This window comes from Protopterus annectens, chromosome 14.part0, assembly GCF_019279795.1.
Source record: "Protopterus annectens isolate FY-2018-M chromosome 14.part0, PAN1.0, whole genome shotgun sequence".
In the NCBI taxonomy this organism is placed as follows: Eukaryota; Metazoa; Chordata; order Ceratodontiformes; family Protopteridae; genus Protopterus; species Protopterus annectens.
Window position 1 is genome coordinate 862250512 of NC_056748.1, and position 72089 is coordinate 862322600.

Below are 72089 nucleotides of genomic sequence, written 5' to 3' on the forward strand. Positions count from 1 at the left end.
TCTTGTATCCCTGTCATTTTAACCTCAAAAGTCCCATTCTCTTTGTTGTGCATGTGTGTGCATCTGCATGTATGAGAGCTAGAGAGACCATCCGCATGACCCACAGTACATTATACCTTTGGGGGGGGCACAAGAACTGCTGCTCTGTACACAAGATCTCTTTGTGATCCAATCCAACTGCCTTCAAGTAGCTGCATGCCACAGGTAGGGTAACTATTCTGCAAAGGGAAGCAGTTATTCATACATATACTTCATGCAGATACACATGACTGGAACATTGCACTTTCAACATTCACATTCACTGCACATTAGCAGGGATCTGCATACCTTTGGCAGCTCTACTGTTGCCACAGTGGCTCAACAAGTGCACTTGCTATTCATAGCTCAAAGTAGGTAGGTCCTGGGATCAACTCACACAGCAGGTGCTTTCCTTCCATGTTCATGCAGCACATACATTACATCATGGGGGAACATGGAGGCTGTAAAAGTTAAATTGCACGTGCTTCCATTTGTAGTACATACCTGTTATAGTTAATGATAGATTTTCCTGGTGTAATGTATTTGTACTTCAGGTAATATATTTTAATTATGGACTACTGTAGTTAATTGAAAGCTTGCATCTCTCTCTCTCACACCATCTTGATCTCTGTAATTAATGTTTATTGCATTTGATTTCTGATTTCTTTTCTTGTTTCTCTCCATCTATTTTCATTTGTTATACAACAGTATCCACAGTACCATCTGAGGCCTTGTTGAAGATCACCAGACCCTAGCATCAAGCACCACCTCCCCTGCCCCAAGAGCAGCCTGCTGGGAAAGCCACCCAAGAAACATCATTAGAACAGAAGTCTGATTAACCTCTGTAGCTCCCACTGGCAGTTTTGCCAGAGGTGAGGACCCCTTCATAAGACAAAGCCAACTAGCTGAGGTGTTCGGGGAACTAGTAGACTGGTGCCTAGATGCCTGCAACATCCCACTGGAAAGACTTCTTTTGCATAATGTAGAGTCATACCACTGCCCAACCCTGGCATCACCATCAGAGCCAGGGCTCAGTGGTGAGGGTATTCAAAATAGGCTGTGATCTCCCACTGAGTGCAACATGGGCAGTGTGATAATTGCTGGTTATATCCACCCAATCCCCCATCCTGATGTGCCTCTCCTTGTGTTGATGTTCACCCTTGTTTGTTATCCAATCTTCCTCATTACCATTGTCCGTCTGTCTGTCTGATGTCTCCTAATCCACTCTGCTTCCTCTTCCTCAGTATGTCAGCATGTTCTGTGTCATTCTTGTCTGTCTTCTATGTTTGCTTATGTACTACTGATACCTATCCTAACCCTCTGAGCTTCATTCAACTTTTCTTACTTCTTTCTCCACCTTACCTTCTTGATATGTATAAAATGGGCACGTGTCAAAGAAAAAAAATTGTTACTCTATCTTCCCTACCCCTATCCTACTCATTCCTTACCAGTTTCCCCTTATGTGGTTCCTTCTGAGTGTTTCCCCCCTTTTCATAATTTTCCTATATTTCCATGTCTGTCCTTTAATTTGGAAATCATGTTGTATTGGCCCATTAAATCTTCTGTGCACACCTGAACATACTGAGCTGAATATAGGTCCTTACACTTGCCTGGTTCACAAAACCTTATTGTTGCATACTGCAGCTGCTATTGTGGGACATGTGCTCCCACTGCAGGTCCTGCACTGGTCCTGAGCAGGAGTTTTAATTAGCTCCTGTGTTCACATTGCTTTTTCATGGTGTTAATCGTTAACGAACATCAGACCTTTTTGCATCTGTTAGGTAATCAGCACCCATCCAGGGAGGGACCCCTGCCCACCATGTTTCTAAATCCAAGGGATGCCTACCACAGTTACTAAACATACAGTAGAAACTTTCATATTGAATAAAAAGGTCACAAAAATCCATTGCAAAACCTCCTGCCAAACCAAGTTCTTCTACTAAAACCATTATTGCCAAATGTATATTTTCTTGACAAAGAATTTATTTTAAGAACTATATGGTTAAGTCTCCCAATTAATGTAGGAATTTTTATTATTTTTTACTTATTTCAACATTTTTAACTTGGTAGATGGACTGGTCTAGGGATCCTTTCAAGCACAACCCATGCTGCAGGTAAAGAGTACAATATTAACAAGCAGAGAAAAAAGTATAATATATAATACTACCAATTGTATATTAACAGCAAGCGTACAGAGTACAGTATATATTCATGACATATAGTATCTTCTGCATCATCATAACTGCAATAGCGTACATGTTTAGCTACAATATATTCAGATATATAACTTCTGTCTGCATTAATACATTTAATTTAGTTTAAGTATGGTCCAGTGGTACATCTATTCACAGATTTAAGGAAGTCTACATGTTAGAAAAGTGTTAAGAACTCATTCTGTAGCTATGTTGTGCCTGTCTAGAGTTATTGTTAGTATGAAATGGTAAGTTTCATTTACCTAGGTGTGAAAGTAAAATTCCTATTTGCATAGTTACATAAGAATATTTTATATTTACAGTGCATCTGTTTAAAAATTTGAAAAAGGAAGAATGTGAATGTTTGCTGTAAAACCTGCTTTTATTTGCATATAGTGGCATAGAAGGTTGTCAGGCTACTATAGCCTGTGGAAATTTTACACACATTTATCTCCCATAGGTATTTTCTAAGTTTTGTCCTAAATATTATATATTTTCCCCTTTCTAATAATGTTGATAAGTGTGCTGCATTTTGCAGGAGTTAGGTGACAGATGAATTTTTAACAGACAGTTTTTTAAAATAGGATTTATTCAAGGCCATTGCATTGTCTGTATTTCTTCAAAGTTTATATTTGGATGTTCAAGTCTGGAACCTGTTTGTTAGAGAGGGGCAGTAGCTGCAATGCTGTAATGTGAATACCAGGGATGGGGACAGTAATTTTGTGGCTGCTACTTATAGCCACTTGGCGTACAGGACGTAATCACAGTCATGGCCACATTTTAGGGGATCAGCTAGTAAATTGCCAAACTTTGTTTTCAGTAATCTGTAGTAGTGAGACATTTTTTGCTGAGTTTAGATTTATCACTAGAGTCCATATTCCAATATGGGCAAAAGTAAGTATCTTGGAAGGGCTGACCTGATTTGAGATGGAATAACACGTTTTGAGATGTTACCAAATGATTGCAGCCCCCCAAACATCTAAAACACAGCATCCATGGGACCTGATGGTGTCCCCGGCTGTGTGCTCCACGAACTCAATGAGGAATTAAACCCACAGCTAGGACAGCTGTTTAATCAGAGCCTTATCTCTACAAAGGCCCTGGAAATGACAAGGAATTTGCAGACTTTGGATCCAACCCAGTTTGGCTTTGTCAAAGGCAGATCATGCCTTTTAAACTTGGTTGACAACAGTCACCAAAGCCATTGATGAGGGAAAGGCAGTCCATACAGCCTACCTCGATCTGGCGGTATCATTGAAAACTCATCAGCTTAAATATTAACCCATACATCACAAGATGGGTTGCAAACTGGCTGAGTGACAGAACCCACAGGGTCAGAGTTGCTGGCGCCATGTCAGACTCAAAGCCTGTCACAAGTGGTGTCCCACAGGGCTCAGTCCTAGGCTCCACTCTTGTTTGGCATCTACTTCTCAAGTACAAGCAAACACAGGAGGGTTATGACAAAGTTTGCAGATGACTGCAAACTTAGTAGAAAACACATCTGACACAGATATCCTTCAGAAGGGTCTCACAGAAACGGATAACTGGTGCCAGAGCCATGGCCTAAAGTTAAATGCCAAAAATGCATAGTCATAGAAAACAAGGTTACCCCTAGCTACCAAATAGGTGGCAATCCACTGAGCACAGAAGAAGTTATCAGGGACCTGGGGACCCAGGTTGATAGTAGTCTGTCATTCGACACCCATGTAGCTAAAGTAGTTAGGAAGACCTTCTACATTGCCCACCTTATCATGAAGGATTCTCATCTAGATCAAGGGAGGTCATTGTCTCCTCTACTCATCACTCATCAGACCAATGATTGAGTACAATGCCCCATTCGAATGTATCTGACCCGACACTTGCAGCAGCTGGAGAGGCCACAAAAGTTCCTCACCAAAAGGATAAAGGGTCTCAAAATCTGTCCTATGCTGCCCGACTGAAAGAACTCCAGCTCTATTCAGTCGCTACCGCTTGCTCAGAGGTGACCTTTGCCTAACATACAAGGCCATGTCAAACCCAGATTTGATGAATATGCTTCACCTCAAAAATCTAGATCCATCAGAGCGGATAGATTCATCACCCAAAGACTCCTATGCTGTGGAACAAAATGCCTTGTTCAAGAGAAATCTTGACCAATGGATGGGAGATCGCAGATATACCCCAGGGATTACCTCAGTGTCACTGCTCGACAGAGGCACAGCAAAATAATTAGGCTTGTAAATGCCCTTGGGCAGATAGCCTAGTATGAACCTATGAACCTATGAACCTATGAAATGCTACAATACTTTGTTGGTAATGTATTCAGTGTGCAATAATAATGTGATGGAGGGGTCAAGGTAAAATCTGAGGTATCTGCAGGATTTTGCAATGTCTATTTTGTTACTGTTTGTATCAGTTATAATTATTGCAGTATTTTTTTTTTTATTATTTTATGAGGGATCCCAGAGAGCATTATAATAGATTCAGGGGGTGTTGAACTAAAGATTATTGTAGATGAAACAGTTTGCTATTCAATGCAGGTCTTTCTTTCTGGAGTTGTTCTATGCCCCTAGGGATTGTCCTTTCTGAGCAGTATAGGAGGATGTTTTTTGCAAACAGAATTATAGCGCTGGTGTGTATTGCAGTCTCTAAGCATTAATATGTAAATATGTATATAATAATATGGGACCAATTTCAAAACCCTTGGTCTCCATTTAGTATTACAAAGGTCCTATTAGTTACGTAACTAGTTATCCAGTTTAGAACTTCTTGTCATCCAGTTTAGAACTTCTTGTCTGAAAATTAACGTCTAATATTTGATTTATTTGATTTATTTATTTTACATTTGTTTACTGGGAAAGTCCAACTGGGATAAGATCCATTTTCAATGGAGACCTGGGGAGAAAAACTCCACATATAGAAATTATACAAAACTTATACACAAAATTATACAAAAATTTATACAAGAAATTATACGAAAAATATACAAGACATACAGTACACCAGAAATTACATGCTATGCTGTTATAGCTGACATTTGTATTATACAATCATCTGATATAATTCCTTATTGCAGTGTAGACATTGTAGCTTCTCAAAGTAAGCTGAGGAATAGGTTTGTAGGGGGGAAACTGGATAGAAAAGGATGAGGTCAGAGGTTATCTAGACATGAGAGGGGGCATAGATTATGAGGTGGTCAGGGAAAAAGAAAAAGTATGACCAGAAACTTTTAAAACTAGTTAGCCTGAAGGAGTACAGGAGCAAAGCCAGGTGTCATTAAAATAATTTTTAAGAATCTTTTTGAATTTTTGGTATTTGTGTTGGTTCTGATGATGTGAGGTAGTGAATTCCCCCTTGGTGCTACATGATGAGAAAGTATGTTGAGATTGTTCAACAAACCATTGTGTGCCAAGCATTCAAAGTGCAAATTCAGGTCTATGATTATACCTTCTGCAATTTGCCCTAACTTTGTACTAGAGAAAATTTTGTAAGAAGAATTTTATAAAAAGCTGAATAAACTTTTTTTAATTTCTCCAAATCTTTTAGGTTTCTAATACCATGATGGGAATGGACCCCATTCCTAAGTCAAAGTATGATTAAAGTTCATGAACTTAGTATTGTTTCAATCTTTGATGTCAGCCAGAAGTGCTCTTCACAACACCTGCAATGGGTCCAGTAATGACTCCTCCTGCAATTTGTATGGAATTACATGTATCAGTACCATCTAAATACAATTGTAGAGTCTTTTTTATAAGACCTGTTGCTCCTACTAGTATTAGAACTGTCTGGGTATCTTTCTTCCACATTCCTCTCATTTCTGCCTGCAGATCCTGATATTTTATGATGTGTCTCTCTGTACACAAGACACTGTAGTCACTGGGTGTAGTGATTCCAATGATCAATGCTACTTTTGTCTTCTTTTCATGGACTGCTGTATCTGTTTTTCTCGCATCTATCTTTTGAACTGTTGGCAATTGGTGATCCCATGTGATGTAGACTTCTTCATTTTCTATGATGCTTTGTGGCTCATGTTTACAGTGTTTTTCAGCTGCTTCAATACCATAATGTTTGCACAATCCAAAGTGCAACAGTCTTGCCACATTATTATGCCTTTCAGTATACAATCCTTCTGCCATTAGTATGTCACAACCAGCATCAAGGAGTTCAACTGTTTCCAATTCTGTTTTATAAAAGCTACATTTGTCTGTTTCTCCCACATGTTCAATGACTTTGTAAACCAATGTGTATGTAGTCCACTGTCTTGAACTGCCAGTATTAACCTTTCATCTTTTGGAGTGAATTCACCTCTCTTTAACCATCCCTGCATTCGATTCTTATCAACATGAGGTTGTTCCAGGACTTTTCTATACTTGCAACTATATTTATGAACTTTCTACATTACTTGCCTTTTCATCTGATACTTCACCTTATATTCTTTCTTTTGTTTTTTTGGCACACTTAGTTGCTGCCTGATTTTTATCTACTTCTTGTTTTATTTTCAGTCCCATTTTACATTGATATGCTTCTGCTAGACTAAGAAGGGAAGTCATCTTAGATTCATTCTCCTCAAGTTTCAAAACTTTCACTATGTTTGGGTCTTGTGAGGTCAGCGATATGTATGCAGCTCCATGATTGCAGATCTATACATGCAATCAATTTCAAGGAGGCCCATACCGCCTTCAAAATGGGGAATATATAATCTTGGGTATGCACTTATTTATTATAAATAATTTGATGAGCATGAAGCATCCTTCTTGTGTTTCTGACCATTCTATCCAACACCTTTTAGGGCCAGACAATCACTCCAAAACTGTAAGTTAGGACAGGAAGAGCAAATTGGTTTATAGCTTGAACTTTGTTCCTAGATGTCAGCACTGTTTTCAAGATTAAGTCTTCTAAAATGTTTCTTACTGAGTTTTATTCACATTTGTTCATGTTTTATTGTTGATCTTTCATCAATTCACAAATATTTATACACTCCCTCTTGCTCAAGTTCTTTTATATCACATTCTTGTCCTAAACTTATGTTTTTTGGTGATGCATCTTTCCTGCTATAAAGGTTGCTTTTGCACATTTATCAAGACCAAATGACATTCTTATATCATCTGAAAGAGTTTTGACTACTCGCAGTTGTGCTTTCAGCTCCTCATCTGATGAGCTATACAGTTTTAAATCATTGACAAAGAGAAGATGAGAAGTCTTTACACTTTGTTGCTTTCTGGGAGCCAAATTATAGCCATAACATAATCTGTTAAGCAGACAGATTAATGAGTTAAGGGCAAGGCAAAAGGGCAGCAGTGACAGACCCTTTGGATTTTTATCCCTGGAATAATAATTTGTCCTTTATCATGACTTAACTGAAAAGTGGTTTGCCATTGTTTCGTGGTCACTGTGATATAGTTTATCAGTGTAGGGTGTATCTTAGACATTTTTAAGCACTGTTTTATCCATGAATGTGGGATACTGTCAATTTTTTTTTTGTAGTCTATCTATGCCATACTTAGATTCTTCACCTTTTTTACAGTTCTCCACCATGACTTTATTTAACAACAAATTATCCTTTTGTTCCATATGACTTTGTTTATTACCCTTTTGTTTTATCGCCATAATTGAGTTTTTTTCTAAATGAGTATAAACTCTGTCGGCATCAGTTTCAGTGTATAGTTTATACATCATTGGAAGACAAGTTATTGGTCTATAGTTTTTAGGGTAGCTTGCAGATTCACTCTAAAGTAGGAGCATTGTTTTTCCTGTTATTAGCCAGGCTGGTGTCTGTTTGGGGTGCACATATAAATAGTTCTTACTCATGGCTAAACCTTTGTGCAAAGATGTTAATACTTTAAGCCAGAAGTTAGGTACTGCATCTGGGCTTGGGGTTTTTCAATTAGAGGCCTTTCTTAATTTTGTTTCAGTCTCTCTGGCCATTATTTCATCCCATTTTCTATTGTGTACATTTTCACTTCTTATTCTTTCTTTTACATCTTCAGTCCATTTAGCAACATTGTTAGGTTCCACAGGATCTTCATAAATACTTCTCCAAAATGTATCTATTTCTTCTTTTTTGGTGGCCTTTCAATTCCTCTTACCTTGTTTCCCATTTCTCTATAAAACTTTTTTGGGTCATCAATAAATTGCTTATTTTGTACTTTTCTTTTATATTTATCTGTACAAACTTCAGTAAGGGTATTATGACAATCTCAAAATCCATGTTGTGAGTTTATCAGTAGTTTATATTTGTTAATGTATTCTATGATTTGCTTGTGAAGTATCCTCATTAACATTCTAGTAAGGGTCAGAAGGTGAAGACTAGATGATATTCCTGAGGACAGAATGGAAAGGGTGGTTTGGTTACAGATAAAAAGGACATGATCAAATTGGTCTAGAACTGTGCTGTACCTATACTAAGTGAAAGGTTAAAAATACGTCCTAACAGCTTTGCTATTTTGACAGCAGTTGAGGAATGTAGGGTGTAGGGAGCTGGAGTATGAGTTGAAATGCTTCCCATTTTTGTTTATTTACATCTCACTTAGAATAGACCGAATGTGAGAGGAGGGGTTGGAACTATCTGAATCTCTAGGGGTGGAGTAAGAAAACCAATTAGTAGGTCTAACATTTGAGATAAAGTCCTTGTAGAGATGAAGGAAGTTGTCATTTATGTTATTTAGTGTGTTCTCTTTTCATGGGATAATCAAAATTAGATACGCCTTACTTACATTTTCAAAAGTGCTTTGGATTGGATAACACAGAAGTCTGTTTGTTTCTTAAGTAGTTACTTTTGACCATTTGGCCTTATATATGATTGCCTATCAGTTATGAAATTAAAGTAGTCTGTTTGCAGGCTTGTTGTTCTAACTGATTCAAGGAAATGTCTGTTTGATTGTCTGGCTCTAGAAAGAGCTATACACAGATGGCGTATCACTCTTCCTTTTTGTTTATTATTGCATATGACTTGTTGAAGACTGCCAGGAGGTTTGAGTTAAAGATTTTTCAGGATGTATGTTTTTTGGTGTAGTCTAGACTACTTGTTGAAGTTAATTGCTAAGATTTTTTTATTTGGACTTGGGAAATATTCTGGTTAGGTTTATCCAGTTGTGGAGTTCTGGAGAATTGAAAATGAATGCAATAGATGAGGCAGTGATCACTTAAAACTTTGGGAATATATTTATATTTTATATATAGTGAGGGAAACAGTTATTATCATTAGGTGAAGTAAGGTGTATTTGCTGGTAACCATGTATATGTTAGCTAGTTGTACTACTAGGTAAGCTAGGTTAGCTTGTGTGACAGAACATATGATTTGTGATTATTCAGTGCTGAGGATATCAATATTAAACTCTCCTAAGATAATGAGCTTTATCTATCAGTATACTGGATTCCACCTTCTATGTTTTCTTCCCCATAATGTGTGGGCTGGAAGTCGCAATGTAAACAGTATTAATATAACGTTTTATGTAATTACTTCTCTCTAGCTGTATGAATATTCATTGTGGAGAGTACTTGGATTTTGACCTTTGAGCATTGGTTTAAACATATTGTCTTTTTTAAGCATTAGTCAGGCTCTACCTATTTTGATGGTTTAGCCTGTTGTTGATAAACAGATCTCAACTTGATCATACGAAAGTAGAAGGGTCATGGGTGGATTTAAGCCACATTTCATGGATTTCTAAGGCATATGTCAGAGTAATCATGTTTAAGTTTAAGTATATGTTTCTCTCTTTTCTAGGTAATAAGACCATAAATGTGGTCACGGCTTTGCCACTAAAACAACGAGAAAACAAAAGGGAAGCTTGCTATCCTACTTAAAGCATTAAAAATGAAAGTCTCACTTTTAATGCTTTTGATAATTTAGGAGAAGCAGTTTCTTATCTTAAGAACAACAAATTGATTCCCAAAAGTGACACCATGGACTAAAGTTACTCATATTTAAAAAGACAAAAAAAAAAGATACTTGGAATTCTGCAGCAGTGTAGTGCAAAAGAGCAAAGGATCTACAATGTTTCTGTATTTACAGAATTTGTTAAATATAAAATTTTGTTTTTCATTAAGAAAACAGAAAAATGGGAAAGACTTCAGTTAACTCTTTTGTGTACTTGTGATATGGTAACACGAAGAATATCTGAAGTGTTGCCTTTGGACGGTCACCTTTTTAAATTATGAGGGTGAAAATGGCAAAGATCTCACACCAACAAGGTGAACATTTTGTTTAAGGTTAAATATGTTGCTGTTCTTTATTTTCTGTGCTTAATAATTTGCCTATATGAGTGACTTCACAAATGTCTAGCTGCAATGTTGTAACATGATAGGATGTTTAACTTCTAGCTTTGGTGACTGAATGACTGAATAAAAAGTAATACAGAAATCACTGCAAGCACTAAGGAAGGTACAAATATAATGTTGTTAAATGTGAAATGAACATAAAGAATTTAAATACGTCTTTAATGTGGTGGAGAAAGCACTGAAGAGTTTTTATATGTTTGTAGTACGGTTAAGTGTATGAGAAAATAAAAATTGCAGCCATGAATTGTGATTTAAAAGTAGTGGTCATATCAAGCAAGTTTTCACAAATGGAAGAAATGCATCATGAAAATGAAGCAAAAGAATTTATATATTTGTAGTTAGCATATTGATGAAACTGATAAATAATGGAAGAGAATTACACTGGAATTTGAATGTTAATATCTCTGAGATTAATGAGTTATGGTTCAGTGAGGTTTGTCATTATTTGACTACTAGTGAGTTTAAAAGAAATCTGTAAGCTCACAGGTATGTACTAGGCTAATGACTACTAGTCCCTTTTTAAGCCTAGCCATGCATCCCAAATCTCTGGCAAGTTCTGGTACCCTTGATAAGTGTAAGTAGTGAATTGGGAGATGAAACATTTACAAGCAGGGACTTGGGAGATGAACTATTTACAAGCTTCCTGTGTCCATTGGAGACATAGGTGTCAAAGCAGGAATGAAAAACCTGTTCCCCAACCAGCTGTACAAGGTACACTTGAACTGGGTTAGGGAGGAACTCTGCTTCACATGGATTGGGAACCATTTCCTGAGAAGGGGTAGTCTCTGGAATACATATCTGTCTCACCAGCCAGTTGTATTTATACCACAGGCAAGGTGTAAGTCTTTAGATTGGGTAATTCTGGTGCTGTTTGTTTTGCGGATATGCAGGAGGTCCATCAGGGTGGGGTCGACAATGCCTTGTATGCCAAGCATAGATATCCCCCTTAACAGCCCATAGGTGACAAAATTCAGGGATAGGCTTTGAGGTGGTCTGCAGAGGAAATGTTACTTATGCATAGTATTCTTTTAGTGAGCAACCTCTATGGATGTACCAGTTGCTGAATGTGCCTGGTTATGTACACCAAAGGTGGCATTGTACTCAGTGAAAGGTCTGATGAATGCTGAATACAGTGGAATAATGACCTCCTTTTACCAAGATGGCATATGTTTGTTTGTAAGTTGTACAATGTAGAATGATTTCCTCACTACTGCAGACACGTGATGGTCAAAGGCTCGACTGCTGTCTGCATGTGTCCCCAAGTCCTTGACTACCTGGTCAGCTGTTAGGGTTGTGTTGTCAGTATGATAGTTATCAGTGGTGGATGACTTCCCAAAGGATACTATTATGCATTTCTTGGTATTTAGATTTAGTTCATGATGTAAGTTATTTGTCTGTGTCAGCTCTTCCTGGCAAAAAATAGCATTGGTGGAGGATTCTACGACTGCTTGTAATTTGGAATCATCTGCAAATTTGGTCAGCCAGAGTCGCTTGGCATTGTCATTGACTGCATAGAAGTAAATGACAAAAAGGAGCGGTCCCAGGACTGATTCTGGAGGGACTCCACTTGTGACTGGCCTCTTTGTAGAAAAGGGCTCCCAATTCTAACTTCCTGGATCCTGTCTGTGAGCAAGCTGGCTATACACCAGGTAACATAAGGGCTAATATCTAATGTCTTGAGTCTATCAACAATGCCTGAGGGGATTATTGTGTCAAATGCCTTACCCAGGTCAAGGTAGGCAATGTGAACTGCTTTGCCGTCATCCATTGCTTTGATGTCCTTCTCAAAGAAGTCTAGCGGGTAGATTAGGCATGACCAGCCCTTGATAATGCCAAACTGGGTTGGGGCCAGTGTCTGGAGGCTTCCTGTTTTCATGGGGAAAATTAAAGGAGCACAGATTTATCACTGCGCAGGGGAAGTTGTTTAGTAACACAAATAACAGTCCATAACTTTAAATTTATGGCAGTGCCTATGGCAATAGCATGAATTAAATCTTTCATGTACGTATATGCAACTAATTTTTTTATATATATTTTTTCTTATTCCTTTTTTATATTTGTTTACATGGAAGAGGCTAGAGTTAATAATTTTAAGTATAAAAAGATTTGTGTCTGTTTCCTTGAACTGAGAAGTTTTTATATATGTTTTTCTTTCTGCAAGCCTGTAGGGATTTCTTTTCATTCACCTTTCTGTCGAATTTTAGTTTAGCAATTTAGGGCCTTCAAATGAATGTTTTAAGAACATGTTTCTTGCATAAATATTGTCAGAAATTATAATATGTAATATATATATATATATATATATATATATATATATATATATATATATATATATATATATATATATTATATTATACTATATAATATATAAATATATAAAAAGCTTTAAGGGTCTGATTTCATAAAGGCATTTAATAGGCAAAGTGTGTAGCAAGTTACAGATATTAAGCTTTTTGACTTTTTTCATATGAGGCTAAGGAGGTTTGTTTTGCTACTTTGCTGTCAAGATATTTAAAAAAACATGAAATTTATGACACTGTATATAAGTATTATATGAACAATTAATATCTTGCTTGCACTAGACAAAGATCAACTATTAACACAGTTGTGTTTGCCATTCTATAACTTTAAGATGAAATATTTTTAATACTTTGTATGTAGCATGGCTTTGGAATTATTGATGCAAATATGAACAAGCAATATCTGATAACCTAGAGGTGTCAGTAGGAAGTAGCTGCAGACACATGAGATGTCACTCAGCTGTAATGAGTTAATTACCTGGACAATGAAATACATTTCCTTATTCAGATGATGCTTGATGATCATTGTCAAAGTCAAAGTCAAGGTCAAAGTAAACTTTATTGTCATTTAAAACTATACATGTGTAGCCTAAATGAAATTTCATGCATCAGCTGAATTATTGAGATTACAAAGGAAAGTGGAACAACACATACAAGTAGAGGAATAAACATAACTAATACATATAATACAACTCCCAATACACACAAGAAACAGCAGAGACATTTACCAACACTCATATACAAAAATAATACCCTACCCTGAGTTAAATTAACTACCCTATTTAAAGTAATACAAAACACACTACAGATTGAACAATGCCTAATTATTTGTTTAATATTGCACTTGAGTGGGTTAAATCATACTGACTATGAATATCATAAATAAATATTGCAATTACTTGGAATATATGCAAGTATATTTATTGCACAAATAAATGAAGATTGACTTATTATGTGCCCAGACCCCTGAGAGTAGTGCCCAAGTTGAGAAGTCTAATAACTGTCGGGTAGTTACTGAATCTTGTAGTCCTGCAGCGGATGCTGTAATATCTCCTGCCCAATGCCAGATGCTTGAACAGTCCATTCACAGGATGAGTGGTGTCCTGTATTATTTTGGTGGCTTTTTGGATGCTTCTTGCATAATAAAGTTGTTGTATCGATGGAAGACTGGAACCTGTTACTTTCTCTGCTACCCTCACCACTCTTTGTAGTGGCTTCCTTTCTGTAACTTGCAGCTTCCAAACCACACTGTGAAGTTGTAGGAAATGATGCTCTCTATTGCACCTGTATAGAAGGTGGAGAGAATATGAGGAGGAAGCTTACCTTTTTTCAGCCTTGTTAAAAAGTGGAGGCATTGGTGCATTTTCTTGACCTGTTGGCTGGTGGTTACAACCACGAGAGACCCTCTGATATGTGTACACCCAGGAATTTTATATTCTTAACCCTCGCCACATTCTCACCATTGATCCTGAGGGCTGGGTGGTTTGCTCTCCTTTTTCTGAATACAATGATAATCTCTTTGGTCTTGTCTACATTCAGATCAAGGCTTTTCCCCTCACACCAACAGATCAGAGATGCCACCACTTTTCTGTACACCCTTTCATCCTCCTTTGTGATGAGCCCCATGACTGTGGTGTCATCAGAAAACCTGATGATATGGTTGGACTTGTGCTTAGCATAGCAGTCATGGGTAAGGATGGTGAATAACAGTGAGCTGAGAACACATTCCTGTGGAAACGTGGTGTTAATCATAAAGTAGTGGACAGTCTTTTGGTGTAGAAAGTGCCAAGATCTCTTAACAAGTGTGTCAGCCTTATGCGGGTTTCCAGCTATGTGATAATCAGTGGGAAAGGCTTGTTTCCCATATGTGACCAAACTACTTGTTTTGTACTGTCTAAGGCTATGTTCAGAACAGCATGAGATGACTCTGTGTAGCCCATCATCTGCTACTGTGAATTTGCATGTTATCTGGAAAATTGCTGGATGGTACAACAGCTGGTGCTTTGCTTCTGAGCTTAGGCCACAGCATCAAATTACTTATACTAGTCTGAAATAGCTTGCCTATACTATAATAATTGATGTGGCAGATGTCTATATGACATGAAATTCAAATGTTTCATTTTGCTAAGATAGTTTATTTGTTGCTATTTAAACAGATGATTAGCTTTTATATTTCAAGTGAAATTAAGTTCATATCATAGAAACATTGCCCATTTATTTAGTTTAGTGACTGAATAAACTGGCTTGCCTCAGTAAACAGTATTGAATCTTTCAACAATTTCTTAATTGTTAAAAATTATATATATATATATATATATATATATATATATATATATATATATATATATATATATATATATATGTATGTATATATGTGTGTGTGTGTGTGTGTGTGTGTGTGTGTGTGTGTGTGTGTGTATGCATATATATATATATATATATATATATATATATATATATATATATATATATATATAGCCCCAAATGTTTCTATAATACTTGGAAGGAAAACAGGAAAAGGGAAGATGAGGGAAAAGTAAAAAAGGAATAGAATGAAAGAGGAAAGAAGGGGAAAAGAAGATGAAAAAGGAAAATAGAGAAAGAATTGAACTGTTGTCAGAAATACATAGCAGATTTGTTGAGAATACTAAATACATTTATTAAAAATAGCAACATGTTCAAAATATGGGGTCCAGTTTGTTTTATAATACTTGATGGATTTGATTAATTCTTTTATGAGAAAAAAAAATGATTGAGTGGAAGTGCATAAAGGTAATCAAATGAAATAAGCGAAGGAAAAGAAAACATGGAGAAGACGGGAATACTGTACATATTTGATGAATAAGATTAAGAGAAGGAGATGAGTTATTAAATCAGATAAATGTAAGTTAATTTTATGTTTCTCTTCTTTTTGATACTAAAAGGTAACAAGTAACTTATATACTGGAATACACACACAAATATATATATATATATATATATATATATATATATATATATATATATATATATATATAGATGGGTCACCTTCAGTTGGTCGACAACACATTCGATCGAAACTCATTTGGTCGACAGTTCATTTGGTCGACAAGCAGTATTCAAGGCAAAAACCTTGGATTTGCCCCCCTCCCCAATTTCGTGCAACCCTGGAGTTGATATATATAGTTAGGGGGGGTGGGGGGCACAGCCTCCCACATTGGGGGGGTGGGGGGCGAAGCCCCCACCTATTTCTGTTTAAAAACATGAAAATACAACAAAAACTACACATTTTAAATGAAAACAGGTGGGGGGCTGTGCCCCCCGCACCCCCCCTAACTATATATATCAACTCCAGGGAAAACTATTTTGGTGTATTACTTGCAAAATGTGTGGCTTTCTGGCAAATTGTTGTGGACTGCAGTCATGAAATAACAACATGCAAGTTTGTTTTAGACTTTATATCCTTCTAGCAACTTTTTAAGTATATAAGAGCAATATTTAAAATTTGTATCTGACTTTAGGTGTTTTCTCTAATTTTTGAGCGATTCTTGAGCTAAGAGATTGGGAGGTCATGGGGTGCATGTGCTGCTCATAGCAATGAGCTGAAATACAATTCTGAAGCATTATTTATATATTTATTCATTCATTTAATTACAGGCAAAAATCTGCATCTCAGAGTAGTTATGGTATAACAGAAATAATAAGTTGCAGTAAACAGGGGCAACATCATATGAGCCAAGTTATTCGGATCCTTAGTTGCCTTCTGTTTTTTTTTTCACTGTTGACAGTATGTTATTTATTTGTCTGTGAATAACAGGGTTACCTTTAAACTATGAATTTAATGTTATGAATGAAGTTTTAATCTAACTTGATTTTTATGCACATGGTTGTGAAATGCATTCTGTTGGGTTACAACAAGGTGTCAAGTAGTTAGTGCAGTTGACTAAAACTATGAGTAGGTAATGAGCTGTTTCCTGGGGGTTTATATTATCTGATCAAAAGACGTTTTCATTGAATGCCTATTCATCGACACATAAACAGCAAACTCCCAAAACTCCGAAAGGGCACTGCAGTGAATTTTTTCCCAGGGGAAAAAAATTGCTTGGCCAACCAAACACCAAACATACTGTCAGACAAGGGTGCCCGCAGGCAGGTGCAAGGGGGTGCACTTGCACCCCCCTGGAATCCGCTGACAAGTTAATCCTTTGATTTAAAAAAAAAAGTTTTTTTTTTTTTTTTTTTTTTTAGGCGTTCTTCTTTAAGAAGCCCAGTCACAGGCGTGCTGACATCATTGCGCGACGTTTGCAAGCGGGAACAGTTTAGGCGCAGGAGCTGAAATGACTTGGAGGACCGTACTGAAGATGGGGCCCTGGCAAGTGAGCGGGAACCGAAACGGACGGAAGATGGGATCCTTGCGAGCGGGAACCGAAACGGACGGAAGATGGGACGCTTTAGTGGAGCGGGAACTGAAACGGGCAGCTTTGGTAAGGTGTGTGTGTGTGTGTGTGTGTGTGTGTGTGTGTGTGTGTGTGTGTGTGTGTGTGTGTAGGTTTTCATGTGTAGCCCATCCTATTATGTATGTGTCACATATTTGGAATTAATCCCTGTCTCCACTAGGGAAAACCTGCACAGAATCATCTAGATCCCCTCACAAAGCAGGAGCCACTGGCCATGCAATACTACTACCTCCAGTCCTCAATGAGATGGAATACTAATCAACATAGGTCACTGCTGGTATGGAAGAACACCATGCTTCATGACCTGTACTCAAGAATGGTTCCAAGGTTTGGATGGCCAATTGCATGCTCCTCAGGTGTTATGGTAACCTCTAGTGGAGATTAAAAGTACGCCTGTTCACAAAACCATAATCAAAACTGTGTGTGTGTGTGTGTGTGTGTGTGTGTGTGTGTGTGTCACCTGTGCTCCAAATTCATTATAATGACACTTGGAGAAAAACGTCAAAGTTTTTGACTACTACTTAGTCTAAACCATGTTAAACCAGTGTGAATACTATTAATACCATGACATAACCAAAGGAAATTAGTGCCACTTATACCTACTTTCTTAGGCAAGAAATTACTGACCTCCATTTATAAAATTTCAGTATCAGACTTCATATTCTTCAGAAACTGCATGGTAACAAAAGCTTTTATTCTAGCAATTTTTTAAGTGTACAAGATGGATATTTGAAATGCATCCCTGTCTTTGGGACTGTATTCCCCCCCCCCCCATTATTGGCTTCATCCAGGTTTTGTGCTAAGGTTGACAGCTATGGTAAGAACTGAATTCACTGAATATGTTTGGGGGCTGTATTCACCCAGTATTGGCTTTGTTCAGGTATTTATTGGCTTCATCCAGGTTTTGTGCTAAGGTTGAGAGCTACGGAAGAACTGAATTCACTGAATATGTTTGGGGGCTATATTCCCCCATTACTGGCTTTGTCCAGGTGTTTTTTGCTAAGAGGTTGAGAGCTATGGTGAGAACTGAATTCACTGAATGTTTGGGGGTTGTATTCACCCATTATTGACTTTGTTCAGGTATTTTGTGCCAAGAGGTTGACAGCTGTGCTATGGTGAGAACTGAATTCACTAAATGGTAGCCATTTAAGTTTCAGTCTTCCTCTTTCACAAAACAGCTGATTTGGCGTAGTGGTATGTTGCTCTGACTGTTTTGCACAGGGTCCCCTGGGTTCAAGACGTGGCAGTGAAATGTATGGTGGTAACGCAGCATTTTATTCTAGCAACTTTCCAACATTATACAAGCAATGTTTAAAATGTGTCCCTGGTTTTTGTCCCCCCCCCAATAAATTTTGGCTTTTTCCAGATTTCTTGTGCTGCAAAGTTCAGAGATACAGCTGAGTGTCGAGTAGATTTTATGAGCTGAGAGCTGCAGGGAAACAAAAATTTAGTGCTGCTTATGTTTAGTCTGCTTGCATTGTTAATAGCACAACAGATACTGTCCTTGCTTTTGATGCTGAAGGCTGTGGGTTCTACTCCCACAATAGGTAGATGCATTGCTGATACTGTACTGTGTTGTAAAGGGGGTGGATGCTGCAGTCCTTTTGTTAAAGATACCTAGTAACTATGAACCTGTTATCAGTTTGCTATCCAGTCCCTATTGCTGTATTACTAGCTTATCATTTTTATTGCATGCAACAAAGGCAATTTATTCTTCAAGGGTAACAGGCACTTTATTTGTAGATTAAACAATGACATATAAAGCAGCAACCTCTTTATTAGTTACAAATTTCTTTAATGTGGATTTTACTACTTCAGAGATTGTGCATATTTACTGATACTGGTGGACTATAGAAGGTTAAGTAGACTTTTTATGATGGGAATGTTCTGAATTGGGCAGTTTTGTCAGTGGTGTATGCATTTTGTTTCATTGTTTACTGGAAAAATGTTCAAAACAATAATTTTAAAATGCCCTCTAACAACTGTACTGTATTGTACAAGGAATATAGTGTAATACAGTCAGGAAGGTGTATCAAGGAGCATGTGTATGTTATGTTCGAGGGGCCTATGATTTTGAAGACAGCCCAGAGTTAATATTTATATGCCACTGGCAAAATGTATTTTCTTTGAATGTGGGTTTCAATGCTGTTTCAATGCATGTGAGTTTCAAGGGCAGAGAAGTTTTAATGTTAGTCTATTTTCATTGTGAGACTGCATTGCTTTGTTTAACAGATATGTATTAGGGTTTGTGCTGTAAAATGCAAAATAAAACTTTCAAATGAAATCCTAAATCATCGCAGAAGTAAAGCAGTATGCACATTACAGTGTTTATGGTAAATGGGGCAAAATAACCAAGGAATGGGACATTGGAATGGCTGCAGGGGGAGGCTCCATTCGACCATGATTTTGTGAGGGGGGGGTAGCGAACTCAGACAGCCCCGATTTGAACTATACCTCTCAGTTGTCCATATCTTTGCAGAATGAATAGATATTTGCTTCTTATTTTTGGTTTGTTCCTCATAAAATTTGTGGTTTTCTAGCAAATCATTTAGGAATGAAGTCACTAAATGACACATAGTTTCAGACGTCATAACCTTCAGAAAAATGCATGCTAATGCAAGACTGTCTTAAGTTTATACCAGGGGCGGCTCGTGGCATAGGGCTGCCGGACTGCAGCCCCCTCAAAAATAAAAAAGAAAAAAGAAAAACAAATGAAAAATAAAAAAATATTTTTAATTTCAAGGATTTCGCATGCGCATAGACCGAGTCCCGACTTATCGGTCTATGCGCATGCTCAAGGCAGCCGTCCCCATAGAGGGACACAAGGAGACGCCTGTGCACTTTACAGTGCACAGACCCGCCAGGAGTATAGGACGTCCGGACTGCTGCTCTTGGAGCAGGACGTCGGGACAGAGCCGCAGGGATCTCGTCGGCATCGGGAAGGAGCATTAGGATCTCGCGGGTCTTCAGTATGCGCGGGAAGGATGTATGTACGGACGTTCTGGATGTATTCATTCAGGTAAGGTGCCTTTTTATTTTTATTGAGGTTGTGCTTTGTAATTTACAATGTGTGTGTATGGTGCTTTACTGGAGTTTGTGTATGGTGCTTGTGCTTTACTGGAGTTTGTGTATGGTGCTTGTGCTTTACTGGAGTTTGTGTATGGTGCTTGTGCTTTACTGGAGAGTGTGTGTGTGTGTGTGTGTGTGTGTGTGTGTGTAAATGCCCCAGGTGCTTATGGTGGTGTGGTAGGGAATGCCTCAGGCTTGAACCCTGTACCCTGTATGCAGGTGTTAAAGACTTGAGTTCCCTACCCACCACCATTTGTAAAAAAAATTCAGATTTTTACCTCATATTCGATCTGATCTGTTCCTCATAATATCTGTGGTTTGTAAATGTTGCAATGCTTGATATTTGATGGCGTAGTAGTAGCATTGTTGCCTCACAGCTGCAGGTTCTTGGGTTTGATTCTTGGCTGGGGTTCCTTCTTTGTGGGGTCTGTATCTTCTCCTTGTGTTTGTGTGGGTTTGCTTTTGTGCCCTCCCATGTTACAAAGACATGTCTGCATTATTTCTTCCTGGGCCTCTGCTGAAAATTGTTTATTTGTTCCAAGTCAGACTGTCCTGATTAAAAAATGTTAAATAAAATTGATAGGCATTTGAATTTCAGACTTAAGGGTTTCTGAATGTTTAATTCCTTGCGTATTTGATGGTGCAGTGGTAGTATTGTTGCCTCACAGCTATAGGTTTTCTGGTTTGATTCTTGGTTGGGGTGGCTTCTGTGTGGAGTCTGCATCTCCTCCATGTGTTTGTGTGGATTTGCTCTGGTGCCCTGCCATTTTACAAAGACGTGTCTGCAGTTTTAATCCCTGCTGAAAATTGGTTTTGTTCTGTCCGCAGTAAAATTGACAGGCATTTGAATTTCAGACTTCAGGTTTCTGAATGTTTAATTCCTTGTATAATTGATGGTGCAGTGATAGTATTGTTACCTCACAACTATAGGTTTTCTGGTTTGATTCTTGGTTGGGGTGGCTTCTGTCTGCATCTCCTCCTGTATTTGTGTGGATTTGCTCTGGTGCCCTGCCATTTTACAAAGACGTGTCTGCAGTATTAATCCCTGCATCTCTGCTGCAAATTGGTTTTGTTCTGTCCGCAGTAAAATTGACAGGCATTTGAATTTCAGACTTCAGGTTTCTGAATGTTTAAATCCTTGCAGATTTGATGGTGCAGTGGTAGTATTGTTGCCTCACAGCTATAGGTTTTCTGGTTTGATTCTTGGTTGGGGTGGCTTCTGTTTGGAGTCTGCATCTCCTGCCTGTGTTTGTGTGGATTTGCTCTGGTGCCCTGCCATTTTACAAAGATGTGTCTGCAGTTTTAATCCCTGCGTCTCTGCTGAAAATTGTTTTTGTTCTGTCCGCAGTAAAATTGACAGGCATTTGAATTTCAGACTTCAGGTTTCTGAATGTTTAATTCCTTGTATAATTGATGGTGCAGTGATAGTATTGTTACCTCACAACTATAGGTTTTCTGGTTTGATTCTTGGTTGGGGTGGCTTCTGTCTGCATCTCCTCCCTGTATTTGTGTGGATTTGCTCTGGTGCCCTGCCATTTTACAAAGACGTGTCTGCAGTATTAATCCCTGCATCTCTGTTTTTGTTCTGTCCGCAGTAAAATTGACAGGCATTTGAATTTCAGACTTCAGGTTTCTGAATGTTTAATTCTTTGCAGATTTGATGGTGCAGTGGTAGTATTGTTGCCTCACAGCTATAGGTTTTCTGGTTTGATTCTTGGTTGGGGTGGCTTCTGTGTGGAGTCTGCATCTCCCCTCTGTGTTTGTGTGGATTTGCTCTGATGCCCTGCCATTTTACAAAGACGTGTCTGCAGTATTAATCCCTGCGTCTCTGCTGAAAATTGTTTTTGTTCTGTCCGCAGTAAAATTGACCGGCATTTGAATTTCAAACTTCATGTTCTTCAGAATACATAGTAGCACAACCTTTTTTCTAGCAATTTTCTACGTTTATAAGATGAATATTTTAAATTTGTCCCTACTTTTGGGACTGTATTCCCCCATTATTGGCTTCGTCCAGGTTTTTGTGCTAAGGTTGACAGCTATGGCAAGAACTGAATTCACTAAATATGGACTGTAGAATTGTGCATATTTACTGATAAAGGTGCACTGTAGAATTGTGCATATTTACTGATAATGGTGGACTGTAGAATTGTGCATATTTACTAATAATGGTGGACTGTGGAATTGTGCATATTTACTAATAATGGTGGACTGTAGAATTGTGTATATTTACTAATAATGGTGGACTGTGGAAGTCTGAGTAGACTTTTTTATGATAAATGTTCTCAACTGGGCAGTTTTGCCATTATGGGTGCATATGTTTTGTTTCATTGCTTACTGGAAAAATGTTCAAAACAAATTTAAAACACCCTCTAACAAGTGTACTGTATTGTACAAGGAATATAATTTTAGTACAATGAGGAAGGTGTATCAAAGAGCACATGTATGTTTCATATGCAAGGGCCTATGATTCAAAACAGCCCAAAATTAATCTTTATCTGCCACTGGCAAAATGTATTTTCTTTGAATGTGGGTTTCAATGCTGTTTCAATGAATGTGAGTTTCAAGGGCAGAGACGTTTTAATGCTAAGTTTTCATTGTGAGACTGCATTGCTTTGTTTAACAGATGACTTAATGTTTGTGCTGTAAAATACAAAATAAAACTTTCAAATGAAGTCCAATCATTGAAGTAAAGCAGTATGCACATTAGTGTTTATGGTAAATGGAGTGAAATAGCCAAGTAATGGTTAATTGGAATGGCTGCAGAGGCTCCAGTTCAACCATTATTTTGTCAGGGGGGGGGAGGGGCAGCAAACTCAGACAGGCCCAGCTGAACTATACCTCCCAACTGTCCAGATTTTCAAAGAATGAATAGATTTTTGCTTCTTATTTTTGGTTTGTTGTTCATAAAATTTGTAGTGTTTTAATTCCTAAATGGTTTGCCAGAAGCCGCTAAATAATAAGTTTCAGACTTCATGACCTTCATAAAATGCATGTTAAAGTAAGAGCCGTTCTATCAACTGTCTCAATTTATACAAGAGCAATTTTAGTACTGTTTATATGTGCCCCAATATATTTGGCCTTGTTCAGATTTACTGCATTAACAGGTTGAGAGGTACATGCAAATAAATTGCTTTATAGAATTAGGCATAGCCAACCTCTCAACTGTCCCCAATTTTTGGCTCAAAATGTTGCTCTTCCCCTAATAATCCCTCCAAAATAGCAATTTTGGAAGAAAACATGGAGGGTTTACAATTAAGAAATAACTGTAATAATCAAAGTTATAGATTACTTGAAATGCATGTAGATTCTTTTATTTTGTCAGCTGCTCAAGGTAGCAGTACTAATATTAAAGTGTCCCTTCTTTGACAGGTAGAAGCTGTATTGTGTGTCTATTTTATATTTTTGCATCACATTTTTGGTCCATTTTTCATAAAATTGTGTTTTTGGCAAATTAGTGACAACTCACTAAAGACTGAAGTTAGAAAATGACAGACATTTGAGTTTCAGATTTTATACCCTTCAGAAAATTCATACTAATGCAAGACCTATTCTATTATCTTTCTAAGTTTATTAGAGCAATATTTAAAATTGTCCTTATTGTTGTGCCTTTGTCCCACTTCTGTGTATGGCTTTGTCCAGATTTCTTGCTCTTGAAGTTGAGAGGTATGACAAATGTGTCAGGGCCATCACAGTCAGCCAGAGAGATTTCAAATTGTGACATGCTTGTTGCACCCCACTCCCCATGTAGTGACTCTGGATGTGTCCAAGCAAGGCAAGGAGTAGTTGTATCTACCTTGGATGGGGAGGACACACTGCATAAGTACTACAGTGGCTTTTCATCTGTCCTTGATTTTGCAGAATGGTCTGGTTTCTGTCATATTTTGTACTGTTGATTTATGCTTATTACTCAAAGTGCCTGTTGCTCTGTGTTTAAGTAGCAATGCTTTAATGACCATAAGGTAAGCTTGTCTGACATCGTAAGATGCAAGTAAGCTTTAATAAGCATACTGTTAAAGAATTGCCAACATTGAAAGCCTTTCTGTTGTTGCCATGCAGAGAATACTTGACTAGATAATGTATAAGCCTTGGGTATTAAAGGACAGGATTCCATTATTTTAAAAGCTCATTACACTTGTTGGAGACTTCCAGTCATCTCTACAGGCTTTACCCGTAAACTAAACAGAATGCCAATCATGTGTGGTCCATAACCTGTACAGTAATCCTTTAAGCAATGTATCTTGAGCTTGTTTCTTGTTTGCTTTTCATTTTTACTTTTATCATGTTTTCCCATGAAACAAGTTGTCAGGCAGCAGGTCTTTTTGGATAAGAAACATTTTTACAAGTGGGGCATCACATAGATTTCTACTTTCAGCAAGTTGCTTGGTACTTTAATAAAGCTGAATATATTATAATTAGAACTGCAGTGCAAGGAGAAGTGGTTTGAGTTGAGTGCTTCTGGTTTTTCTTATACTTGATTTTGACTGGCATTCCAGTAATGTATTTAAAAAGTAATTTATTTTTTCATGCCTCACAACCTTTTGTTTCCATCTAGATATTAAGTAAGCTGTCATGCAGCCAATGCATTGAAATATTTTTATTCTTCTACACTTATTTTTGTCTTGATTGGACTTTCATAATGATGGTTTGCCACCCAGGGCAGCGTATTTAATTAAAGTTAGTTTTTTTGTGGTTTTGTGCATAGCTCCTCCCCTTTATGGTTGACCACACCCCTTCCCTTTGACCCCGCCCATTCAGCGTCTCCTGCAGCCCCCCTGTGATTTGAAGTCACCAGCCGCCACTGGTTTATACAAGAGCAATTTTTAGTAGTGTTTGTATGTTCCCCCAATATATTTGGCCTTGTCCAGATTTCCTGCATTAAGAGGTTGAGAGGTATGTGCAAATCACTGTAGATTAGGAATATCCAAACCTCTCAATTGTCCCCAATTTTGGCTCAAAATGTTGCTCTCCCCTAATAACCCCTCCTCCAAAATGGCAATTTTGGAAGAAAATGTGGAGGGTTTACAATTGTATATAACTAATGATCAGAGTTATAGATTACTTTTATTTCAGAAATGCATGTAGATGCTCTTATTTTGTTAGCTGCTCAAGTTAACAATGTTAATACTAAAAGGTGTCCCTTTTTGACAGGTATTTTGCATCACATTTTGGTCCGTTTTTCATAAACTTGTGGTTTTCTGGCAAATTAGTGGCAAGTCATTAAAGATTGAAGTTAGAAAATAATGGCAGACATTTGAGTTTCAGATTTTATACCCTTCAGAAAATACGTACTAATGCAAGATCTACTACTGTTCTATTATCTAAGTTAATAAGAGCAATATTTAAAATTGGCCTTATTTTTGGGCCTGTGTTCTATGTATGGCTTTGTCCAGATTTCTTGCTCTGAAGTTGAGAGGTATGAGTGTTACAGCCATCACTGTCAGCCAGAGACATTTCAAATTATGACATACTTATTGCACCCCACCTCCATTGTAGTGGCTCTGGATGTGTCCAAGGAAGGCAAGGAGCAGTTATGCAGTGTAAGTGTGCAGAGCATCCCCCCATCCAAGGTAGATCACAAATACGACCATGGCTTTTCATCTCTCCTTGATTTTGCAGAATGTTCTGGTTTTCTATCAGATTTTTATACTGTTGATTTATGCTTCTTATTATTCAGGAACTGCATGCTGTCACAGTGCCCTGTTGCTCTGTTTAAGTAGCCATGGTTTAATGAACATCACATAAGCTTGTCGGAGATTGTAAGATGCAAGTAAGCTTTAGTAAGCATATTGTTAAAGAATTACCAGCATTGAAAGCCTTTTCGTTGTTGTCATGCAGAGAATATTTACATAACTAGATAATGTAAAAGCCTTGGGTATTGAAATGCATATGACAGTATTTGTAATAAAAGGACAGGATTACAGTATTTTCAGAAGCTCATTACATTTTATTGGAGATCAGTGTCTTATAGCAGTGTTTGTGTGTTAGTACACTTAGTTGGGTGGCTTTAATGGTATATGGTAAATAAGCATTGCTACCTTACTTAAAAGCCAAGCCCTGCAACAACTAGGTAAGCTCCACACTGAAGTCAAAACACAATAGCTCTAGTGGGTAAATGTACTCTGTAGTAATCAAAAAAGGCAAATGTTTGAAATAACTACAGCTTATGTGCAAACACAATAGGTAGTGATGAAACAATGCTCTGCTAAAAATGCTTTAATGCTCCACATTGCTGAGCTGCAGATCAGTTATTATCACTGGCTACCAGGATTTCACCCACTTCAGATCAAGCACGGTGCCGTTCAGTGCAACCTTCCCAGAACTAATTCAAGTCTGACCAGAATTATTTTGTGTGTGTGTGTGAGGGAGGTAGCATACCCCTCAGCTGTCCAGGTTTTTGCAGAATGTCCAGATTTTTGCCCCATATTCCTCCTAAAAAGGATTGAAGTTGCTAAATAATGAGACATTTCAGTTTTAGATGTCATATCGTTTAGAAAAATGCATACTAACACAAATCCTGTTACTCTTGCAATTTTCTAAGTTTATGAGAGCCATATTTGTAATCTGTCCCTATTTATTTTAGGTTTTGTCCAGATTTCTTGCACTAAGGTTGAGGCCTTGAGGGGTATGGTATGTTTGTGAGGGACAGAGAAAGTGAAATGCCCAAGTTAGAGTTAGCAGGTGGAATTTATTTTCAAGTGCATTTTCAAGGAACTGAGTTTTAAGGGAAGTGAAGTTTACTGCTGCTCATGCCAAGTCTATTTACAATGTGCAACTGTTTTGTTTAGCAAGTGGTATCTCTATTGTGGTATAAAGTTTTAAAGCTATGTTAGTAGCACCACAAGTAGAATACTTGCATCTTAATGTAGAGGCTTGAGGTTCTATTCCTACAGCATGTATATTTGTATGCTGCAGTCCTGAGGATGTCCTCCTTTGGATGAGATGCCTAATAACTATGAACCTGTTTTTCAGCTTGCCATCCATTTTCTATTGCAATATACCAGCTTACCATTTTTTAATTTAACATAGGCAATTTTTCTTTGACGGCAGCAGGCACTGAATTTGTAGATGAAACAGTGAAATATACAGTTGTTTTCTAGCAACAACATCTTCATTAGTTTCATATATCTTTAATGTGGAATTATGCAGATTACTTTTACTTCAGCAGAGACACTCAAACAAGTGTTGCTGTATAATACAAGGGATATAATTCAATTATATATTATAATTAATACAATCCGTAAATCAAAACTTTGCATTGCCCTAACAGTGTGCAAGGAGCCTATTGTTGAAAACAGTTCAAAGGTAAATAACCTGCCACTGGCCAGATGCATTTTCTTTGAATGTGGGTTTCAATGCTGTTTCATTGAATGTGAGTTGCAAAAGAAGCTTTGTTGCCAAGTCTGTTTTCATTGTAAGACTATTGCTTTGTTTAGGTTTAGTAAATGTCTCAGTGTTTGGGCTATAATGTTTGAAATAAAAGTTGTAAATTAAATCCAACTGCCTGTAATCATTGTAGAACTAAAGCATAAAACAGTATGCACACAGATTTGAACAGTGTCTACGGCAAATGGGGAGAAATAGCCAAGTAATGGGACACTGGAATGGCTGTGTGGGCGGGGCTTGGGTGGGTGAATGTGGGCGGGGCTGTTGGCAGGGGGCGGGGAGAGCTATGTGGGTGGGGCTCTGGGTTTGCAACCCCCTGCAAAAAATCCTGCGGGCTCCCTTGCTGTCAGACCCTACAAAGTGGGGAATTCCCCCCCACACCCCTCAATGTGGGGGGCTGTGCCCCCCACACACCCATAACTAAATATGCCAACTCCAAGATCGCACTTCAGTGGGGAAAAGGGCAAATTCCCGACAATGCCCAAGTGTATTTCCCCCTAGGAAAAAATTTGCTGAAGTGGTTGTTCAGAGTTTTGGGGCTTCACTGTTTATCCGTCCATGAAAAGGAGTTCAATGAAAATGCCTTTCGATAAGGTAATATAGACCAATTTCCTGCAGGCTAGGGTTGGATTTTCTCATGCTTCATTTGCCTACTGTGAGTCTGTGACCAAGTCACTTCACCAGACAGTGCTCCTGGGCTGCTTCTCAAATGAAGCAATAGTGTCAGGGAGCTGTACCAAGTTGTTACAATATATGACACATTTGTCTTTCAATTCCAGCACCCTTCACACAGCCACTAATTACTTCTCCAATGCGGGAGTTTTTTTTTTTTTCTTTCTTATCAGAAGGTTGTGGGGAATTTTTGCTGTAAATCCTATTAAAATCTATCTCTGTAATCATCATAAAAGTAAAGACGAAAATAATAACTAACAAGGGAAACAGTAAATCCTATTAAAATCTATCTCTGTAATCATCATAAAAGTAAAGACGAAAATAATAACTAACAAGGGAAACAGATACCCAAAGTTGAATTTTGTGCCTACTCCTGATAGAGCCTCAGCCTACCTGGTGTCAGGACCCTACTCCACATGCCTGTGGCCACTACTTCCAGCGTATTGAACCCACTAACAAGGGAAACAGATACCCAAAGTTGAATTTTGTGCCTACTCCTGATAGAGCCTCAGCCTACCTGGTGTCAGGACCCTACTCCACACGCCTGTGGCCACTACTTCCAGCGTATTGAACCCACTAACAAGGGAAACAGATACCCAAAGTTGAATTTTGTGCCTACTCCTGATAGAGCCTCAGCCTACCTGGTGTCAGGACCCTACTCCACACGCCTGTGGCCACTACTTCCAGCGTATTGAACCCACTAACAAGGGAAACAGATACCCAAAGTTGAATTTTGTGCCTACTCCTGATAGAACCTCAGCCTACCTGGTGTCAGGACCCTACTCCACACGCCTGTGGCCACTACTTCCAGCATATTGAACCCACTAACAAGGGAAACAGATACCCAAAGTTGAATTTTGTGCCTACTCCTGATAGAACCTCAGCCTACCTGGTGTCAGGACCCTACTCCACACGCCTGTGGCCACTACTTCCAGCGTATTGAACCCACTAACAAGGGAAACAGATACCCAAAGTTGAATTTTGTGCCTACTCCTGATAGAGCCTCAGCCTACCTGGTGTCAGGACCCTACTCCACACGCCTGTGGCCACTACTTCCAGCGTATTGAACCCACTAACAAGGGAAACAGATACCCAAAGTTGAATTTTGTGCCTACTCCTGATAGAACCTCAGCCTACCTGGTGTCAGGACCCTACTCCACATGCCTGTGGCCACTACTTCCAGCATATTGAACCCACTAATAAGGGAAACAGATACCCAAAGTTGAATTTTGTGCCTACTCCTGATAGAGCCTCAGCCTACCTGGTGTCAGGACCCTACTCCACACGCCTGTGGCCACTACTTCCAGCGTATTGAACCCACTAACAAGGGAAACAGATACCCAAAGTTGAATTTTGTGCCTACTCCTGATAGAGCCTCAGCCTACCTGGTGTCAGGACCCTACTCCACACGCCTGTGGCCACCACTTCCAGCGTATTGAACCCACTAACAAGGGAAACAGAGTATGTTATGGACTAGATTAACTTGTTAAAATAGACTACATCCACCACCACTTTCTGGGTTACTAAGTCCACTGGGAATCTGTGCAGACAGCAGCCTAACCCCTGTCCCTGTACCCTCTGAACAGCCTATACACCTCTTCCTCATTCCTGCTCCTCCTCACTAGAAAAGCTTCTCATCACCAGTTCCTATACTTAGCTGCTCCCTTTCTAACTCTTTCTTTTTCCCTATCCTGCCCACTAGGGGGCGCCTTACCCCTATCTATCTCTCTCCCTCTCCCTAAGCTATTGAGCTAACTTGAAAACCTCTTCTACCATACTTCTTATTTGCTCTAACTCCAGCTTACCTGGTACCTTTCAGTGCTTACCCCTCAGGAAGCCTTTCTTCTTCTTTCTCCTGTATCAGCTAACCTTCTCCACTCACACCTTATCTGCTCTTAACTTAGATACCTGAACTACTGATTGTTTTCCCTGCTAAACTTCTCTGTCTTGTCTCAAACTGCTGGACACCTGTCTTCCCACTGTTAGGCATATATCATTGTCCCTTGTTGTCTAGATCCCTTCTCTACTAGCTGTACGCCTTTTTCTTCTTTTCCCGCTCCTCTCATTATGCTTTCCCTGCTGTTCCCTTAACCTGCTGTCCTCAACGACGTATCTAACGCTGGCTCCGCCCAGCTTACCTATATTATAATTCTTCCCTTCCCATTAGTTGCACTGTCTCGTGGGAGTTTACTTATACCCCTTGACCTGTGTGGCGCCCTTTTTCTTTTTCTTTTCATTCTCCATTAGAGGGTCTCCGCTGCTGTCTGCTCGCTAGTCCCTGGTACGTGCTACTGTGGTTTGTCCACACTTGATTACAAATGTTTTTTACTGCTTATCTTAATTGAGAAAGTTCACAAGGCGGAGAATTGTACCTTAGTTATGGATGATTGCTGTCCCTGGTGCATACCACAACCTATATTGCGTTATTTTGATACTAGCGACTAAGGGTTAGTCTGTTTATGACTGCTTGTTCAGATTAAATTGATAGCCTGACCTAGCGACTAAGGCTGTTACTGTGTTTATCACCTATTATAGCTGTATAGTAGGAATACTAGTTACACTGTCATAGCGACTAAGGTTTGACTGCAATTTCGCAACTGTTTACAGCTGCATGATTTAAACTGTATTTATATCAACTGTTTATAGCTGCTTATCTGCTTTGTGGGGTTTTCATAGCGACTAAGGTTTGACTGCAATTTCGGAACTGTTTACAGCTGCATGATTTAAACTGTATTTATATCAAGTGTTTACAGCTGCTTATCTGCTTTGTGGGGTTTTCTTTTTGTGTTTGCACTGTTGTGTCCTCACTGTTGTCTCCCTACTCCTCTACGCATTCACATCAGCCTACTAATTTGCTTTAACGTAGCGACTAGGGTTACACTATTATTAATGTGTCGTTGAACACTTTTTACACTCCATTCTGTGTTGCGACAAAGCTCTACCTGAGCGACCCTTATTCTAGCCTTCCTAGACCCTCTTTACATAGTTATCACTACCCCAGCTCTCCGAACTACGGACTAGTTCTCTGTAGTGGCAATTACGTGTTTGTCTAAGTTAACACTGATTTAGAACTTCTGCACTACTTACTTATTGTGCAACAAGAACATATGCCTCGAATATCCTGAGGCCACAACGGTTTCTGCCTACAGGTTGCTTACTGCGCCACCCACGTGGCACAGGACTGGATCCTCAGTCCAACATAGACGCTACCTGAGGCATGCAAGTTGCCTAGCCCTTCCTGTACAAGCATTAAGTCACTAATGAGGCCGTATTCATGCTACACTCCACCAACGTGGAACACGGCACTAGTATAACACTGAGATAACATCTTTATTTTCCCAGCATTGTTTCTTCCGTAACTACTGTGTAGACGGAGACTTTCTCTTTTTTTAAGGTAATATTCTGACCTTCTTGTCCAAGCTCATACAAGCACAGTTAAAGCACCCCAGCACAGTATCTGTTTTTATTCCTTCTGCACTGTTGTTTTTATTCCACTGTGTTACCTGCTGTCTGAACCTCCTCTCACCCCAATCTGCTGTTATAAGTATTTTGTTAGCCTTGTCTAAGTTGGATGTTTTAATTTGTTTGCTAATACTGCTATTGTTTGCTTATCTAATGTACATGATAAACACCTAACCCTGTTCTTTCTCCTCTACCTTTCTTTCCCTTCTTTCCCAAAGTACCCAAAGTTGAATTTTGTGCCTACTCCTGATAGAGCCTCAGCCTACCTGGTGTCAGGACCCTACTCCACACGCCTGTGGCCACTACTTCCAGCGTATTGAACCCACTAACAAGGGAAACAGAGTATGTTATGGACTAGATTAACTTGTTAAAATAGACTACATCCACCACCACTTTCTGGGTTACTAAGTCCACTGGGAATCTGTGCAGACAGCAGCCTAACCCCTGTCCCTTTACCCTCTGAACAGCCTATACACCTCTTCCTCATTCCTGCTCCTCCTCACTAGAAAAGCTTCTCATCACCAGTTCCTATACTTAGCTGCTCCCTTTCTAACTCTTTCTTTTTCCCTATCCTGCCCACTAGGGGGCGCCTTACCCCTATCTATCTCTCTCCCTCTCCCTAAGCTATTGAGCTAACTTGAAAACCTCTTCTACCATACTTCTTATTTGCTCTAACTCCAGCTTACCTGGTACCTTTCAGTGCTTACCCCTCAGGAAGTCTTTCTTCTTCTTTCTCCTGTATCAGCTAACCTTCTCCACTCACACCTTATCTGCTCTTACCTTAGATACCTGAACTACTGATTGTTTTCCCTGCTAAACTTCTCTGTCTTGTCTCTACCCGCTCCGTTTGCCCTGCGGGCTCACTCCGCTCTCCTACCCTACCCCCAAATCCCACCCACCCCCAGTGCATCTGGGGATATACCTACCTAGACACACCCCCCTCCTGTTCCTCCAATTACAGCCCAACTACAACTATCCAACCAACTCCTCTTCTCCCTTTACCTCTTCCCAAAACCACACCCTTTCACATATACCACCTATTACTCTAACACTCCCACACCCACAACTACAATACATATCTACCTTTACAATGTTTAAACATCCCACCCTAGCACTCAAACATACCATAATCTTGTTCTCTCACTATCACTCTATTGTTAGCACACCTTACTACCTCCTATGAACAACCACTACTCTCTCACCTCAACACACCACACAAACAAACTGCCTCCTTAGTTCCTATCCACCACAACCATCACATCAACATAACTTCAGTACCTAGCTATCTATTACCCAAATATCATAGAACTACTCACATCAGACTTGTTGACCCTAATCCCATAAGGATACCCTCCCACATAGCAAATATACAAAAGTACCTACCTAACACTACTCCTCCTACTTAAGAATGGAGATATTCACCCAAACCCAGGCCCAACTGACACCTCCTTAAATCAATCCAGTAAACTAGACCCCATTGATAACCCTCTGCTTAGACAACCCAAAACTCACTCTCAGTAGCCCACCTTAACATACGTAGCATTAATAATAAAACAACTCAACTACATGCTCTCCTACAGCTGTACTCCTTTGATATTATTTGCCTAACAGAAACCTGGTTAAAACCCTCAACAAAAGACAGTGAAATCATTCCACCTGGCTATAACATCTTACGTCTCGACAGACTATCAAAAAAAGGCGGAGGTATTGCCATATTATTTAAAACTAACCTTCAAATAACCACATACCACCAAAAACCTCCCCAGGACTCAAACACTGAAATTCTTATTACCAAACTAGAACTAAACCCAGTCAAATCAATCTATATTATCTGCATCTATCTACCCCCAGGTAATAACATTTCCACCATCGAAAAGATCCTATGTTGGCTATCACTAAACTTACCCCAAGAGATAATCATCTTAGGCGATGTAAACATCGATTGGGAATCTTGTAACAACAAACAACCTACTAGCCATATCAACCTTTATGGATTCTCTCAGACCATCACCTCTCCCACTAGAATAAATAAATCTAACAAAAAAGAAAGTACCATAGACTGGATACTCACCAACTACCAACCCCATACCTATACAACAGGAACACTCCCTGATGACATAAGTGACCACTTACTAACCTACATCATTAGGCTTAAAACCAACCCTCCTACCCAAATAATAACCAGAACTATCAGATCCAAAAAAACATTCAACGTGGATTTATTCCAGAAAGAACTAGAAGCATGCAACTGGACACCCTTAAAACATCTTCAACTAGATGAAGCTGTTGATGTCTTTAATGCTAAGTTTTAACTATCCTCAACTATCATGCCCCCTCACGCTCCATCAGAATCAAAACTAAACCTGCCCCCTGGCTATCAAAAGAAACCAAACAAAAAATCACTCTCAGGAATAAAGCCTGAAACAAATCTCGCTTAACTAAAAACACCGCAGACTTCCAAACCTTTAAGCAACTAAGAAATGAGACCAAAAAACTAATAATGAACGATAAAAAAATTTTTACCTGAAACCACAACATTCTCCCCAAAAAAACACCCAAAAATTCTGGGCAACCATTAATCAATTACTACAGCCAAGTAAACCTGTCACACCCAATCCACAAGGCTCTGACATAAATAACCCCAAACAAACAGCAAATTCCTTTAATTCGTTCTTCACAGAAACTATTCAAACCTTAGCAAGTCAACTTCCCATCAAAAATGCAAACATGTCAATGAGCATAACAAACCCACCCCCTACTTTTCACTTCCAACCAGTCTCAACTACTTATATTCTCTCCCTTCTAAAAAAACTCAAACCATGTACTCCCTCTGCCGACCTATTACCCGCAGAATACTTGCAATTAGCAGCCAAAGCAATAGCCTTACATATCTCTATTCTGATCAACAGAACCATCACTGAAGGATATGTCCCTAAACTCTGTAAAATCTCCCACATTATCCCACTCCATAAGGGGGGAAATTCTACTGAAATATCTAATTACCGCCCCATAGCCCTTCTTTCACCCTTATCTAAGATCATGGAAAGGTGTATACACAAGCAACTGCTTCACCACCTTCTCCATAATAACCTACTCTCTAACACCCAGCACGGTTTCAGACCATCCCACAGTACAACCACTGCCCTCCTCTCCTTTACAGATACAATCAACAAAAATCGCAACAATAACACCCTCTCCTCGGCAATTTTCTTAGATCTATCCAAAGCCTTTGACATGGTCAACCACCAAATACTCATTCACATTCTCCATTCCACTTCAATTGATACCCAATCTCTTAACTGGTCTAAGTCCTACTTACAAAACAGACATCAAGCAGTACTCTGGAACTCCACTCTATCCTCCCAACTGCCTGTCAGCATTGGAGTCCCACAAGGGTCTATACTAGGTCCCCTGCTATTTTCCTTATTTATCAATGACCTACACCATGTGGCTCCCCAAGCCACATGCATACAGTATGCAGACGATTCAACACTTGTCTGCTCCGCCACATCTGTATCACACCTTCACTCCCTCACACAACACATATTTAACTCTGTAGAAGACTGGTTTTCCCAACATTGTCTACTACTCAACCCTAAAAAAACTAAGCTGCTCCTTTTTACACCATCAAGCAAATCTCCCCTCATTGATTTTACCATAACATCAGCAAATGGCACACCTATATCACAAGAGTCAACTACCAAACTACTAGGCATTACCATAGACAACAACCTTAACTTCAATGCCCATATTAACAACACACTAAAAAGCATTAACAAAAAATAGGCTCTCTCTACAGAATCAAACCTTTCCTAACTCCAGAATCAAGAACAACTATAGCCCTCACCCACCTTATCTCACCCCTTCTCTATGCCTCCCCAATTTTTACTAAATTATCCAAAACAAATCTGTCAAAACTAGAAAACTCCTACCACAACATAGCCAGATTTGCCACCGGAAACCCTTACAGAACCCACCACTGTAATAATCTAAAACAACTAGGCTGGCTTGAATATCAACAGCAACTAAAAACTAACCAGCTTACCATAGCCCATCAAATTCTTTATCAACCTGACAAAACCCTATACTATCAAGCCTGATTCACCCTTACCACAACCTAAAGTCCCTTAGATCTGCACACAAACTTCTTATAGACACGGTCAAATCAAACAACAAGGCAGGAGACTCTCTTTTCTCAAACACTGTTGGAAAACATTGGAACCTGCTTCCGTCTGAACTCTCATCTATTCCTCTAAATCTCTTTAAAAGAAACTCAAGCTTTACCTCAAAACACAATGGCTGTGCCCCTGTACCAACCCTGACTAACATTATTTTATGTTCATCTGACCTACTCACCCCAATATTAATTCACTTTCTTTCAGCTATTTCCATTCCCTCTCTATGAAATGTTTAAGAGATACTTCCTGCTATCTTGTTCTACTATGCTTTCTTCACTCCATTACTTTTTATACCACTTGTTTATTATTATTTTTTATATCAGAATTTAGTTCTTAACAGTTTTTATACTTAGCATCAGTAAAGTTTATAAGTGGAGCTTATCTCCATTACTTTTTTTTTTTTATTTTATTTTTATATACCACTTGTTTATTACTATTTTTTATATTAGAATTTAGTTCTTAACAGTTTTTATACTTAGCATCAGTAAAGTTTATAAGTGGAGCTTATCTCCCCGGGCCTCTACTGAAAATGGACATGTATCCAGCTAGACTAGCCCGGTCAACAAATGTAAAATAAAAAAAAATAAATAAATAAAATAAAAATATACACACTGATCTACTGATATGATGGAAGATAGGGAGACACAGCCAAATAATGGGATAATGGAATGGCTGTGGAGGGCCCAGTCCATTACCCTACTTAGATCCAGCTCTGTTTGTTAGTGTATTTAATTTAAAAAATTGAAATCATTTTGAAGACTCTGACTCCTTATTTTTTACATACCATTCTTATGTCTTTGGTACAAAAACATTTATAGATCAATTTCCATTTCCACTGAGTTAGGATCATTTGATTGACTTGATTTATTTAATCTTGTACCCTTTCTTAGATTATAATTCTCTATCTTTAGTATTACTATTAATTGAAAAATTAGTTGTAGTAAAGAGTCTTGTCATACACAATGAAATTTAGAAAAGTAAGGAATGGTTAGAAATGAAATTAGAAAATTATATATTGATTATCAGTGATGGAGAGACTAATGAAATAATTGTACTGGATTCTTTGAACTCTTATTTTTATGGCAGAATTACATTTTGGTGTTGTAACTGAGTACATTATGGAGAAAGATGGCTAATTAAATTACCAGTGGATATAAGCTTTATTAAAATAAAGTTTCAAAGGGAAATCTGTATTTCTAGCACAGACAAACCTCTCCTCCTCCCAACAAATTCCAACACATGTGACAGATGCAACCATATAGCCAAACTGGAGGCTAAGCTCTCTCAACTCAGTACTGGCATAACCAGTCAGGAGGAGAAGGAAACCACACTCACTACAATTCCAGTCTCACATAGACCTACCACGACAGCAAACCAAACACATAATCACACAAAAACATACCGGAGGCTCTAAATAAAGATCTGCCTAAGCAGCAGAGACCTCCAAAGCAGACACCCAAGCAACTGCTACCCCAAAACAAAACACGTGCAACACATATCTCACAAAGCCAGTGTGCCGAACAGTCACAGCCCTTAAGGCTAAACAACACACCTGATACACTTGTAATAGGTAACTCTATCATCAGGCACACTGACGCCCCGCTCACCAGGCTGAACAAGGAGAAGGTCACGGTGAGCAGCCTGTCGGGCGCTAGGATCCGCCACATAACACAAGCACTCAGGTCACTCCAAGGCAAGTACAAATATGACTCAGTCATTGTCCATGCTGGTGTGAATGACCTGAGACGTACCTCCCTGGACTACATGAAAAGAGACATAGAGGAGCTCTCTGAGCATGTAGCCCAGGCCGGTATGACCCTGACCTTGAGTAGCATCTTACCCTCACCAAGAATGATGCCACAATATGAAGACAAGATGATCAATTTCAACAATTGGCTTAAGTACTGGTGTCATTCAAAGGGGATCCAATGCCTGTCAGCCTGGGATGATATGCTCGACAAGCCACGATGCTTCGCTAGGGACAGCTTGCACCTGTCATCCCTGGGCTTTCAGATATTGGCAAAGGCTCTTGCTACCCCCATAGTGCCTTTTTTAGGCAAGGCTCAAAAGACAAACCCACCTCCATAGGTATCACAAGGGATAAGAAACTAAAAGTAATGCTACTCAACGCCAGAAGTCTAAACCTCAAGATGCACACACTTGAAACTCTCCTTAGCATGGAGAACATCGATATCTGTGCAGTAACAGAAACCTGGTTCAGGGCTCCTGAGAGCACCCCAGCACTACCAGGTTATACCTCATACCATGCATTTCGGCCCCAAAACTTGGACCGAACCACAAAAGGAGGGGGAGTATCGATATTCATCAAAGATACCCACACCTACAGGTTGGTGGCAAAGCACAAAGCATCAGAGACTATCCATGTGCAACTAACAGTGGGTAAAACTGCCTTCCAGTTTATAGCCTGCTACAGACCACCCTCCCAAACCCAGGAACCCCACTCGGCCTTCCTAAGAACACTGGAAAATATGAAGGTCTCTCCAAACACCATTATATTGGGTGACTTCAACTACCCAAACATAGACTGGGAGCATTACTCTAGCTCCAACACCCTAGCCCAAAGGTTCCTAGAATTCATAAGTGAAAAACTTCTCTAAAGCAAATTTCACACTCCTCAAAACCGAGGTGGAATCCTTCAAAGCCCCCAGGCCTGTGAAAAATACGGCCCAGACCACAGAATCCTTTATAAATGCATTCTATGAACACCTTCAGGAATGCATGGATCATGCAATCCCAAATAAAACCAAGACCCAGTCCTCCAAAGGCAGATGTCCTGTCTGGTGGTCCCCAGCCATAAACAAACTATACAATAGAAGGAGGAAGCTACTACATGATAGAGCAAAATCCCAAAAAGGGAAGGCATCTCTGATCAGTATTAGCAAAAAACTAAGGGCACTCATAAAATCATCTAAGGCCAGCTTTGAGAGAAAAATTGCACAGGACACTAAGGATAATCACAAGGCTTTCTTTAGTTATGTTAGGAACCTGGGTGGGAACTCCCAGATATGCTCAGAATTAGTCCAAAATGACAAAAAATACACCAAACCCACAGACATTGCCAACATCCTAGCTGACAGGTTCAGCGCAAACTCCCCCCACCATCCAAAAGGGCAAATATCTATCCCAGCAGAGTGCTGCCCCCCTGACATCTCAGATGCTCAGGTAAGAGCCACCCTCTCCAAAGCAAAAAACACAGCATCAATGGGACCAGACGGTGTCCCGGGCTGCGTCCTACATGAACTCCAAGAAGAGCTAAACCCAAACATAAAACTACTGTTCAATCTCAACCTTACTACAGGATATGTACCCAAAGAGTAGCGTACAGCAACAGTGGTCCCTCTCCACAAAGGTGGTGCCTCAACGGACCCTGGAAACTATCGTCCCATAAGCCTGACTAGCTTGGTCTGCAAAGCTATGGAAAGGATCATCATGGACCTCATAAATAAAGATATTGGGGACCTACAGACACTGGATCCTACCCAGTTCAGCTTTGTTAAGGGCAGATCCTGCCTCTTAAACCTGGTCAACTTCTTTGAAACAGTCACCAAGGCCATTGACGAAGGGAAGGTGCTCCACACAGCATACCTGAACCTCGCAAAAGCCTTTGATACAATACCCCACTCGGGCATTATAGATAAGCTCACCAGCTTAAATATAAACCCCTATGTCACTAGATGGGTTGCAAACTGGCTCAAGGACAGAATCCACATGGTTAGAATTGCTGGAGCCATGTCAGACTCCAAACTAGTTACAAGTGGCGTCCCACAAGGCTCAGTCCTGGGACCCCTCTTGTTCAGTATATATTTCTCGGAGGTACAGGCCAACACAGAAGGACTGTGGCTGACCAAGTTTGCAGAAGACTGCAAACTGGGCACCATAATCGACTCTCCAGCCGACACAAGCATCCTCCAAAATGGCCTCATAGAAACAGACAACTGGTGCCAGAGCCATGGCCTCAAGCTAAACGCTAAAAAGTGTATAGTCATCCCCTTTGGCAAAAACAAAGTGCCCACAAATTACCACATAGGTGGTAATCCATTAAGTACAGAAGAAGTAATTAGGGACCTGGGGACCCAAGTTGATAGCAATCTCTCATTTGACAACCACGTGGCCAAAGTGGTTAGAAAAACATTTTATATAGCCCACCTAATCATGAAGGGATTCACATCTAGATTAGGGGAGGTCATCGTGCCTTTTACTCATCCCTCATCAGGCCCATAATCGAGTACAATGCCCCTTTGGAATGTACCTTACCAAACACCTGCAGCAACTGGAAAGACCCCAAAAGTACCTCACCAAGAGGATCAAAGGGCTCAAACAGATGCCATATGCTGCCCGGTTAAAGAAACTTCAGCTCTACTCAGTGGCATACCGCCTGCTCAGAGGCGACCTGTGCCTGACGTATAAAGCCATGTCCAACCCAGAATTAAGGGACATGCTGCACCTCAAAAAATCCAAATCCCATCGAGCTACACGCTCAAGAGACTTGAACCTCAGCACTGAAATAAATAGGACATGCTGGAGGGACAGATTCATAACCCAGAGGCTCCCTTCACTCTGGAATAAAATCCCAGTCCAGGTTAGGTAGAGTCCCTCATTGACTCTCTTCAAGAGGAATCTTGATGAGTGGATGGGAGATCATAGGTTTACCCCGGGTATCACTTCTGTGTCACTGTTAGACAGAGGCACAGTATACTAACCTCGAAAAAGGGCATAGCAAAATTAATTTAAAATGGGTGGCGAAAGCCAAACATACTCTGGCTGGGCTTATAAATGCCCTAGGGCAGATAGCCTAGTATGAACCTATGAACCTATGAACCTTAAATAGCAGTATAAGAGAACGTTATATCACAAAGTGGCAGTGGCTTTAGAAAAGGTGAAACTGCAATGATATTCTATTACTCCAAATAAATTGCACAGATTTGCTACAAGGTCTAAGATTGTTATTAGGCTAAGCCCAATAAAAAATATTCAAAATATAGACAGAATAATTATAGTATCTCATACTGAAGATTTATTACTAGATTTTAAAAGACAGTATGAAAACATTAATAAAAAAGAAAGCAAATAGTCTGGCAAAATATCACTGGAATCCTTTCAAAACAAAAATATAAATATCAAATTATCATTGATAATAATAAATCACATTGAAAGACCATAAATCACATACAAATAATTCAGCAAATAAAAACATGGAAAGGAAACAAACCTCCAGGAAATTCTGAGGTATTTTCTGAGCTTTATTAATTAATCCTCAAAGGCATATTTCACTGCTAAGGACATATTGTATTAAAATACAGAATAATAGCATAAATCCTCCCTCTTGGAAATATACAAAGACAATCCTGATTGTAAAATATAGTAAGGATCCAATGTTCTATTCCTCTTAAAGGACAGTTGCATTACTAAATACAGATGAAAGCATTCTCATATTTATCTTTTGAATGCCATCTCTAAGACATGAATCTCATATAGGGTTTATACTTAGAAAACAAAACCAATGTGATCTTAAATGTATTAACAGTGGTTGATTGTACAAATTTTAGATTAGACATTGCAATTATTAGTCTAAGCACAGAGACACAGTTTGGTTCTTTAAATTAAAATTATTTGCATGTATTTCCATATTAATTTATTATTGGATCCTGGGAACTACCGTCCCATCAGTCTGACAAGCCTGATCTGCAAGGGCATGGAATGTATTATCATGGAACTTATAAACAAAGACATTGACAACCTTCAAACACTGGACCCCACCCAGTTTGGGTTTGTGAAGGGCTGATCTTGTCTCCTGAATCCGATTGACTTCTTTGAATCAGTCTCCAGAGCTGTGGACGAGGGTAAGGGGGTCCACACAGCCTATCTGGACCTCGCCAAGGCCTTCGGCACCATCCCCCACTCTGGAATCATAGATAAACTAACTAAGCTGGGCATAAATCCCTACATCACTCGATGGGTTGCCAATTGGCATACTGACAGAACCCAAAATGTAAAAGTAGCCGACTCCAAATCCAGCTCCAGACAAGTGACAAGTGAAGTACCTCAGGGTTCAGTCCTGGGACCACTCTTGTTTGGCATCTACTTCTCTGAACTACAGGCCAACACTAAGGGACTCTGGCTAACAAAGTTCACAGATGACTGCAAACTGGGAGCCATTATTGAATCCCCAAATGATGTGGATATTCTACAAAAGAGCCTTACAGATACAGATGCCTGGTGCCAGAGCCATGGGCTCAAGCTTAATACCAAGAAATGTATAGTTATCCCCTTTGGAAAAAAACATGTACCCATGAATTACCACATAGGTGGCAGGACACTAAACACTGAATGTGTGATGAGAAACTTAGGGACACAGGTGGACAGTGGTCTCACTTTCGATAACCATATCACCACAACAGTCAGGAAATCCTTCTATGTGGCACACTTCATCACTAAGGGCTTTTCATCCAGAAAAAAGGAGGTCATTGTCCCACTGTACTCATCCCTCATTAGACCCATTATAGAGTATAATGCCCTGTTTAGTATGTACCTCACAAGACATCTGCAACAGCTGGAAAGGTCACAGAAATACCTCACTAAAAGAATCACAGGCCTAAAGCAGATGGCCTATACTGATCGTCCTAAAAAACTCCAGCTATACTCTCTGGCATATTGTCTACTCAGAGGCGATCTCTGCTAACATACAAGGCCATGTCAAACCCTGAGCTGTTGGACATGCTCCACTTAAAGAAATCCAAATTCCTCAGAGCCACATGCTCCAGGGATCTAAACCTTGTCATCACAATGAACAAAACATGCTGGAGGGATAGGTTCCTGACCCACAGACTCCCCATACTCTGGAATAGACTGCCCATACATGTCAAGCAGAGTGCCTCCTTGGCCCTCTTCAAAAGGAACCTTGATGATTGGATGGGAGATAGGAAATTCACCCCAGGGATCATGTCAGTTGCCCTGCTAGACAGGGGTCCAGCGAAGTAAATATTGTGGGAAGAAATATCCAGGGAATTGTTATGGCTAGGCCTGCATAGGCCCTAGGGCCGATAGCCTAGTACCAACCTATGAACCTATAAACCTATATATTAACTATATATATATATATATATATATATATATATATATATATATATATATATATATACACATATATATATATATATATATATATATATATATATATACATATATGTGTGTGTGTGTGTGTGTGTGTGCATAATTCATTTTCTTCTCTTAAAATTGGAATGAATTTATCACAAACAATAAAAATAAACATAGAAAGAAGGATTGTTATCTTTCTCCTCATTTATATTTTTATTTGCTTTAGCTGTAGAGCCATTAGATAGCTTAATAGTACAGGGCAAGTCTTCAAAAAATGATCCTAACTGATCATTCAGGCAAAGGAGAATAATATGTCCTTAAATACATCAAAAACTAAGCATATGAGATTTAGGACATACAGACTAAAGGGTGAATATTTACTACAGCACACAGTAATTGAAAGTATAGATTCATTTAAGGACATGGGTGTATGGGTAGATCCAGCTTTAACCTATTCTAATCATATCAACCAATTGTTTAATAATAGAAATAAAACTATAGTCTGTATAGAAAGATTTCTAAAATCAAGGAAATCAGAAATGAATCCTTATAAGTTACATCAGACCCAAACTAGAGTATTGAATAATATGGGAATCTTATAAGAAAACTACCATGAATAAATTGGAAACAGTATAGCAGAAATATACCAAAGGTTTCCATGGATGTGAACATTTTATGAAAGACCACAATATCTAAACTTGTAGAGTGTTTCATATAGACATTTAAGCGGAGATGTTATTTAGGTATATAGGTCATATAGAGACAACTACCCCTGTGAATGTCTGGGGTTAACAAAGAGCAGTATAGAATCATCAGACAACCTGTGTAGGAAAATATATAGGAATTTGAGATGTACTAACTGGTTCTCTAAGAGAGGAGCTGATACATAGAATAGACCACCAAATTACATTAAAGCAAGCACTAGCTTAGATATTTTAAGAACAACTTGGACATATTATGGGAACGTCTATTTTTTATTTACTGGCAATCTGGAAGAACATTATTGCCAATGCCTGAAATATTTGCATGTATGTATGTAATATCAAAAGGTTATACAGGTGGTTATAAACAAAATAATCTCTTCAGGTCTAAAATTGGATTATTTGCAGATTATTTTTAAAGTAACTAATATTAATTTTTCCATAGTTTATTTGCATGCAACATTGAAAAACTGAAAGTTTATTCCTAAATTTAATAAAAATAAAATATTCTTTATGAATCAAAACATAGATACATCATTATAATGAAAATAAAACAAAAACAATCCTAATGAATCAATATTACATTAGCACACAAAATGTTCAAGGTTTATCTTACTAAACAATTTATAAATGTTACTAAAACTAATATGATAATTTTATTAAAAATTTGAGAGAGCTGATTTCAAATTGGAGCACTTTTTCTTGTGCAGACAGATTAATTCTAAAGAAACTTTTATTTAAGACAATACTTTTATATGCAATTCAAACCCCCTCCCTAATGCCAAATAAAATATATACTAAAGAATTAAACAAGGCATATTTATTCTTTCTTTGATATACAAATAGACCTAAATTAATGTTAAATCGCCATATTAGAGTATAAGATAATGCCATAGTTACTTTTATTGATATTGAATTTTATGCTTTCTATTCAACTTTTAAAATAATAGTTCAATGCGTAGATAATCTGCATTCCACAAAATTGAAAGAATTCTGCAAAGTAATGTGCAATACCAGTACATATAGTTTTCAACAGCAATAATCAAATTATACAAATAAAATACGGGTTCTAAATAATTATTTGGTTTATTCCCTTTCTAATCTAACATAATCAAATTATCATAACATTATACCGAACATTTTCAAAAACCTATATACAAAAATATCCAATAAAAATGGATATTTCCTATATTTCTAATTTCCTTTTACACTTAGATTTGTGTTTTAATGTTTAAAAAATGAATTGAAAGATGAATACATTTACATATTGGCTTGATGGTTTAAAAGAATCCACTTTATTGTCAAAATGCATACAAATACATGGTTTATATTCAGAGGAATGACTACCTACACAAGCTCTTAATTTATGTTTTCTAAAATGCAGAGCATAACAGACAGCAAATTATAGGACTATTCAGTTTTGACAGGTTATATAAAATGTGCATTTTCAAATGCTGCATCTGCAAAATCAGTATTAGCAGAACATTGTAAAATAGTACTAGCATATAAATCCATTGTACAAAAACATACTGGATTTTTTTATATCAAGCTAATTACCCAAGCTTCTCTAACTCAGAGATTAGCATAATATTAGGTTTACCTAGAAGAACAATGTTATCATTATTTTAGAGAATTTATATGTGGATTTTTAAAACTAAGACTTTTATACTCTAAATGGGATAAAGAAAATAATTCAAACAAACATTTGTTGTTGACAATGCAACAGAAAAATTAGAGCAGAATGTAACATATCTTTATGACTGTGAATTATTAACAGAATACTAGACAAGGTTTCAGTCATTTGCTCTAGCACTATGATCAGATAAATTTCAGTTAGTCAAACATTCAGTGTTCTTTTATGCTAATGTCCCTTTATGTGGCAAAAATAGCAGCTAACTCTTCTTTTGTATCATTTTGCCATTGATCCTAAAATAATCATTGAAAAAATTAGAAGAAATCTATAATACCTCCTTTCTCAGAATTTTTCAGTATTAGAAATATTATGTATGAAAAGAGAAATCAGCACTTTTATAAGAGACTTTGTCAATCATAAATATTTTAATTATTAAATACAAATGCAATACTCTGTGATATTATGAAAAATAATGTAAATTAGGATGCATTCCAAGAGGAACTTATATTTAATGTATTACCTGAGTATTGTTGAAGATAATTGACACACCTTGTATATAGTGCATTTTGTTAGTTTAATGTCTATTTGAATTTCTGGTTACTTCAAGTTTAACAACTTAGGTAGTTGCAGATGGCTGTATTAACAAGTTTGTTTACATTGTTAATTACTTATAATATTTTATTTAAAGCCAACATTCTAAGATTTGTATTAAGTGATCTATTTAAAACAAAATTAAAATAAAGTAGAATGGAAGATCTTGGGTTATCACACTAAGAGTATACTTTGATATCAATCTCTGCACCACCTGAATGAGAACTCTGAATGTATCAGCACTCAAAATGAATATTTATTGAAGATCAGAATTACACAGTTTACTAATCAAAATACCTGCATGCTGCCAATATAGTCTGATCCAAGTATGAGGTGTAAGGAGTGTTGGAAGACTGTTGTTTTGATAATAATAGCTACAGAAACCAAAATATTTTTGTTATAACTTTACTTATGAACTGCAATTTTTTTAAATAATTGTGATTTGAATATTTTTATCTACTATGATGTTTATAGGGTGCTATAATTACTGTCAGTTTACCTTATGTTAAAATGCTGTCATTGCCTGCTTGGTTTGGTTCACGGATGAAAATGGTCCTTGAACCAGTTTGCTACTCAGCTGACAAAATGAAATACATATATAAACAAACTGCTGACAGATATGTGGCTTGAATGATGCAAATCTGGCTGAATGTCTCATGGGCTGTCTATTTTGTACCACTGCAAGATAGTGTTCAGGCTCCAAGGCCCTTATTACAATAAAATCTAAAAGTCTCCCTGCTTAAACAGCACATCTTTATTTGATATTAAAGAACACCACATGCAGAATGACTAATGAGCATGGACTTTGGACCTCACAGAAACCAAACTGAAGGACTTGGAGACCAGACTGTGAGTAATAATATGCACATACTTTACCTCTCATAAAACTATGAGGAAATGAATCTAGTATCTTTTATTGAGGAGGCTCTACAAAAGAATAAGTCTCTAATTCCACTTTTCAAAACTGAAATCATACACTGGCTCAGCTCTAAATCAGTAATAATAAACAACCAATGCTCAAGTATAATAAAGTTTCTTGAATTCCAAGGCAAGGAGCACTGCCTTTCCCTGGTAAGCATAGTCTGAACAGGCAGCTGCTGACATAGGTGTTAGCAAGGGTGCCTGCTAACACCTGCTGCTACAGGTGCTTGCAGGCACTGCTGTGGCCCCTTATACAGAAGCATGTTGTTTACAGCTTTCTCTCTACATATTTCATTATGCATATATCACTGCAGTGCATGTGTGCGCAGTTTGCCTAATCTTGAGTGAATGAATAAGGCTAATTGTTGTGAGGGGGGTTAGAGGTGCAAAGTTGCAAAGAAGTAACCAGCTCAGTAATTTCTACTTAGCAGGCTCTTGGAAGCATATTAATCTGTGGAGCTGGAGGGAATTCCATGTAATACTGTGCATGGCAGGTGCCTGGCTTAGTGAGTGGACTGCAAGGGGGAAAAGATTGGAAAATCACTAATCCGTGAAGCTAGTTGTAAATAAAATAACATAGAATGGAATTAGAGAAGAAGATGACATCTCTCCATGTCCTATTCAGACATCACATGGCTATAATATGCACCATCCTGTGTGGCAATGAGTCAGAGGAATACGATGGCTAGTTAGAGTAATATGTGGCAATGAGTCAGAGGAATACGATGGCTAGTTACAGTAATAACAAGCTCTGAGACCCCTAATAACATTAACAGCTATAACCATTGTGCCCATTACCTTATCACTGTGCCAAAGGGACAAGACTTCTATCTGTATTTTATATTGGTACCTCTGGGTCACCAGCAACACTGAAAATGGGAATGACTAAAGGAGACTCCAAAACTCCAAAGCTAACTCAAGATGCTATACCAAGTTAATAGATTTAGCAGGTTTTGCAGACAGTAGACCTATATTCATTTTTTAGTCATTAGTTAACCTGCCCTGCGCAACTCCATAGGTAGAAGTAAATGTGGATTTAAATCTAAGTTTAACATTTAATAACCTTTGGTTTTAGTATGAAGTTTGTGTTAGACCATATGGCAATGTAGCTCAAGCTAGACTTTGTGTCTTTCTGTTGTTAGCTCATTCCATAGACTTAAAAATGTATCTTATGCAGATAAAGTGTTTTAATTTGCATATTTTTTATCTTTCATAGATGGAATAAAAGCAAATTGTACTTAAGCACAGTTTAGACAAGGACATCTCAAGAATATCAGTTCACTCTGCAGTTAATATTGGTGGAATATTGTGACAGGTGCATCCATAAGCTACTGCGTTTAATTTTGTAGCACTAACATTCTCTTATACTCATCTTCCTACTTAAAAAGTATACCTTCATTGTCACCATTCTGGAATGTTTATTTCTTAAGTGGTCCTTTAATGGAATATTCTTTTATACATGGCAGATATTTAGACTGTGTGAAATCACAAGCTGATAGCCATAGCCATTTTGCATAGTATACAACATGCCATATGCTGGCATACTGCAGTTCATAGTACCCACTAGCACTATCAGTGAGTAAGGAAATAGGTGCGTATGCAAATAACCATGTAATGACATGTAAGTGAAGGTGCACAGTCTAATGACTGCATAATGAGATGCAAATAAGTGTTTCGGAAAGCAATTCAAACATTACAGACATGGAGTGCAGTAGTGTCGCAGTATATTACATGTCACTATAAGACAGCTGAATTTGGGGAGATGTGACAAGAAAAGCTGCTAGCAGCAGCAGCATTCAGTCACTGCTATAAGAGTAACTACTCATCCAGTAAAGTAATGCAATGGCAGATGGCATGAGTGGAAATGGTACTTGCAGCATATCACCTACCACCAGCAAACTGGCCATCAGTTGACAGGCCATTTTTGAATAGACAGAGATATTATACAGATGTAGGCCAACATGCATTGCCTACTATCAGGGTCAGGATGAATGCATGGACTTCCTAAATTGGTAAGGTATGCGAATCACTTACTATGCTAGCTACAGGGCAAAATACTGAATACATTCCTTGATGCCCTACTTCCACATGCCGATGAGAATATATGCTTTTCCAATGCACTAGGGAAGAATGATACTGGCATGAAAGGTATCTATATATCACTTACCTACCTGATGTACTGCTTTCTATAGATTTCACATATGTGGCTATAAAGACACCATCTGGTGTTTGTGGACTGTGTTATGTCAACAGGAAGGGCTACTTTTCTATAACTTACAGGCAGTGTATAATGCCCATTTGTTGTTAACCAATGTGTCTACAAACCACTGTGGCAGTGCACTTGATTCTCACATCTGGTTCACATGGACAACTGGTTGGTAAGAGCAGAAACTCTAATAACCAGACACTCACACACGCATACACACACACACACACACACACACACACACACACACACACACACACACACACACACACACACACACACACACACACACACACATATATATATATATATATATATATATATATATATAAACAAGGGCTGTGTGTGTAAAATTGTAAAATCTTCACTCCCTATATGTTTTCTCTATGTTTCAAGTGATGTTAGATACCTTCTGGGCCCTGGTTGATGACACCCATATGAAGCCCATATCATGGATAACACGCACCATAATTCTGTCCACATGGACAACAGAAACATTGTAGATCACACATTTGGCCTGTTGAAGACCCTCTTTTGCTGATTGGGTAAGTCTGGGGAATACTGCAGTATGCCTTTGCCACAGTCTGCAAGATGTTTGTTCTATATAGCATGCTACATAGTTTGATTACTAGAAAGCATGCAGACCAGCAATCAGACCTGATACAGAAGCCAGTGTCAAAGCTATCACACTAACTTTATTTACACAGATACCCTTGACTAGATATTGTGCACATCCAACAGAGGTTCAATAATACTGGACTTGGTACTCACCAATATGAGAGAGTACTTAACCCCCACACACACACACACACACACACACACACACACACACACACACACACACACACACACACACACACAGTTCCTCACTGGTGAGGCTGGACCACAATCCTGTCTCTTTTGAAATAAAAATCAATTTGGTAACCCCAGCAAACCTTGTAATATTTACGAAATATTCCAGAGCAAACTATATCTTATTAAACAATAGTTTGACAAAATGCAGTGCCCAGTTCAACCCGAGTTCACAGCAACCTATGCAGAATTGCTCACAGAGACCCTATACAATTATGTAAATACCTGTGTAGAGGCTGCTGTACCTGCAAAAAGTAAGGCCCAAACAAACTCCAAAAACAAACCACAGTGGTAGAATCCTAACCTTAATAGGGTATATAACAAATGCAAAAAACGTCATGGCTAAATTCAGGAAGAGCAACTCTCATAACAATAGGAGCTCTCAAATTAAACTAAACAGGAAAATAAGAGGACTAATTAAGAAGTCCAACAAGGCCAGTTACAAGGTTAAAATAGTCACACAGGCTGAAGACAACCACAATGCCTTCTAAGGCTATATCTGAAACCTCAAAGCCTGCACATAGTAGTGTGCTGAACTAGTGGTCAGTGGTGCTACCTTCACTGAGAACAGTGACACAGCAAATTTGCTGTCTGACAAATTCAGCTGAAACATCATCCCACCCCACCTCTGTCACACCCGATGAAATATCTATGAACATAACCCCCCAACTAGTAACAGGGAGCAGGTCCTGGTGGCACTCAATAATGTCAAAAACACAGCCTTATTGGGTCCCAACAATATTGCAAGATGCCTCCTAAACAGTTTGAAACATGACCTATTTTCACCACTTGAGTCACCTTTCAACTACAGCCTCAAAACTGGCTTTGTACAATGAGAATGATGGACTGCAATGGTTATCTCACTTTACAAGGGAGGACCAGCAACTTAATCCATAAACTACAGACCCATTAGTCTGACTAATGGAATATGCAAGGCCATGGAATTAATTCTCATGGAAATGATCAACAAAGACATAGACAACCTTCAGACACTGGACCCAACATAGTTTGGCTTTGTCAAGGGAATGCCATGCCTACTAAACTGATGGATTCCTTTGAGAAAGTCACCATGGTGACAGATGACAGGGAAAACAGTGCATACCACCTGCCTGGACGTGGCTAAGGCATTTGAAAGAATACCTCATTGAGGTATAGTTGACAGAGTCACTGAGCTGGGCATAAACCCCTACATACCTTATTGGCTTGCCAGCTGTCTCACAGACCACACCCAGGAAGTTAGGATTAGTGAGACCACCTTCATAAAGAGACCAGTCACCAGTGGGGTACCTCAGTGCTCTGTGCTGAGATCATTCCTATTTGGCATCTACTTCTTGCAGGTAATAGCTAATGTCAAGGGTCACCAGCTAACAAAGTTCACAGCTGACTGCAAGTTGGGAGCTATCATAAATATATCCATGACATAAACACCTTACAAGGGGGTCTAACATAAACAAATGACTGACGCCAAAATCACGGATTAAAACCCAATGCTAAAAATGCATTATAGTGCCTTTTGGGAAAACTGCCACCCAGGCTAATTACTCCACTGGTAAGACACCCTAAGAGTTGACCTGGAACATATGTAGACATTAATCAGGCCTTTGACCAATGTGTGGTCAAAGTAATAGGACAATAATTCTATACTGCCCAACTGATAAGTAAGGGAATGACATCCAAGTTCAAGGATGTCATAGTGCCACTTTATTTGGCCCTTATCAGACCCATCAATGAGTACAATGCCCCCTGGCATATATCTGACCAGACATATACAGCAGAAGGAAAGCCCACAAAGGTTCATTATCAGGAAAATCCAGGTTATAAACACATTGTCCTATATGGATCACCTTAAAGCACTAGCTCTATACCTATGAACACACTATCATCATCCAGCAAAGACAGTGGGACTGAGAAATAGTGATCAGCTTCCAAAGAACATATCCCCACACAGAGATGAGTGCAGCATAATGCAGTGCATGAGAAGCCATGGCATCTAGTCCATATCTATGGGCCTATGACAAGAACACAGTGACAGTGCAGGGTACAGAGAACAAGCATAATGTATACAGTGTTAGTTAAAGGCTATGTTGGGCAGTGCACGGTCAAAGCATTCCACTTCAGTAGACATCTCCACTTACACCACATAAAAGTGAGAGTGGAGTGGGTCATAGTCATCAGTATTTGTATAGGTGCAAGGAACATAACTACACATGGTAGACATCACAACTTAGATGGGTAGTGATGTCATAGAAGGCAGAAATGGAAGTCTTGAGGCAAAGGTGACTAGAAGAAGGTAGTACTAGGGGACAATAACTAGGAGGAGGTGCCAGTAAGTGACTGTGATCAGGTGCCACTGTTCTGGGTTCATATGGCAAGACTAGAAATCCCCTTTGATAGGAATGTTGCAATACTGCAGAAATGGTACTTGTATAGTGTCCTCTGGTGATGTGTCCTACCACTGGAGGCTGGTGGGTGTCTCTTTCCCTGATGTGGAGTTATGGTGATGTGAGATAGTCCTAGATAGGACAGACTGTGCAGCCTGAACTGGCCTCCAAGTGCAACCATGCCATGTGTGTGTACTGTCCCCTGATCATAGATAGCACTGTTAGACAGGGCAGTAATAGTGATACTTGGTATTCTCTGCATCAACATAGATATGGTAGCAACGTGCGCCAACAGTCCATATATGGCCCAAGATGGCATCATTCCCGACTCCATGGTCTCAACAAAGCACTGGCTGTGTTGGGTGACATCTTCATGGAAACTATGCATCAAATGCGTTGCATGTCAGCATAGGTAGCAGCAGACTGTGCCCAGATTACAACCCTGTGTATCACGTGATGAGCCCTAGTCCCCCCTGAATAATAGGGGCTGGTTGTGTTAGTGAGCATTCTTAGAACTCCTACTAGGCTGGCAAACAGTGAGTATATCCATATTGGATGTAGTGCATTCATTTGCTGTTGCAGCCACAGGGGGAAGTGTTCTGTTGTGCTTATTCACAGAGAAGATCCTAACTGGAATGCTAAGCAGTCATGCTGTACAGCCTGTTGCTCATGTGTGGCTCTGACCACACCTTCACCATGAGCAATGGATGGAGGGCCGATCAGAGAAAGACATAAACTGCCTGTGTATCATCATTTATGAAAGACTAATCTTCTCTGTGTCTCTGCATTCTCATCAGACCCTGCATAGGTACTACCATCAGACTGTTGTACTGACGCAGCCTGTAGAGGTGTCACCATAGTGGTAGTCTGGACACAAGGCAGAAGAGAGTGAATCTAAATACTGATATTACATGGGAAGTCTTATGCTGTGCATGCAAACAGTGGTACAGAATTTGTAGATATACAGCAAAGACACAGCACTGCTGCTATTTGTGTCTACCTATATGCCTACCTTTCTTAAGGGAAATGCATACAATGAAATATGTGCTTTACATACACCTTGTATGTGCAGTGCTACTGTGTGCAAATTCAGTACAGTTACTAATCTGGTGCTCTCCCGCTAAGACATGTGAGTTTTCATCACAATGGTTTGCAACAGCCACCGATTAGTATTTGGTGAATATGAGTACCTAGCAGATAAGATACCTTTCAGTGACTGGAAGCCATTTTAGACATTACAAGTGGTTACAATGGTGAGAGTTTATTTTCTGTCATATGAAGCCTTTGGGAATTTTGCACTAAATAAAAGGTAATCCGAGGAAGACCATATTTCAATTTAGGGAGAAGAACATTTGCAGCTAGGGAGAAGAGGGATGAAGGGGAAAGTAAATGAGAAATTGTACAGCAGAGTTTAAGTTGAGATAGTACTATCTTGGTGATTTTTTCTAAATGATTTGAAAAAGATAGAGAAGGATCACGGTTACATCCTAGATATTTGGATTCAGAAATGAGAGGAGAGATTCTGTTGTTGCTATCACTGATCTTAATAATAAGAATATGAGGTAGTTCTTCAGGGGTTATAAAGAGCATAAGGTTAGTTTTTTGGGGGCAGGGTTGCTTTTGTTTTTTTTTTTTTTTGTGGTTAACTAGAAGGTGATTACAATCAGCCCAACTGCATAGCTTAGTGAAAGACTGTTGTATTTTTTTCCAGTAATCAGAGGGACAGTTACTGGATGGTAATAGAAGGATGTCATCTGCATATAGAATGACATCAAGGGATAGGAGGTCATCTGTAAGATCACAATAAATAATGAGAACAGAATGTGACCCAGAACTGAATGAACTTTGTGGCTCTCCTGCGTTTAGTGTGGTAACAAGTTGTTAGTGTGAACTTGTAAAGATCTATTCTCAGTGTAAGTCTGGAACTGCTTCATAGTATTGGTGCCAAAATTAAGCTTGCTCAGTTTCATAAGAAGAATGTTGTTATTAACAAGACAACAGCTAAAGTTCTGCAAAAGTAAGCTCTTATTTTGGAAACAAAGTGAAGTCCAGTCCTTTATAATTGCTGGGTTTGATTTGTTCTGCCAAATGTCATATTTCTATAAAAAATATCTCATGTTTGGCATCTGAGATGGTAGCAACCTTACATATAAAATGCTTGTAATATGCATATGGTAAAACAGTATGGAGCTTTAGGCATTATATTTGGGTCTATATTAGATCAGCGAAATGGCATTACAGCGACTGCCATTTTGCAGACACATATAGACCAAAATCACAAAACAGCAAAAGCTTAGGTCAGTGATTTTTTTTCCCAGGGAAAAATTTGCTTGGCCTGAGGCATGACATTGCCCTTTACTGCTCTGTAGTGCGATCTCAGAGTTGGTATATCTAGTTGAGGGTGTGGGGGGCAATGCCCCCCCCCACTTTGCAATGTTTTAAGTGTTGTGTGGTGTTTTGTTGGTCTAGGTGTTATATTTGGGTCTATATTAGATCAGCGAAATGGCATTACAGCGAATGTCATTTTGCAGACACACATAGACCGAAATCCCAAAACAGCAAAACCTCAGGTCACCTATTTTTTTGACATGGAAAAAAATTGGTGACCTGGGGTTTCACTGTTTTGGGATTTCTGTCTATATGTGTCAGCGAAACGGCATTCGCTGTAATGCCATTTCACTAATCTAATATAGACTTGTTATATTTTGAGTTCCTACTCTAACTAGTGTCATGGGATATTTAACAGTCACTTCAACTACAAACTAGAAAGACCAGTCAGACCAAAACATACTAGTGATACATTTATTCCATTGTATCTGTATTCTTTACAGATACCAAAGCACAAATGATTTGTCCAGATAAAATCATTTTAGCTAGCAGATCTAGGAGACTCTCTCTCTGATATCCCCCCTCTGAGAGGAATAAAGATGCCTTGTTGAAGTTTCAAGTAGTTTATAAATGTTAAGTAAGTAGATGGATGAATGTTCTTGTTCTACTACATTACATTCAACAGGTCAGTTAGTGAAAGGCACTTACAGACAATGATGGGAGGGTCCAGGGGAGATGAATGGAGGAAAATCTGGGAGATAGAAAAACAAGGAACCAATCCCAAAGCATAGACATTAGTACCTTATTTGAATATTCCTGAAAGACCCATGAGAATGTACCAGCTCAGCAGCCTGTGGAACCTCATTCTTAGTTAAACATTTTTTATTTTTATTTTTAACAAATAAAACAATACAACACACTATGAACAACCACTACAGAACTGTATTTAAGAAAACACTTTCACCAAAGATTCATCAGGCCCATATAATAGAGTGGTTTGTACAGTGGTTTACAGTTTGATCAGTGAAAATGCCTGCCTTTACAAGGCCATCACCAGACTTTATTAGCCTATTTTGTATCACATGTAGTATGAGAGACTGTGTCTGCCTTTTTTGTGACTTATATTCCTTGAAGCAAATTATGAAAACTTTATTACATAACTTTTTCAGTCTGACTTGGCTTTATCAATGTTTGTATCACATTTAATATGAGAAGCTGTGCCCATGTTTACAGGGCTTCTGTCTCCTTAAATATATGCCCATGATGATCAGGTGGCATAATGGTTAAGGTCTTTGCTTCCCAAGTACAAGGTACAAGGTTTGATCCTCACCTCCGGCCAATGCCTGTTTGGAGTTTGCATATTCTTTATGTGTCTCTGTGGGGTTCTCCCACCTCTGAAAATCATGCTGAGTGTTTCTATCTCAAACTCACCAAAAACTGGAGGAGTGGTAGCAGCACAATTTCCACTTGGTGCCCTATAAGGTGAACAGTTGTATAAACCAACCACTTTGAGCATTTACTGTAGTGTGCAGTATCCTCATGATAGGAGAGTATGGATCACAGACTGTGTGCTGTGGCAGGGTTATCCATTCAATTGTGTAAAATATGGCTCTAGGTGATTCAGTCGTGTTGACTGATGTCACCAAAGGGGCAAGGTTATTTGCTGATAAGTGAGTTGTGGGCCCAACCTACTCCAGTTTACACCAGGGATGCATGCTAATGGTGAGAGGGGTGTACGTGGCCACAGTGTGACCACCATAAAGCTCAACAACTCTTGGTCAATAAGCTACTGGCCAGCTGGTGTCCAGTTGTCCAGCTCTGTTGAGTAGAATCTGGATGTAAAACCAATCAACCTGCCAAACATAAACTAAGAATTGCTACACTCAGTGTATGTTTACTAACATGATACAACTTGGAAGTGGATGACATGATGGTAAGGAGGAGGCTTGACATCCTATGTATCCATGAGACAAGATGCAAGGGCAGTGCAGCAAAGCCACTTGGCTTGGGATCCAGAGTCCACTACTCAGGAGGAGGGCAGGCTAGAAATTGTGTGGGAAAAGAGTGCATTCAGACAGCAGCTGCAGGACATTCTAGATAAAGCAAGACAATATGAACTGGTGTTGATAATGGGTGACCTGAATGCACATTTCAGAATAGACAGAACAGGATATGAGGACTGTCTGGGTTCATGGGTCCACATTGGGGCAACAGGAAAAAAGGTCAAAGAGATTACAGATTACAGTTTGGAAATGTGCATAAAAACAGAACATAATCTGGTGAAGAACATTTGGGACAGACAGGAAGAAGGCAAGAGGAAACAATGGCAGTCAGCACAGAGATGATTGGATTGTGTGATAGAAGACCTGCAACAGTCAAGCATGAGTGTTGAAGAAGGCAGGAGAGTGACACTGAACAGAAAGAGATGGCGATAGATGACATGACCCCCCAACCCCATGTAGAAAATGGGAAAAAGGAGGCTGATGATAATGATATTTCCTGAGGTACGTTATAAAATACTATCTTCTCTTGTTTGGATAAAAAGGATTACTGTGCCTGCTTATAAGAAGCTGATATAGATGACTAATGTAACCAGTCTCTATTCTTCTTCCCGTTGAAGACAAACCATTTTATATGCAAGGGAGGTAGTCACTTAGAGCTACACTAGATGACTCCCATTCATTGAATACAAGCATACAGAGAAATAGCTTACAGTGGAAACAAGTCACAGTGCTCATTTTTACACAGCTCATGGATGTGTGCAACTAGGAAAAAATGTAAGTAAAGTTTGAGACCTCAATTATGTTAACTGCAGGCCAAGTGGCTATAAAAGCAATACCCGGTTGCTGTGCAGTATCCACGGTGAGAGGGAGAATGCCCCTGGTCTCAGATCATGGTTCTTTGGTGTTGAGTCTGGAGTCTTCACTATCAAGCCTCTTACATGGTCTAGCAGTTAGTGAGGACTCCAGTTCAGATTCTTCCTCTCTTCAGGTTCCAGGTGGTGAAGTCAGTGCACAAGAGAGATAGATAGCTCTGTGCCTGGCTAGATAAAGAGGCTGGAAACCTGGCAGGATCAGGTGGAAGGGCAATTAACCAGTCTCCTGAGAGAGGGGTGGTGCCATGGGGCCCTGGGCAGGGTTAAACGATGTAAGAGGCTGGTGTAATCAGTATGGGTGTAGGCTCTGAAATAAGTAGTAGAAAACATTTTCAAACAACTGAAAGTTACTATTTAAGTTTGTACACATCTTGAGATCACAAAAAAGAATAAGAAAGATAGTGGCTTGTTTCCTGTGTTATTAGTTCACCAGATAAAACACACCAAGGTAGATCTAGATCTAATTTCTTGATTGGCATTTTCATATTAACAGCAGACATTAGAGTTAATTTAAGAGCTAATGTCCAAATCTTGGGTTAAACCATACATATGTTTTAGCTGTATGATTTCTGGTTTAGTTTCCTGAGTGTAAGCACATTTTTAGTAGAAATGCTTGACATCAGGCCAGGGTGGTGGTGAGCATCCAGCCTGATCTGCAAGTTTAACTCCATTTTTTCAAGGATGGCATTTTTGCTTCCTTTGTAAGAACCCATAGTGAGCTTGTCCAGGATGTGGAAGTGGAAACCTGCATGGTCTAAGAAATCATAGCAGTGCTTCTCTTTTTGTTTTTTTGAAAATCTGGATTCTGATGTCAGACAAGTGGTGTGCACCCTGATTTTGAACTTGTTCACAGTTTTCCCCAAGTACAAAAGAACTGCAGCCATTGCACTCTGCACGGTATGTCATGACAGCAGTGTTGCAATTACCAAACACGTGTGGTTGATTTTCCTCCTGAGTATTTGGTAACAGAAGTAGCCCTTGTTGCTCATGTGTTTGCAGTATGTGCAAAAAGAGGGGCCACAGGGGTAAGTTCCTTTGTTGCCCTCTTCTGGTCTGAGTTTGCATGCTACCCAGTCCCTAATGTTCTTCACTTTCTTAAAAACAAAACCACGATGGGGTCCTAGGAGTTTTTCCAGTTGTTTATTGTCTGTAATCACTTCCCTGTTGTCAGTTATGACCGCTCCTGCACCCCCTAAACTTATATATACCAACTTTGAGATCACTTTACCTCAGAGAAAAGAGAATATTCTGTGAAATGCTCATCTTGGATTTAGTATATGTAAGCCAATTTTTTCATCCATGGAGTCTCCAAATTTTGAGACTCATTCTAGTGGGTCCCAATATTTCAAATGGCTGCCATTGAAAAAATGTGTTCAGCTATGACTATAGGTATTCATGGTCCCAACCTATAGCTCTGGAGACATTATTATAGTAATTATCTGATAAAATATTAAATGTATTTCGGGTATTTTTTTAAATTTCTGTTAAAGGATGTGCACATGATAATAAAACTATTTTAAAATTTGTACTGCCTCTTTAAATGTATGTAGCTGCAGTCTTTGATGGCTGTTTTATATTCACAAGTGTAATAATTTCATAAGTTGTGTACCAGCATTAAGGCCAAATGGCTATCTAGTCACACTGACTCCAATATTTTTGGATCAAATACTTTGTCACCAGACCATGAATCCAGTTGTCTCTTAAAGGATTCTAAGTTCTCAAGTTATTCCATAATATCACCAATCTTGAGTTAAGTAAGAGTGATATAATTCATGTTAAACTATAGTTGTAATTTTTTTTTGTCCAAAATAGCTTGCAAACTAGGGTCCTGAAAGCCTTTGTAGGCAAACATTAACTTACCATGGATCATGGGATCATAGGAGGTTACTAGGCTAAACACCCTAGGGCTCTTACAAGCCTAGCCAAGTTTTACCCTTATTTTCATGATCAGCACATATTGCCCCATCCAAGAGGGACACAGGTGGAACCCCTAGGGTGAATTTACAGTTACCCATCCAGTCGGCCTGATTGCATTTGAAGAGGGACAATGAGGTGCTCTGCTTGACATGAAGTGGGAGTCTGTTCTGATAATGAAATTAAATTGAGGTAGTTGACTCTACTATTGTAACTGTAATCTTTGTGAATCCTACTGGTTAATTTTTTTGTACTCTCTCAAGATTATTCAGCTGACAGGCACTGTATATAAAAAAAATGTTACTGTACACTAAGATTGGCTTAATATATAGACTACTCTTTATACCCTGTTGCTTTCCTTATTAATCCTCATTTGCCCAAAGATGGTCATATGTACTGGACTGGACCATTTCCATTTCATATTAGACCTCCATAGTAATACCCCTGCTCATATTTTTGTTAACCAGCTATCCTGACCCTGAACTAATCTATGAACCTAAATTAAAAAAAGAAAGAAATTATACTTCACACAGTGCAGTGTGAATAAACAAGGGATAGTATGGCATAGGGACAAAAATTGAAACACAGATGTGTAGGGGTGACTAGCTGATCTTGGAACAGAGTATTTCTCGATTGATTTACTAATTTTTTTTTTTTTTTTTTTTTACTTAATCTTCATTTACCAGTCTTGGAAATTTAACTTGCCTGTACCAGTCTTGCAGTGACTGGTATTGCTGGTATATGTGGAGAGCAGAGTATCCCAGCACATCAGGAAACAACTGCCGTCTACTACCCTGACAGGTACAATATGATACTTACTGCCCATGTTCAGAAATACAGATGTAAAGGGGCAAACAAGCAGAGGCTTGTGGATCATGGGATGAACATCCTTATACTCAGAAGTCCAATAGGGAGGAAACACAGAGAATGACGCACTGACAAATAAAGCAAACAGAAAATGTTCTGTGTTACCTAGTGCAATGAAGACACTAGGGGATTATGTGCATTCCTAACACATGCACGTGCAAAGCTCTCTGACCTGCAGGGACACTATGCAGTCATACATGTAAAAGAGATATGCCCTTGGCAGGTAAAAAGAGGAAGGTACAATATACACTCATGCATGTGCTTGAGGCATGCACCTGGCCTACAAGAGTCATGCATATACACAAGGCACATTCTCTGGCTTGCAGAGACAGTAGGGGTTATGTGTACTTACACATTTGCATGAGGCTTGTTACCTGGCATCTATGTCATAGCGGACCAGAAAGCTATGCCAGTTGTTGCTATTTCTGTGACATAACAATTCAAGGAAATCTTAATAAAATAGACTGAAACACACTGCCCTGAAGAATAATATTTCTTAAGGATTTGCAGAACAACATGATGTTCATGCACATAATCCCCACTCGGGCATCATAGACAAACTCACCAGCTTAAATGTAAACCCATATGTCACAAGATGGGTTGCAAACTGGCTCAAGGACAGAACCCACAGGGTCAGAGTTGCTGGAGCTTGTCAGACTCTAAAGCCAGTCACAAAGTGGTGTCCAGGGCTCAGTCCCCTGGGACCCCTCTTATTCGGCATTTTTTTTCCGGTACAGGCAAACATAGGAGAGGATTGATGACAAAGTTCGCAGATGACTGCAAACTGGGCGCCATAATTGATACTCCAGCGACACAAACATCCTTCAGAGAGGCTCATAGAATGGATAATTGGTGCCAGAGCCATGGCCTTAAGCTGAACACCAAAAATGTATAGTCATACCCTTTGGGAAAAACAAGGTACCCACAAATTACCACATAGGTGGTAATCCATTAAATCTGGAAGAGGTAATCAGGGACCTAGGGTCCCAGGTTGACAGTAACCTCTCATTTGACACTCACATTGCCAAAGTGGTTAGGAAGACCTTCTATATTGCCCACCTTATCATGAAGGGTTTCACATCTAGATCAAGAGAGATCATTGTGCCCCTGTACTCTTCTCTTATCAGGCCAATGATTGAGTACAATGCCCCATTTGGGATGTATCTTACCCGACATCTGCAGCAGTTGGAAAGACCCCAAAAGTTCCTCACCAAGAGGATAAAGGGTCTTAAACATATGTCATATGCTGCCCGACTGAAAAAACTCCAGCTCTATTCAGTCGCATACGCCCTACTCAGAGGTGATCTGTGCTGAGCGTACAAGGCCATGTCCAATCCGGAATTAATGGACATGCTCCACCTCAGAAAATCCAAATCCATCAGAGCCACGAGAGCAAGAGACTTAAACCTCAACACAGAAATAAATAGGACATGCTGGAGGGACAGATTCATAACCCAGAGGCTCCCTACACTCTGGAACAGAATCCCAATCCATGTTAGGCAGAGCCCCTCACTAACTCTATTCAAGAGAAATCTTGACGAGTGGATGGGAGATCGTAGGTTTACCCCGGGGGTCATCTCTGTGTCACTACTAGATAGAGGGCACAGTAAACAAAACCCTAAAAGGGTGTAGTATTCTCATCCTAAGGGGTGGTGAAAGCCACACACACTCTGGCTAGGCTTATAAATGCTCTAGGGCAGATAGCCTAGTACGAACCTATGAACCTATGAACCTAAGTAATCCAATGGATTTCACTTATTATGGTAACAAGAAGCAATAGGGAAGGCAGCAGGAAGGCCTCTCTCTCTATAACAGAAAGGTTTTGTGCACTCTCTCATGCTGTTAAGAAAGCTGGCCTGCATGTTAAAATGATCCAGAATTATAAACTGGGTTAGAAATGCATACATAAACAGTGGTAAATAGTAATAGCTAACCATTCACCGTAAGGACGAAGCCAGGATTATAGAAGTATGACATTGCCTGGCAAAATCAATAGTGTTTTCCCATCTCAAATACTTATACAGAATGAGAAAGTCCTTAGTGAATCTTGGGTTATTGACCCTAGCTATTTCTGCTGTGAGCTTCAATGAGCCCTTTACATTTTTGCAGTATTTTCTTGTTTCCCACTGCTTAATTCAGACTAATTTAATTTCTACCACCCTATAACACACACAACAATAACATCTAAATATATCACCTGCTCACTTCACTGATTTATGCTGCTTCCTGCATAGTGAAGTTCTGTCTCAGTTATATCCCTTATTCTGTAACTCCTATCAAGCATGTTTCTGTCCAAATGCTCTAACAGGGGACTGCACTGGCTAACCTCTTTTATATGGGCACAACATTGTCTTTGTCTCAGAATGTTGGCAATTAAATTGTATAGCATGCAGTACACTGAGAAACAGTGACCTGTACAGTTACTGGATTACTTCATGCTGTTCTGTTCCACATAGATAGAATACAATTGTTCTGATAGCCCAGAACAAACCTTTACAGAGCTGAAGTATGTCATTTATATCAGTGTACTTACTTCATGCCCTGTCTCTGATATTTCTCTGTTTCACATTATAACTTTCCTCAGTGGAAATAGCTTTTTCACAGAATCATTTTGTTAGTTTCTCCTAAATTTGAGTTTTTCTTGCCTCACGTACTTACACCTTTAACATGATTCAGTTATGAGCATTTCTGCTAGTATATTATTTCAGGTTATGTCCTTCACTGACAATACTTGATCTGGCTAATTTTGATTTAGTGTTTCTGGCCTATATGTTGTACAGACCTTTAACTTGCTTATATGTTTTTTCCCCCATTATTCCAAGGTTTGCATTGATATTGAGCATTATTTGTGCTCTCTATTTACAGATTATATATATTCTGATTCTGACATTGGGCACGGTCACGCTGAAAATTGTCTTGGTGGAGCAGATCATAGAACGAGTTAAAAATATTAAATGACATTTTCTCTGCACAATATTGAAGAAAGAAATTTACTATACAGTTTGCAGAGCTACAGTGATGTGACCTGTTGCCTTTTCTCTGGAGTAATAACAAAACCACCTGAATAGTTCAGGCAAGTGTAGTAGGCACACTGGATTCTGATTTAACCCCCTATGCAACAGTGGAGTCCATTACAGTGCAAAGCCTCTTTTAACCCCCTGCAATGTTGTCTTTTGCAAATAAATCAAAACTTTTGTTTGAGTCCCAGCCCTATTACTCTGTAAGCCAAAGTTAATAAAGCTACTAAGCTGTCCAAGTTTAACTATTAACTGATTTCTTAAAGCACTGCTCTGTAAAGTACATTTCCCATCCTGAAGCATAATAAACCTTTTTCTTTTCCCTCTGGCTGCACATACATTTCTACAAGTTTCCGTTAAGAGTGGTGCACTGAAACCAGAGAGAGAGAGAGAGAGAGATAAAAGCAATTATGTCATCTTTCCTATGACTTTAGTCTTCAGCCCAAGGAAACCAGATTCTGTAATGCAGATTGATTTTAGATTTTTCAATGAGAGAATTAGGATATTTAACTGATGAGTTCTGCAATGCATTTTGGCATTATTGTGGGTTTTTTTAGGATGAAAGAAACAGACAGTGTTCCCTTTAAGAAAAAAGCAGCTGTTAACATCGTGCTCAACTTAGGCATCTGTAAAGGTACACTTCACATTTAACTCCTGTAGCCGCATAAAAATATATGTTTTGTCTCTTTTCCCTGCTTTGTTTGTCTGATGGATGATCCATGCGGCTTTTCTCTCCAAACCGGTTGGGAGATGGATGCTGTGAATAGCCTATTAGGGAGCCCCTTTTGTCAGGTAATTGAATTTCTCCCCTTGTTAGTTTGCAATGAAAATGTCATATATATCGGTAGCCTCTATTCAACCCGAATTAAATTAGAATCGTCTCTTCGGTGAGCCATGAAACTATTCACACACTCCAGGGCAGCTGCAAGGGTTGGGGGAAGTTGACTTTTGCAAAACTCTACAAGGTTGAAAGGCTGCAGTATTCCTTTTCCTGGCTAATGACATACTACAGAATCAGGTCATGGTAGCCAATTTAGAAATATGATTACATGAAGTTTAAGGTCATTTTATTCTCAATACTCTGGTGGCATATTTTATGTTTATTCATTTTATGGTTTCTGTGTAATTTTCATCTTATTCAAAACTATACAGACAGTAAAATGACTTGAAGAAAGTTTTGTAATTAAAAAAAAAAACATAACTAACTAAACATATCACCTGGAACCATTGAACCTAGTGCTTTATAAATCAGACAAAGACTCAGAACATGAGCTATATCATAAATACATATTATTCATTATAATATATAACTATTGTGTATATATATATATATATAGAGAGAGAGAGAGAGAGCATTAATTATATATTTCATAAATGATTATACACAGTCACATGTCAAGTCATACAGGGTTCAGTATAAACTGTTTTATTGGAAATAAGTTGACAATGCCAATGATGTCATACTTTGGGGGGTAACTGTTCCCAGGTTTTAGCTACTGCAACTCACATTTCAGGCACAGCACAGCTTATCTTTAAAAAGAATTAAGAGAAAGAACTGAACAACATGCAATTTAAAACATATGTACAAGAGCATCCTGAAATTCCTTTCTTTATTTACTAATCTCAATGGCTCAAATCCAGAACCATTTAATTTTTAATGTGATTCTGCTCTTTATACCTGAAACTGCTCTCTTTCCTTTCCTGTTATTTACATTTCATGAGTAAACAGAAACAGTGTAATGGAGAAATAACCTGGAACTGGTAAGCCTTTAAAAGTACAGTTATATATGCTGTTAGACCCCATGAGCTTTTACTTCCAAATGCCTGCTTCTGATTAGCATGGACTCTATATAACTACCATGTTATCCGATGCAGATGCTCATACATTTACTATTCTTTTACTAGTACAATGTATGTACCTAAAGGTTAGTATTCACTTCTAAATGGTGGTTATACTAATACACAACTATATATATATATATATATATATATATATATATATATATATATATATATATATAAATATATATATATATATATATATATATATATATATATATATCTATATATATATATATATATGGTTCTACCTGACATAATCGAAACCACACAACACCGACAACCACATCACCGACACCACATATTCGACAGTCCATAAACACGAAACCACACATAACCGACAAACGAATAACCGACGGGTACACAACAACCGAACCCCATACAAAACAAAACACATCCCCATTCCACAAACCACACACACAACACAAGCACACCAAAATCCTTACAAGCCCACTAAACCTTACCCTAACCCTAAGGTCCGTCACTATCCGCACTTACTACCTACCCCCCTCCCTAACCCTAACTTTAACCCTCCCTGCCTCCCTAACCCTAAACCCTTTAAACCTCCTAACCACCTCCTCGCTACCCCTACCCTCCCTAACCTGTTCCCTAACCCTAACTCACTTAACCCACCCCTATCCCCACAGACCGTCAATCTCCACACTTACCTGCTCGCACACTTAACGTCCGCTACTACCGATACTCACACAGCCTTTCCCCATGTCGGCATCCTCGGCGTTGGTGTTGTCATCCGTCGTGTCGGTCTTCTGCATTGTCGATGTTCTGCAACCCGCGATTTGCGTCGGTCTTCTTCGCCACGATCTTCTGGAGCTCCAGTTCCGATGTCGGTCTTCTCAGCTGTCGACGAAGTCAGGTAGAACCATATATATATATATATATATATATATATATATTTTTTTTTTTTTTTTTTAGGTCTGTAAGTAAATTTACTATAGCAGTAGATATTCAATTGATTACTACTGCGGTAGCTTTAACTATATTGGTTATATCCTGCAATGATGTAAAAGCAAGTCAGCTTCCGAAGCTTAATGGAACTTTCCATGCACCAAACCATTAATCAGCTCAAGCAGAGCTGAAGAAATAGAGTGGTTTGGGTGCTAACCTCTTCAGAACTTTCATACCAACTGAGAGGGGGAGGCTAGAGCCCTAAAAAAGCTAATGCTAAGAATATATAAATAAAAGTCCTCACCAACAAGAACATACAAAACAAGGGGATGGAGGTAGGCAGAGGCTACTGCAACAGTGATCATTCAAACATCTATTTTATGGTAGGTTTACTTACACAACTGTACTATATGCATCATTTTGTCACTGCTGCAGTAGCCTTAGATATATGGGTAGAGCACCATAGCTTACACTGACTGTGTGAAAGAAGGGCGGAAGTCCAGGAACCTCTAGCAAAGACTGTCCAAGATCTAGAAAAGGAATATAGCTTGTAGTGCTTTGTAAAGATACATATAGAGGACCAAGTTGCCACTTCTGGAATACTTCTAGAATCCAAGCCTTTCCAGAAAACCATAGATGAAGCCATGGCCCTGAAAAAGTGAGCCTTGACCCAGTGTGGCATTTCTTTGTGGTGGGTATAACAAAAGTAATAGTATGAAACAGCCATTTTGGATATGGTCTGCTTTGACACAGGTTGCCCTTTCTTCTTACCTTTCCAAGAAATTAATAACTGATCAAAGTTCCTGAACGTTTTAGTTCTGTCAGGATAATATCGGAGTTGTCTGTGAATGTCTAGAATATGCATAATCTTTCTCCCACATTTTTAATTCTGGAAAGAAGACAGGGAGATGGATAACTTGGCCCAAAGTAAAGTTGGTTATCACTTTAGGCATAAATGAAAGATTAGTTCTTAAGGAAACCCAATCTTTGTGGAAGATGCTCTTCTTGCAGAAGGCAGAGTAATATCTAAATTTGTTTTCCAGATTAAGAACCTAAAAGCAGCCAGATGAGCTGGTTGAAATGGAGAAAGAGTTAATGTTTCTAAGTTAAAATCCCATGGGGGAGCCACATGTTTTCTGGGAGGCTTGATATGAAACACCCCTTTCAAAAATACTTGCATATGGTATTGCACTGAAGGAGGGGGGGGGGTCATGGGCAGACATACTGAAATGGCCAACAAGCATACTATGATGGAGGAGTGAGAAATGCCAGACGATAATAACCCAGAGAAATATTGTAGGACCAGACAAACACTAGCCTTAAAAGGGTCGCTGTTCTTGTCTTACCACCAAGAAGAAAATCTTTTCCATTTGCTAATATATGATTTTCTAGTAGCAGCTTTTCTTGCCTCCTTTATTACCTGCTGGACAGCCTCAGAAAAGAAGTCACTAAAAAGTTATTAAGACTCTGTCATCCAGGTAGTTAGCTACAGTTGTTTCAAATTAGGATGTAGCAAACACCCCATGTCTTGTGTGAATAGGTCTGGTCTTTGAGAAAGCTTTTGTTAATTGCCCTTGGTCATTTCCAATAGAAAGTGCAATTGCCAAAAGCTTTCTCACAGAATGGACCTAATCACATAATAGAACCACTGTTGCTTGGGCCAGAAGGGAGTCACCAAAATGATCTTTGGAGAGTCTTTCTGAAGTTTAAATATGACCAAAGATATTAGTGGAAAGAGTGCAAAAGTATACAGAAACATTCTTGTCCAAGAAAAAGAAAAAAGCATCTGTTTTCCTAGCCTTCTTGCATGGAGTCCTGGAGCAGAATTTTGCCATTTGTTTGTTGTGACTGGAGTCAAAAAGATATATCTGAGTTGTTCCCCGCAGATGGAGTAATTCCTAGACAGCCCCCAGATTTGGTTTCCATTCGTAAGGGTCAGTCCTGTCCAGCTCAGCTTGTTTGTACAAAGTTTTTTTCAGACAGGATGTAAGATGCCTGTTGAGTAAGACTGAGCTGGAAAGCTATATCTCCGGATACCACAGATAGTCTGCAAAGATGGTATGATCTGGTACCCCCCCCCCTCTCCATGTATGTACTCATAAATGCAATCACTTGTAATGGCCTTGGGGACCATGTATGATTGAGATAGTTGAGAACATTTACAATTGTCAACATTTCTTTTAATTTTATGTGTTTTGGTCTGTCTTTTTTATTAGAAAGACCCTCCACTTTTATCTCCATAGACACCACTCCCCAAGCAGAATCTGAGTCATCTGTGTTATAGAATGTGCTGGAGTGGGAAGGTAAATTGGGAGATCTGGATTCAGATAAAATTGGTCTTGCCACCAAAGAAGATCTCTCCTCACAAACCCCAAAACAGGAATGTGGAATGTCAGGCAGTGCTGATGCTAGAACCATACTGATTTTAGATACCACTGATTTTTTTTTCATGTGGATTCTTGCTAGAGGAATTATAAGAATTATAGGTGACATGAATCCTGGTATCCTGGGCAATTCCGCTATTGAAACCTTTGTTTTAGTGGAAAAAAATCAGAAATAGATATAAATACAGATTTACTTTTTCTTGTGGTAGAAAAGCTCTTTGAACTGAGGTATCTAGGAGATACAGCAGGAAAACAGTCCTATGAGAAGGAGTCAAACAAGACTTTTGGATGTTTTTTTTTTTTTTTGAAAACTCAGACTGTGCAGGATATGTCTCATCCAAGAGAAGGAGAGATTCCTAACACTTTAAAAAAAGTCTGCAAAGACAAACAAGTCATTTAAATAAGGAATATGTGAATACCTTGCAGTCTGCAGTAGGCTAATACTAAAACTAGATAGTCTGTAAATACCCTTAACGCAATAATCTCACACAGCAAACTTTAAGAAACATTTAAAATCAGTGCTATAAGAATGTGACGATAAGCATATTTTAAATCTAGGGTAAAAAAAACATAAATGGGGAGTGAAAGCTAAGAGGTCATGAAGAGATATCATTTTGAAATTTGGAATTGTTCCAAATTGTTTTAAAAAGGAAAGATCTAGGGCTGATTTCCATGAAGTTTCTTTCTTTGGCATCAGAAACATTCTTTAATGAAAGCCTTCGATCACCCCATGAGTTAGCAGATGCTGAACGACAGGAGGGAAAAGAGTAATTTGAACTGTTCGATGAGGAGGAATCGCCTGAAAAGGAGGAGCAGAGTCCCACTGCTCTCTATATATGCGATGAATAAGTCTCAAAATCAATTTGTCTCAGAATGTTGTCAAAGAGAGAAATGGACTTTTGGGGATGAAATAAAGGCCTTCCTGGATGGGAAGGAGTGAAAATTCTGAAGATACTCATTCAGAGTTGTTAGACTGTCCTTTATTCTGGGAGCCTCCCTGTTTCCTGCAGCATCCATGCAAATGCTTTTTAAAAGCCTGCTTACTAGCAGCTTGCTGTGTCTGCTTATTTTGTTTCTTTGTAAAATGTTGCACTGGTAGTATTAAAATCCTTGACAAATTTGGAGAAGCAAGGTAGAAAAAAATCTGTGAAATTCCCTCTCTCGTAACACTTTTTATGGACTCCTGCAGCAGAAGGTCTAAAGGCTACCTCTCTATTTAAAATAGAATTCAAAATTTCAGCTTTAAAATTTTTGAGAAAATTTTGAGTATGGAACTGAGCAAAATAGCTTATGACAGTTGTAGCAGCACAGCAACAGTTCTGGAAATGACATCCGCCGAATCATTCAAAGACTGGGTAGTCACCTGAGACACAGAACCAATAAGACTGCACAAAGATGTTTTTCCTCAGATCAGGGAAAAAGACACCATACATAATACTCCATATATTCTCAAAGGAGGCAGTCATAAACTTTAACATGTGAACTTGACCACTGATAAATGTTGAAGAAGAATACACCTTTTCCCAAAATCATTCAAATGCTTTTCCATGCTTATCACAAGTTGATGAATTGCTATTAATCAGATATTTAGCAGCAAATGGGTTAAACAATGAAATCACTGCTTGGTCTGTTGAGGGGGTAGAAAATAAAAATGTTTAATATTGAGGAACGTTATGCAAACTATCTACTTTCTGAGGGGCAGCAGGCTGGCTATAAGGCAACTTACAGGCCGTGATAAATACATCCTCCAATGCTGGAAGAAGAGGACGAACTGGAGTGGGATCAAAAAATTCCAGTTACAATAAATCAGCTTATTTCTTTAAAGACAGTGGAAGATTATTATGTTCCTACTGAGGAAACTGATTACATTCTGGATATGGTTTTAGAAAAAGGAAATCTTTTCAAGGGATTGTCAGAAAAAACACTCTTTTGAATCAGAGAAACCTTAAGAGAGGGAAACAACTTGTCCTTTCACAGTCATTTTGCTGTTCAATATCTTAAACATCCACAGGCAGTTAAAAATCCCTTTTTCTCTTACAAGAAGCACCAGAACTGTTAAGGTCAAGCACCTGAGCTAATCCCAATAAATAATTCCTGTTTAAAGTAAGTGAAACAAGTGAAGATAAATGTCTGACTTTTTACTTCTTTTTACTAAGAGTTTCTAAAGAAACAGACCTACTTTTGGAGGCAAAACCTCCATAAGGACAGGCATCCCAGTTTGGCTAGGCAGACAGGTATTTCCTGCCTCTTCTTCCAAGACTGACAAGAGTATTTCTTTGTCCAATAATGGGATGCCTTAACTTGCAGAGGACATGTCTAATCCATATTCTATGCTGGCCGTAGGAACCAGTAATGTCCACAGTAACATCATTTATGGCTGAGGCAATTTAGTAGCCTGCTGAAGGGGCAAAGGCTGCTTGGACATTTTCATCTTTTTTGTGGCTGAAGGAAGAAAGAAATAGAGGACTGGTAGGCTCTTCTATGGTGAACCCGAAAAAGATGCTTTAATCCAGGAGTAGCCTGGCAGCAGTAGTCACCGAAAAAGGTAATTATTAAACAGTCAGTTTCCCACTAAAAAAACAAAGAGAAATCACTTTAAGCATTTATGTCTGTGCTTTAAAATCACTTTTGGGCAGAATAAAATGGGTCTTTTTTAATTCAGCGTAAAGTCACTTCAACGAACAGCATTTCATTGGAAATGCCTTTCATTAAATCCCGCTCGTGGGAGGCTGTGCCCCACACACCCCCACTAATTATACCAACTCCGAGATCACACTACAATGAGAAAAGGGCATATTTCCCAATCTTCACTGTACCGCGATCTCAGTATGAACAGTTCAACGAATGGCATGTGGAATGTAAGTGAACTGAACTGAATTTTCATGAACTAATAGGGACCCAGAAAAAATAGTTTTAAATAAGTTTTAACAACTTTTTTCCTCAAAAGCAAAATCCAGTTCTCATAATCAAAAGTGACTAAAGGTCACATGACAATCTGTAAAAATAAATAAATAAAGACCTTTAGATATTTTTTCCCAAAGAAATCTTATCTGTCCAGAATTGGAGAAGTATGTACTGATAATCAATCCATGAAAGCCTGCAAGAGAAGGGCTCATTAGTGGCACGAAAACTTTGAAGGGCTTGGCTTCCAAACCATTCTTCTTCTTCTTCATGTTTGCCTGAGATGGCCAATGGTTTGGGCTGGTGGAAGTTGCATTTATGTTTTGGAAGCTGGCCAGCTGTTATATCCTTTGCAGGATATAACCCATATAGCTAAGGCTACTGTAGCAGTGATGAAATGCTGAACATATAGAATTCTAAAAGGGAAGACCTCTAGAGTTCTGTAGCTTCTGGGGTTACAGAGTTGTCGGCTAAAAATTCATCATCATCATGTAGAATCCATATAGTGCTAGAGAAGTAACTGTTTTTGGATACATAATTTCTGATAAAATATTCCATTAATGTTCTTCTGTTGTGCTAGGCTTACACGTACCTTTTCAGCTGTGCCTGGGATTAGCTGTGTCACAGATATCATTTCAGTTTTCACTTTCAGATTTACTTTATGTGCTTACTGTAAAGTATAAATAGGTAC